The 70,966-nt window shown below is 34.4% G+C and overlaps 6 protein-coding genes across 12 annotated transcripts in view; 4 read left to right on the top strand and 2 right to left on the bottom strand.

The window, feature by feature from the left end:
* Positions 1–6,940: 6,940 nt before the first annotated feature.
* LOC115980137 (threonine dehydratase 1 biosynthetic, chloroplastic-like) lies at positions 6,941–13,360 on the top strand. The gene is made up of 7 exons (XM_031102446.1): positions 6,941–7,451; positions 8,732–8,911; positions 9,686–9,955; positions 10,604–10,810; positions 11,433–11,687; positions 12,779–12,913; positions 13,053–13,360. The coding sequence occupies exons 1-7, from the start codon at positions 6,978–6,980 to the stop codon at positions 13,191–13,193; spliced, it is 1,662 nt and encodes a 553-aa protein (XP_030958306.1). The 5' UTR covers positions 6,941–6,977; the 3' UTR covers positions 13,194–13,360.
* A 2,490-nt stretch (positions 13,361–15,850) lies between these two features.
* Positions 15,851–19,339, top strand: LOC115980223 (GDSL esterase/lipase At5g22810). The gene is made up of 5 exons (XM_031102524.1): positions 15,851–16,243; positions 16,346–16,476; positions 16,954–17,187; positions 17,902–18,157; positions 18,968–19,339. The coding sequence occupies exons 1-5, from the start codon at positions 16,003–16,005 to the stop codon at positions 19,159–19,161; spliced, it is 1,056 nt and encodes a 351-aa protein (XP_030958384.1). The 5' UTR covers positions 15,851–16,002; the 3' UTR covers positions 19,162–19,339.
* A 2,660-nt stretch (positions 19,340–21,999) lies between these two features.
* On the top strand, positions 22,000–23,427 carry LOC115980106. The gene is made up of 3 exons (XM_031102382.1): positions 22,000–22,318; positions 22,412–22,585; positions 22,853–23,427. The coding sequence occupies exons 1-3, from the start codon at positions 22,199–22,201 to the stop codon at positions 22,949–22,951; spliced, it is 393 nt and encodes a 130-aa protein (XP_030958242.1). The 5' UTR covers positions 22,000–22,198; the 3' UTR covers positions 22,952–23,427.
* A 104-nt stretch (positions 23,428–23,531) lies between these two features.
* LOC115980091 (protein saal1) lies at positions 23,532–33,469 on the bottom strand. 2 transcript variants are annotated; one of them, XM_031102366.1, is made up of 11 exons: positions 33,208–33,469; positions 32,419–32,793; positions 32,017–32,082; positions 31,719–31,858; positions 30,857–30,983; positions 29,529–29,680; positions 27,828–27,963; positions 27,413–27,497; positions 26,983–27,257; positions 26,700–26,835; positions 23,532–24,211 (listed from the first exon to the last, which is right to left on the bottom strand). In XM_031102366.1, exons 1-11 carry the CDS (start codon positions 33,319–33,321, stop codon positions 24,174–24,176), a joined length of 1,644 nt encoding a protein of 547 aa, XP_030958226.1. In that variant the 5' UTR covers positions 33,322–33,469; the 3' UTR covers positions 23,532–24,173. The 2 variants fall into 2 exon arrangements, with proteins under 2 accessions (XP_030958226.1, XP_030958231.1); XM_031102371.1 differs by lacking the exons at positions 29,529–29,680; positions 30,857–30,983 and having other exon boundaries at positions 23,548–24,211.
* Positions 33,470–36,648: 3,179 nt separating this feature from the next.
* On the bottom strand, positions 36,649–51,929 carry LOC115980114 (organellar oligopeptidase A, chloroplastic/mitochondrial-like). Of its 5 annotated transcripts, XM_031102394.1 has the most exons (17): positions 51,456–51,922; positions 50,630–50,797; positions 50,418–50,541; positions 48,224–48,300; positions 47,055–47,198; positions 46,669–46,899; positions 46,518–46,608; positions 45,535–45,656; positions 44,521–44,628; positions 44,188–44,433; positions 43,508–43,653; positions 42,389–42,506; positions 39,890–40,049; positions 39,651–39,682; positions 39,388–39,453; positions 37,227–37,298; positions 36,649–37,062 (listed from the first exon to the last, which is right to left on the bottom strand). In XM_031102394.1, exons 1-17 carry the CDS (start codon positions 51,567–51,569, stop codon positions 36,991–36,993), a joined length of 2,091 nt encoding a protein of 696 aa, XP_030958254.1. In that variant the 5' UTR covers positions 51,570–51,922; the 3' UTR covers positions 36,649–36,990. The 5 variants fall into 5 exon arrangements, with proteins under 5 accessions (XP_030958254.1, XP_030958262.1, XP_030958276.1 ...); XM_031102402.1 differs by lacking the exon at positions 37,227–37,298 and having other exon boundaries at positions 51,456–51,925; XM_031102416.1 differs by lacking the exons at positions 37,227–37,298; positions 39,651–39,682 and having other exon boundaries at positions 51,456–51,925.
* A 13,227-nt stretch (positions 51,930–65,156) lies between these two features.
* LOC115980147 (magnesium transporter MRS2-11, chloroplastic) overlaps positions 65,157–70,966 on the top strand; it is an 8,971-nt gene continuing 3,161 nt past the window's right edge. Inside the window, exons 1-9 of one of the 2 annotated variants that reach the window (XM_031102428.1) lie at positions 65,157–65,662; positions 65,756–65,828; positions 66,707–66,777; positions 67,605–67,690; positions 67,803–67,893; positions 69,231–69,299; positions 69,730–69,810; positions 69,901–70,066; positions 70,174–70,219. In XM_031102428.1, coding sequence (XP_030958288.1) covers positions 65,255–65,662; positions 65,756–65,828; positions 66,707–66,777; positions 67,605–67,690; positions 67,803–67,893; positions 69,231–69,299; positions 69,730–69,810; positions 69,901–70,066; positions 70,174–70,219 — 1,091 coding nt within the window. In that variant the 5' untranslated portion in view covers positions 65,157–65,254. The remainder of the gene's footprint in view (positions 65,663–65,755; positions 65,829–66,706; positions 66,778–67,604; positions 67,691–67,802; positions 67,894–69,230; positions 69,300–69,729; positions 69,811–69,900; positions 70,067–70,173; positions 70,220–70,966) is intronic. The other variant, XM_031102435.1, reaches the window with a different exon arrangement.

A 70,966-nucleotide genomic window follows, 5' to 3' on the forward strand; every position in this document is an offset into this window, starting at 1 on the left:
ACCCATTACAAGTTGAGCATAGTACAACATCGAGTGGATTCCAATTAATTGCATACTTGGCATGTTTTGGTGAAGCCTATTTACTCTTAAATGCAGAGTTATGCCCCTATGTATAGAGGTTTTAAGGCAGAGGAGCTATATCAAAATGAATGGCAAGTTTGGTTGTTGGCCTTTCATTCCTACCCCTTAAAGTGGAACTTGCCCCGTGGGCCATGTTTCTACTATTTGCTAAGTTTTCGTTTCTGCTTACCTATTGGTTCCTGAAACTAATTCCTTGGCACTTGCAGAAAGACAAAAGGTGTTGCGCCATAAATTTAAACAAATTCCTTGACACCCGAGTTGAGAGAGACAGCTATTGGGTTTTTTAAACATGCCGAGTATGCAATTATGTATGTTGAAATCAATATTACTACAAAAGGGCCCTTAACAATATTTCAATAAAAAAGCAAATTGATAGTAGGGACAGATCCTGGGTGCCGATAGTTAGGAAAATTAGAATTATGTGTTTTCTTCCATAGTGGTCCACCATTAAAAGTTGAGCACACAACTTTTTACATCTAGAAAATGGCGGCTCAAAGTGGCCTAGTACTAAGGCCCTATTGAAAAAATATTTTATCCTTTATAAAAAGGTTACCAACCAATCACAAAAAAAAAAAAAAAAAAAAAAAAAAAAAAAGGGTTACCAACCCCTATTCGATCTAGTTCGGTCCATTTGGTCTACTTTGGTCCATTTTGGTTCAATTTGATCAATTTAGTCCATTTTAACAAATTAGGCCTTAAATTCATTTTTTTAGGTTGCCTTTTTTGTTTTGGGGTCAATTTTTTTATTTTTTATTTTTTATATAAATTTATGGGCTGAAAAGTATAAAATTTTATTCTATTTGAGCCAAAATCTTTAGCTTTGGGCAAAAAGATACCAAAAAAAAAAAAAACAAACAAAAAAAAAAGAAATTAAAGATATGGGTCATTTTTTATTTTTCATTTTTGAAAATGATATGGGCCTTAAAAAAGTAATAAAAATAATAAATATTAAAAAGATTACCTTAAAATTCAAGTTTCAATAATATAGGCATTATACTTATACTTGGAAATAAAAACAAATGTAGGGACACAATTTGTAGCGACCCAAAAAAGATATTGGGTTTGTATATTTAAGGACCCAAATAATATCATTTGTAGAGCGTGGGTTTGAAAGGGTAGGCCCGGGTCACTGAACAGCGGTTAGCCATGGTGTCTATGGAAATTTGTATGAAGGTGATCCTAACGAGTTTAACGAGACCTTCTTTTGGTGGCGACATGAATGGTTCCGGTCTTTGGACCTTATCCGAGGAGCTTAATGTTATTATTCTCCCCTCCTAAGGGCCCCCCCGGCCCCCTTGGTTTTACCTCCCTTTTATACTAGCATTTACCTCCCTTCTAGTGTCTACGTGTAAGCTCCATTTTCTGGGGTTGATACTTGTCCTATCAACCCATACCTGGAGTGGTTGTAAAAGCTGAATAGCATGGCGAAAGGCATGGACCTGTCAGACGCAGCATGCTTCACTGCTGTATTGGCAGCTTTTTCACTTGGTCTGTTCCTGCACTGAGTTCGTCATTTTCTTTAGGCGTTCTATGGGATGTTGAGCATAAGATCGTCCTCGGTCATATCCTTGGGCCTTTTTGGGCTTTCATTATGCGTCCTCGGCTATAGGTCTCCTCGGCTTAGGCCTTGGGCCCTAACGTAAAGTGGGCCGGGACCACAAATTCTTCGGCCTTACAACAAATATTACAATTCTAAACTTATATAATAATTTAAACTTATTTTTAGAAGTACAATAATTTGAACTTAATATAAAATGTTGCATGTGTTTGATGGATTGGGGGTAACCATTTTTTAAATTTAAATATTCTTCGACGTGTTCAAATTAATCAACTGATTATGGTAAATTTAAAAAATGTCCTTTTTATAACATCATTACAATTTATAAGAAACAATATTATAATTATGTAATTTGAATCTTTCAATTAAATTTTATATATCACTATCAATTGTTGTTGAATGCAAAATACAGTATATGTTTTATTATGTAAAACTTATAAACATAGAAAATAATTTTAAATAACACATGCACTATTATTTAACCTACAAATTTTACATTATATTCTTGTAAAGTAATTATATCACATTTTTCTACGCATTGCGTGGGTTCACGATTAGTGCTATTAATAATTAATAACATCAATTGTGTTATATAGCACTTTAATGTACCAAAAACTTTGAATTAATTTCATAAAGAATGACTATATTGTTTTCATCAAACTTAATAAAAATAAAAATACTAATACCAAATTCAACTAACATAAGTGCATAACACACTAATTTTGAAACGAAAAACACTAAATTTACGAAAATTCAAGATCCATAATAGAGAAAATCAAATAGGCGCGCAGATGAACCAAGGTGTTACAAAATGAAATTCAAAGCAAAAACTCTCACATAGAGTTAGGCAAATATTCTCCTTATGAATTCCTTCATATAAAAAAATTTTAAAAAAAGTTTTGGATTTTAAATTCTAATATTCAAGAGGTTTGAAATTTGAAGTAAAAATTATCTCATGAATGAGAGAATAAGGCTATAAGTATGATACAAATTTCGAACTATCATTCATCTTGTAGTATAAAAGTTAAATCTTTAAAATTTCCAATTTTGTATTAAAAATTTTCATCAAACTTCATGTAATATTATATCAAAAAGAATAATTTATATATGGTCTATCCATTTATAAGGTTACTTAAGTGGCTACAGTCAACTTAACAAAATAAGTTGTTCCCAAACAGACACATTGGGAACATCTTATTTAAATTTTTTATGAAAACTTTTTTGTTGAAAATGTGCTAAAGCATATTTGTACCTTAAAAATTTTGAAAAAGTGAGAAAATGCAGGAAAAAGTAAGATTTTAAAAAGTTGAACATAAAAGTTAAAAGTTAAAAACTGAGTTTATAAGCTGATGCTAAATAGACATGGTGTCTATTTATAAGAACACTGGATCCTTCATCACACTAAGCAGTAAGCACCCTGCACTAGTCACAATTCTGTGTTCTTTTAAAATGTAATTTATTAAGACGCTGCAATAAGTTTTTTGCTTGGCAATGGTATATATAGCTTGATCACCCGATTGGAGATAGTCTGCAGCACCAGAATACAAAATTTTTCCCCCAAGGAAAGAGAAGGAAGAAGATTTAGGATTTTATTTATTTTATTTAGAACAATATAGGAATCTAATGAAAGAAAATGCAAACCAAGTCCCACCTAGGCCTGGCCTACCCAGCACAACTTTGTAATACTTTTTCCACTAACTAAGAGTTGTGTAACCCGCCATGTTCACAATGAGCTTAAACTAAAACAAAAAGAAAAACGCTCTAGAAAGCCGGCTTTTGTTAAAGCAAAGTTTGTGATGAAGTTCTACAACATATTTTGGTTTCTTTGATGTGCTCTAGCTCACCTATAAATTAGACTCCACGGTATTCTAAAGTCACTACCCAAAGAAAAGAGAATTCTTACTTGAGAGTAAAAGAGTGAGAGAACATGGCCAAGCGTAACAACACTTTTCTCAACTTGATTCTAGTGCTCTCTCTCCTTCTCATCATCTCCTTTACCGAGGGTAGACTATTCGACTGTGAGTTCTATGATTACATTTCCTCTTACAATTAATATAGCGATTTCAATTTACTACTTAGTAGTAGTTTTTAATATATATATTTTTCATATATATTGACTACCTATATTTGTGGTGCAGTTGGTTCGGAGAGTGTAAATCTACTGGTCTAGAATGCATTTCGGTCTATGGTGCACAACAAGGCGATACTTGTTCTGGCATTGTTCAAAAATTCAGTCTCAATGTTGACTTCTTCACTGCTATCAACCCTAACCTGAATTGCAACACCATCTTTGTTGGTCAATGGCTTGGCATTGATGGAACAATGAGTTAATTACGTTGCCGGAAAAGTTCGTGCCAAAAAACGGAAAATAAAAGTGTCAAATAAAGAGAATGAAATTTGATGTTCTCTAACAAGTGTTACTTTTTTTTTATATACTTCTTGTTACTTATCATTTCAATAAAGTGAGTTCTAAGATTCCTAGATCTTCTTTCTTCTATTTCCTTGGAAAATTAACAATAAAAATTCTTATGCTGTGGATTATCTCCAATTTGGTGATCAAACTCAAGACTGCACAAATTTATTGTGGCAGTTAATTTCCGTCTCATTAAAAGTACTTGTTTCCTTGATCGCCACAATAAAATTTAAAAAAACGCCATTATAAATTTATAATTTTTTTTAAAGTGTTGGCTTGAAGCCAGGAACTTTTGAGTAAATGCAACAGATATAAAAAATTTCACAACATTTGAATTGACAAATTTTTACTACTAGTTTTTATCTGAATTCACTACTGACATCACTTTTTTACTTACTACTAGCAATCTACCATATCAGTCGTCGAGTGTGACATTTTTTGTGTCTATACTCTACAGGTACTATCTCTTTTTTTTTTTTTTTGAGATAATACAGGTACTATCTCAAGAACTATTATTGCTTAATTGTATTCAGCCAGTTTGTATGTTATTTATTTATTATTTATTTTGGTTGTGAAACGTATTTAGCCCGTTAGGAACGTTGCAATTCCATGCAAAACTAAGTTAGCAATAATATAAGAAAATTCTCGTACAGACCCGGTGGCAGAGCTACATGCATGAGTGAAGTTTTAAAAATATTTTAATCTATACTTAACATTTTAATTATTATTCTACAAAAATAGGACTTGGCTCTCCCAAATATTTGAGCTAGTCCAATTATACTCTAAAAAAAATTGTCCAATTGGTCTAGCGTTAAAGAGATTTTTTTTTTTCTTTTTTTCTTTCTCACATTCATTTTTAGTGTAAAACATGTTTTTGTGTTTATTAAAGTTTTGAATCATTCATATCTTTGAATACTATATTAGTTCAATTGAAAATTTTTTACTCACTTTGGTTAATAATTTGGAAACTTATATTAAAAATGAAAACTTTAAAGATTCATTATGAAAGACACTAAGTTATATATGTGTATAAATGTTTGTGTTTGTGCATGTTTATGGAAATTTGTATAAATTAATAAATTAGTATCATAAATTGGTCCCCAAATAAAAATTTCTGACAACAACCCAGTACAGACTGTTTGTAAGGTAAAAAAATGGGAATAACAAGATTGATACCATGCATACATATAAATGAATGGTGGGTTAATTGATCAATAGAAAAACAAAATGGGGGAGGATGAATCTAGGGGAATATAAATTGGTGCTGGATATATTCTATTAGAGTATTAGAAATTAGTATATTCAGATTGGTGTCCAAAACTTTGGAGGCCTTTTGGCTAAGATCAAGAAGTTAGATTGACATTACTCACATTAGTATATTCAGATTGACGTTGCATTGATAGTGCATCCAATCCGAGGTTGCTGGCTTATACCCGATTTTTAAAATTGCGTGCTGGGTACGTAGCAAGCAAGCAACAAACAAGTTGGGTTTTAACTTTTAAATGATATGTTACGTACCGAACCTAATTATTATTATTATTTTTTTTAAAAAGCTAAACCATGAGTTAGAGGGACCCAACAAACAAAAATCTATACTTAAATTGTGACTGTCAATGTTTAAGATCCGCTTATTTTGTTGAAATTGAAAATTTTTTATTAAAAGTACTGTATATAAAAGTAAAAATTAGCTGAAATGTTACAGTGAAACCCATGAATAGTACCAAAAAGTACAGTAAAACCAAAAAATAGTAGCAAAAATAACTGAATAGTAAAGTAAATTAACTTTTTGATCTGTAGCCAAACCCACGCTCACTGTCCCATACTTAAAAATAAAATGGTTTTGATAAAAAGAATACATGAGAAAAAGAAACAATAATTAACGCGTTATAATAATAAAAAATTATTATATATATACATATAACACACATATGCGCACACTAAATTTATAATAAAAAAATTAAATCCAAAGAATAACACATATGCACACACATATATATATATATACATATATATTATTTATTTATTGCATATACATTGAATGTTTGTAATTTTGATTTATAATATGATATTTTCTTATGTATAGTATATATTAAATACACTTTCTTTTTTTTTTTTTTTCTTTTTATATGAAAAGATCATAACTTTTTTTTTTTAAAGATAAAAACGTTATATCTTGAATCGAAGTTGACTGAATCATAATCAGGTTTTTCTCTATCTAAGTTATATAAGTTATGTATGACATAAGAGTAATTAAATGAAAATAAAAATAATGTACTAGTCAATTACTCCCTCCGTCTTACTTTGTTTGTTTTCCATTCCATTTTAGGATGTCCCAAAATATTGTTCTGTTTCTAAAAATAAAATTAATTAATTTACTAATATTCTTATTATACCCCCTACTTTATTTTCAAAACTATTTGAAAAGAAAACTAACAAATATTTTTAAAAAATCAATCTTATTGGGGCACCTTTTATTAGTTGCCTCATTAAAAACAACTCTTTAAAAAAAAAAACTGATAGATTTATTTAAGGGTAGTTTTGTAAACTTATATATTTTTATAAGACAGACAAGATAATAAATGATATTCCCTTACAAAATTTGACTTTTCAAACCGGACAAATAAATTAGAATAGAAAGAGTATATAAATGCATTACATATTTTTAGAAAAAATCTAGGAGGCCAATATTAAAATTTATGTCTAAAATTATTTCTTACAAGTCAAATTTTTCATAATTCAATCAGTAAAATACTCACTACCGTGTACCTTGACGCGATAATTACTCCATAGTATAAGTGTTTATAGATATGGGGAGCAAGTCAGAGCCCTCTATATAGCAATGTTCGCGGAGGTCATTCTTTCCGACGCTTACTCTTACAAAGCTTTGTACTAATCTCTGCAACCACTAAACTCTCTCTCTCTGCAATGGAGGCTCTCTGTTTCGAATATTCACCCACTCCTCTATTTGGCACCACACCGTGCCACTCACTGTTCCAAAAAACCAAAACCTTAACCATAAACAAAGCCGAGAAGTCTCACAAAAACCAAGTGTCCAATATTACTGCAACGTTGACAAACCAAAAGGTTGAGATCTTCCACAGGGCTTCAAATCTGAATTCTCATAAAAAGACGAAGCTGCCTAAGCCCTCACATATCCCCCAGTTGATGAGAGTTCCTGCTGAGTCGTTAGTTTATGAGAGTGGCTTTCTAGGAGCTGTGCCAAAAAAGTTGGCGGGAGAGAGTCACAATCACAACCACAAGGACATCAATTACTTGAATGAGATATTGTTATCTAAGGTTTATGATGTTGCGGTCGAGACGCCATTGGAATATGCTTCAAAGCTCTCTGAGAAGCTTGATGTTCATATTTGGCTCAAGAGAGAAGACCTTCAACCCGGAGTAAGTACTTCTCAGGTTTTGCTTTTGTTTAATGCAAAATATTTGGGGTTTTTTTTGTTTGTTTGTTTATTTATTATTTTTTGAAGATTCCTTTGGTAATGGTACACACGAAAGTGAAGAGTTTTGAGGTTCAAATCATCCTCCCAATATAACTATCAAATTATCAACAACAAAAAATACTTTTAAACAAAAAATTTCATATAAATTTCAAAAGTTATTATTGATTATCATATTGCCTCATTATTGACACCATTTTATTATCTATCATTGTCAAGTTATCATATAGGTTGTTGTGAAATATATTGTGACTCTAGTCTTATTGTTAACTCAATTGAGTAATGTTATAGTCACAATCTATTTTATAATATTTTTACAAACTATTAATGTGACAGATTATTGAGTCTACTATTAACATTACTTGTTTATTTATTAATAACTACTCACTACATCAACTGTTTGGAAAAAAGTTTGTAATACAGTTTGTGCTATCTCCTGTATAATTGAGTTGCCTTTGAAAAAAGAAAAAGCTAAAAAAATAAAAATAAATCAAAGAATATAACATTTTTTTTAATTATTTGTTGATGTGCTAGGCTGTGAGCGTTGAAAAATAATCAAATAGAGTTAGCGTTAATAGGCCCTCCTAATTCACTTAAGGACAAATTGGAAAAAAAAAGAAAAGAAAAGGATTGTGGCCTTTCCAAGGTGTTTATTCTTAGCATTATCATCAAACTTTCTAAAAACATACCACTACTTTAACATATCAAAATGTTACCTTATCTATTTTAAGTTTTTAACACACCACTTAAAATACACTCTACATCGATCACATATTTTTATTATTTTACTATTTTATTTAAATATTATTTCTTTATTCTTTTTAATTAAGAACGATATTTTGTATGGAAGAGTGAAAGATATTTCATTATTTTGTATGAAAGAGTGAGAAAGTTTGAATAAAATTTAATTAAAAAAAAAAAAACAAATAGCACATCTACTGGTACGTAACAAATGCCAAATTTGGCATTTGACACATTTCGTGAAGGTGATTTTTTGTGCATTTGACACATTTCATGAAGGTGATTTTTTGTGCTTGATGTGTTAAATGCTAAAAATTTAATATTTAACATACAAGATGCTGCTAATGCTCTAGAAATGCTTTTTTTGAAAATGCCCTCCTAAATCTTTTTGTGTCTCTTCAACGTTTCACGAACAGAAATCTATTGTCTAATTAATACTCTATAAGCGCTAACACATGCAGTTAATGCTTTTCAAACTGCTAGGTGTTCTCCTTCAAGCTACGGGGAGCTTATAATATGATGGCCAAGCTTTCAAGGGAACAGTTGCGCAAGGGAGTTATTTGCTGTTCAGCAGGGAACCATGCCCAAGGAGTTGCATTATCTGCACAAAAACTAGGTGTTGATGCAGTGGTCGCCATGCCTACCACAACTCCTGAAATCAAAGTTGATACCCTCTTCCCCTTATATATATGTCACAATTATTAGGGTAAATTGTACTTTCCTCTAAAAAGTATAGGGCAGTTGCAATTCCCCTTTAAGTTTAAAACAAAGCAATCCCCCCCCCCCCCCTCTAAATATTTTCTATCAAACTTTCGGAATATATATAAATATATATATATATATATTAAAAAAAAATGTGCCTAGACTCACATGTTAATAATCTTAAGGGTTGTGTTAATATGCACCGTAAGGTGCTCGTTAACAACTTTTTTGTCATTTTTGACAAATTTTTATCCTTTTTAACAATCCTTTTACTAATTTTTTGTTATTTTTATTAAGTATGATCTATATAGAGAAATCTTAACAAGCACCACAATACTTGTTTACATCTTTTTAATCTTAATATCCTTATTTATGACAAACACATCACGTCTGACATGATAGCTAATGTCACATGCACAATGATGACTGTTCAAATTGTGCATGTGATGTGACATGTGATGTGACATGTGTGTGATATTGGAGAGTCCTTAAGGATATTAAAATGTGGGTCAAGCACATTTTAAAAAATAAAATAAAATTTGAATTTTATTTAAAAGGGAACATCGTTAGGTTTGAACTTTTAATACATAATAGTTTTAATACCTTGTAACTGTCCTATACTTAAAGAAAAATGCAATTTGCCCCAATTAGTAGTAAAAGCTTTTGTTCTTGTGTCCGATTATGTTGTAACATTTTAGAACCTCAAGCATTTGGTATTACATCCGTTTTGTTCAGCTGAAGACAGTAGAGAGGTTAGGTGCTACAGTTGTACTTGTTGGTGAGAGCTATGCTGAAGCACAAGAATATGCAAAACATCGGGCCAAAGAAGAAGGTCGAACGTTTGTACCTGGTTTTGATCATCCAGATATTATAGCAGGGCAAGGGACTGTAGGAATGGAGATTGTTCGTCAATTACGTGCTCCATTGCATGCCATCTTTGTGCCTGTTGGTGGTGGTGGCCTAATAGCTGGAATTGCTGCCTATGTGAAGTCAGTTTGTCCTGAGGTATGTGACATTGTTTTCTTAAAATTTTAATTAAGCAATGCACTTAGGCAATGACTTCAATGGCGCGATGGAGAAAGTATACAAAGTTAAAGGTACTACAGTTTTTTGAATTCAAGTCACTAGAATTATACTTCAAGTTAATTATGAGCACATTGTTTTGAGGGTATGGATGTTGTTAAAGCTGTGTTGAAACATGGCAATTAAGGCCAGGGGCAGTTCTTTATGTAACATTTCAAATAAGAAATGTAACCTTATGGGGGGAAAAAATCTTTAGGATACCCTATATATGCAAAGACATCTAAAGGCTGAAAAGAAGAAAAGTATAGACTCCTAGAATTTAACTTATAGACTGCTCAAGGTAAATATCTGCTACGCCCAAAGAATTTGGGGTTAGACATCAAAAGATTTTTATCTGTTCATTTATTAATCTTAAATATAACAACAACAACTAAGCCTTAACCCCAAATTTAATGATATATCAACATTTAAATTCTTGGAATTCATCGATGCATATGGTCAATTGTTTGTCCCACCTGCTATGTGATGCTTAATTTGCATCTCAAATTTATTTTAGCCACTGTGTGTAGATCTTCTAGTTCCATGTGAATAAAACCATAATTAGCACTACATTTAATATCTCTAATGTAGGTCAAAATCATTGGAGTGGAGCCATATGATGCAAATTCAATGGCACTATCACTCTATCATGGGCAGAGAATTGTGCTAGATAAAATGGGAAATTTTGCAGAAGGGGTAGCTATTGAAGAGGTTGGGGAAGAAACATTCCGGCTGTGCAGAGAACTGATTGATGGGGTAGTTCTTGTTAGCCATGATGCTATCTGTGCATCAATAAAGGTTAGTCATTCTTCCTACTTTTAGCCCACAAGCTTTGCATCACAGAGGACCCTTGATTTTATACTACATGAAATAGTCTGTTGTTTCCTTTTTAAATTTAATGAAATACGGCTTAGCCTTTAGGCTTTTTCATAAGCCTTAGATGGGCATTCCATTTCATAGCTTATGTTTATAGGTTATCTCTGTGCTATTTTTGCACCTGATTCTCAAATATCTGTTTCACAAATAATGAAGTGGACAACTTGATTCCCACAGAATGAATAAACGAATATTCTTTTTATTTTTCTTGAAGTCACCACTTCAGTAAGGAAAGAGAAAACATAAAAATGTAAATGTGCACTGCCAGTTTAACAATATCTGATTCATTTAGGAAGGAAAAAGAGCCTTCTCAGATGCATCTTGAAAGAGCATTTCATTAAGAAAATTGCTAACCCTCACATTCTAGTTGGGTTAAGGAGTCATTTCTTGCTTGCACAGCTCAAAATAAAGATGGAAAGAAAGAAAGAAGAAAAAGGAAAAAAAACAGTTATTAACTAAGCGTGCACATATTTTTGAAGGAATTGCGGCAATGAAATTGTATTATTTTGAGTACTACGAATTATGATTGGAATTTTGGCTGCAGGACATGTTCGATGAAAAAAGAAGCATACTTGAACCAGCAGGGGCCCTTGCCATTGCTGGAGCAAAAGCATATTGCAAATATTATGGACTGCAGGATGAAAATGTTGTAGCAGTAACCAGTGGAGCAAACATGAACTTCAATAAACTTAGGTTGGTATCCAAACTTGCTGATGTTGGTTGGCAGCATGAGCCTGAGGCTGTCTTCTTGACAATTGTTCCACAGAAGAGGGAAAAATTGGAACAGTTTTCCGGACTGGTATGGCAACAAAGTACTTTTCATCATGTCCAATAAGCCATTTATGTTCCATCTTTTTGTTTCATTGGATTTTCTGCACCTAAGAGCAACATTTTGTTCTTGATAACTATCACTAACAAAATGGGCTTGCTCTTCATTTGTTTCTGGTTCTCTTGCCCGAGGTCTTTCCTTTGGGGCTGATCATTTCCATTAGGAAAGAATATCTCTGCATGTTGATGTTTGTTTTTCAATGAATTTTTTATGCACCAAAAAAAAACCTGCAGTTTTTGGTATGCATTTTTAAAGTAATTTTGTTCCAAAAAGTTGCCAACTAAATAATAGAAACCAAGGCAGTAAAATAAAATATACTCATTTTGCTGAAATTTATGTTGAAAGAAAAACAAGTTAAATGTTGGTCCACATTTTCACTGCTTGTTGCTCATCTTAATAGCTGTGTCAAATTCCATACAGTTTCTGAGCTCAGACAAATGTTATATACTTCCAACTTTAAAAAAAGTAAAAAAATAAAACTCAACCTCACGAATAATGACTTGGTCAAGAATGATTTACATTTTTTGTTAGCTACCCTAATCATCTGATTACCTTTACTCTCTTTTTTTTGGAAATCGTATTAACTGTCTTTCATTATTTTGTCTTTTTACTCTGGGAGTGCCAACCTCCACTTTGTTGAGATTTACCCTGCAAATTTGTGGATACCTGATTGAAATTGTAATGGCTCTCAGATCTGAAGCTCATGGTTTGTAGATTGTTTACATGGCAAGATAGTTTATTGGTCCAACTAATTTTAATTAGACTCTTGATACTCATCTTTTTTTTAATTTACTCTCAGTTTAGTTGCTTACAAGTTATATATGAGAAGAATTAAAATTTTAATACTTTGATCATAGCTCTGTTAAGATCGATATCTTATAATAAGATTCCAAAGCCTTTTTTCTTTTTCTTTTTTAATTTTTAATTTTTAATGACTTTCCTATGTAATGCAATAAGCAAGTGTTAGAAATATACTAAGAGAAAAATTTATGAAATTGTTCATATTCAGTTTGTTATCACATGGGTACTAGTTCTGATTCCAACCCTTGGATATCTTTCAGGCGTGTGATCAATCAAGTATAGAAAATGAGATTCTCTGTCGATTTGTAATCCCAGACAGGCCAGGTGTTCTGATGAAATTACTGAATGCCTTCAATGGCCGTTGGACTATGAACTTGTTCCACTACCAAGGACAGGTTGTGCTTAATATTCTTCTAGCACATTGGTCTCTCAATTATGCAAAAGCTCAATTTATTTTGATAATTTTCATTAAACTGATTTGTTCATTTAGATATTGCTTCTTGTCGCTAAAATATGTGTTGTCCTCATTTCCAGGGTGAGAGTGGTGGAAATGTATTGATGGGTCTCCAAGTTGTAAGCTCAGAGATGGATGAATTTAAGGCTTTGGCTGACACTCTAGGATGTGATTATGCATTTGAAACTAGCAACAAAGCTTTGCAACTTCAGTTGCATTAGTGGATGACACTGTATGTGCACTGATTATATCTAAGCTGTTTATACAAAGGGAAGTAAGGAGCCAAGGAATGAAATCATCAGGAAAAAAAAAGAACGAGAAACTAAAGCTGGTGTCTCTAGCTGGAAGGATCCCCTTCTATTTAAACCTCCAAGTTCCTCCCATTTTAATTGAGATGTAAGACACATGGTGCTTAAAAAATCCAATGGTCTTAAAAAAAAAACCTCATGTAAACCACATAAAAATCAAATAAATATCACATCTCACATAAATTGGAGGGAATTAGAGGATTTAAATGGGAGGGAATCTTATCCTATTTCTCGTAGTCTGATATTCTTGTGTGTAATTATGCATTTAACTTGGAGCATAAATTAACTGAGCTGTAGGTTAATTGTTGTGGACTTTACCCCAAATATAATGAATGTTACAACTAACTTATTGCTCTTCCCAATTGTGTGTACTTCCACCAGATCATTGCACATCAAATTTCTAAGTCATCTCCTATGTTTGATTTTTATTACCATTGTAAACGATGCAACCTATTGGTGGAGGATAGTCAAGGCCTATAATATAAACTTAAAGGAGGACCATTTATTGATTCATATTCTCAATAAAGTGTCTCTAATGGATCACTTCATTGGACTAATAATGAACTTAAAGGATTGTCAAGGCTTAAGAGTAAGGGAAAGAAAAGAGAAGAAAACTATTTTCCCTGTGTGAGTGGGTGTGGGGAAAAAAGAGTGGAATACATCTTCCACTCCTTTGGTTTACAAGGAAAGGAGAAAGGAAAATATGTTATCTGACTTTTATGCCATTATGTATATTTGACACTTTTTACTTTGTAATGTAAAACCACTTCACCAAAATTAATGTATAATGAACATTACTAAGTAGGAATATTAAACTAAAATTCATGTATAATGAACATACAAAATAGTCTGAGGTGAGCAATGTCACTAACATCAACTTTTAGTTGCTTATAACAAAAGATGGTACATTGTAGTTGGGCCTTTCGTGTGGATGTACTTCTTTGACCACACCAAACAAGACTTTGGAGTCATTTAACATAGCTAGCCTACCATTTTTATAAAATATGAAAATCTGCCTTTGGCCACATGCCATAATCGAACTAACCATAGCATATTAGAAAATCTCATCCTTTGGGATTAGCATATACTCTAGTCATGCTCTCCTAAAATAATAGTTAATGTACCTTTTTTTTCCCCAAAAAGAGAGGTTCAACACCAGTTAGGAGGGAAGGTAACATCAATTAATACCCACCAAATCCCAAATAGGATTAATAGTATAAATGAACACGAAATCACAGTAATACAGCACTATACCATAACCCCTAAGAAAAGAAATCAAGGGCAATAAAACAGAAGCCCCATGTAGCAAAAGGACATCATTGTCCCACATCGAAAAGGTTGATTATGCATGTAGTTGGGTTTCCACTGCCCTTTAAATAGATTGAAAATTTGAAATTGCTCAAGCATGAAATATATAAGGGCTTTCCATGTGTGTGGCCAACTGGCTATGTTTCAGACTTCAGACTAGAGAATTTTATGGACAAAGGTTGTGATTGTGATTGGAGAGCTGCTAGTAGTAAATGACACAACGTAGAAAATACAAGGGTAAGAAACTAAAGTTTGCAGCCATATATGACCAAATGGCTAAATACAGTCATTGAATTTAAGTCAATCCTCTTTTATTTGAGCTAAATACATTTAATAAGAGAGGCTGTCATAGAAGCCAGGACAGCTAAAACATACTTCCTCACGACACTTCAATTGAATTTAGTTAGAGACATATCCTCTTGTAGTTTTTTAATTTGTAACACACATAATCCCATATCTTTTACGAAGTTTCTGTTTCTTATACAAAGGATTGCAACCATTTCTTATGTAGATAGGGAGCCCGTTTGGATAGGCTATTTTAAAATCCTTAACGCGTGTTTATATTAAAAACGCCAATACTTGTGCGTTTGGCACTGTAATTTTACTAGAAATTGCATTTTTTCAAACGCAAAATATCACATTTTGAAACTGGAGTTTCAGATAACTTTTTGAAAACAGCACTAGGGAAGGATAATCTAGATTGGGCTCACTAAAAAATTAACCATTTATAAAAATAATAAATATAATGACACTACATTTTTTAATAATTGTTGAGGTGACTGTATGTTATCCGTGGACAATAAAAGTAAATTCACTCGTGGTCTCAATGAAAGTGATGCTGCATTAATTACAATTTATCATCTCAACAAGTTGTATAATATGTTATGTCTATAGCTTTTTTTTTTTTTGGATGATCATGTCTATAGCATTATTGTTATAATAATAAATACTAAAATATTGCAAATTTTACTGAATAAGTTTTTAAATTAATCTCACTAATAACAAGAAAGTAATTCAAATATATATTTATTAAATTAACCAATCACATTATTGTTACCGCAGTTTTTAAACCTTATCTTTGTATTTTCGCATAAAAAAAATTGGTCACGTTTATTGTACCCTCCAATGGACGTTTTTTTGGCTTGGTGATTAGTCGTGTGTTTCACTATTCTAAGATTAAGAAGGTTCAAAATGTTGGTGAAGGAAAATAGATGGTGTACCTGTAACTCAGACTGTTTCTTTATTGGAGAAACGTGTACCTGTAGCTCAGACTAGTTATTGAACTTCAAGCCTCCACTTCCATGCACTCCTTAAATTCCCACTTCCCTAGTAATCCATGTTCTGAACCTCCTCTCTCTCTCTCTCTCTCTCTCTCTCACAGCAAGAAAATCACTGCTGAGAACAGATTATAATAATGAGCCTCTTAAGTTCTTTCTTGGCTTCCTTTCTTTTTCTGGTTCTATTGCTCTTTGTGGCAAATGGGCAGCCTCTGGTTCCCGCATTGATCATATTTGGGGACTCTGTTGTTGATGTGGGTAACAACAACGACCTCGAGACCATTATAAAATCAAATTTCCTTCCTTATGGAAGAGACTTTGTGAAACACAAACCAACCGGGAGGTTCTGCAATGGAAAGCTTGCCTCAGACTTCACTGGTACATATGATTGATTCTCAAAAAACTCTCACTCTCTTAATGTCAATGTCTTCTACTTGTTCTCTAATGAAATTCTCATTTTTGTTTTTTCTTCAATCACAGCTGAAAACTTAGGCTTCACTTCTTATCCACCAGCCTATCTTAGCAAAAAAGCCAAAGGAAAGAACCTCTTGGGTGGTGCCAACTTTGCCTCAGCTGCTTCTGGTTACTTTGATGCTACAGCCAAATTATATGTAAAGACACTACAAGCAAAATAATGTTACAGACACAACATTTTTTGTTACAAATTTCACAATTGTTAAAGTGGTCGAGTGGTAGACTCTAATGGTGGAGTCCGTGAGTGTCAATTGTGTCCACCACTTTCCGTCAATCACTTCAGTAATTATAAATTTTGTTGTGAAAAAAATTGTGTTCATAACATTATTGAAAGCATAATATCTTCTCTCACTCTTATTCTTATATTGATAAAGTTGATGACATAACATTTTCACTACTGGCAAGCTAACAAATAGTGATCAATGTACAATGCAAGTATATCAGTGGTGGTTTTATTTGAAAGTGATGCTACTAATCACAATTTATCCTATATTAATAAATTATGAAAAAAGTTATAAAATTGGTTGTATCTATATTATTGCAGCCTTATTGTTCATATATTATATGCACATATGACATGATATAATATGTTGTTGGGGATTTTGGTGGTGTAGAATGCGATCCCATTAGAGCAGCAGCTGGAGTACTACAAGGAGTACAAGACTAAGTTGGCGGAAATTGCTGGGAGATCAAATGCCTCATCAATAATATCTGGTGCAGTCTATCTTATTAGTGCTGGGAGCAGTGACTTTGTTCAGAACTATTACATTGATCCTTTTCTTTACGAGGCCTATACTCCTGATCAGTTCTCAGACATTCTCATTCGATCCTATACAGATTTCATTCAGGTCCCTCATATAAACCATCAATGGAGTTTACTTTAGCAGTTTAGCCATTCTCTAATGTATAAGATAGAAAGTAACTGTAGTGTACTTTGCCCAAAAAAAAATCACAATATTTTTTCACTTGTTCTGATGGTAAGTCATTGACACCACCTTATCACACACTAATCACAAAAGTTTTAAGTCAATAATTGTGGAAAAAAAAAAATTGTATCACTACTGCTACACTTATTATCACCCACTAATCACGGAAACACTCATATACTTTCCACATTGATAAGTCATAAGTGCCCCCAATATGTTCTTCCTACATGTTCTAGTCAGCTAGTTCAACAGTGAGACTAGTCATTATTTTAGACTCACCAGAAATTTGTTGAATTTTTTCACTTTTAATGTTCATATTTTTCACCAATTGGATCAAAACTAAGTTCTAGTTAGCTCAACCGCTAAAGTCTCTTGTCGTCAAATAAGAGATTTGTGATTCAAACACATCCTACACCAAAAACCAACTAGTGTCTTAATTTGATGATAAGAGCAATCATTATAAAGTGCATTCTATAGATTTAAATTATACCCTATTTATCTCCCCCCACCAAAAAAAAAAAAAAACTCTACAAAAATACAACACTGTATTAAAGTGTTTATATGAATGATTGTGAGTTATATGCAACTTTAAAAAAAAAGTCCAATTTCACATTGCTAAACAACATTTTGTGACAGAACCTATATGATTTGGGAGCTAGGAAAATTGGAGTGACAACACTGCCCCCAATTGGATGCCTGCCAGCAGCCATCACAATATTTGGGTTGGATAGCAACAAGTGTGTGGCTAGGTTAAACCATGATGCAGTTTCCTTCAATACAAAGCTCAATGCCACATCTCTGAGGTTGCAAAAAAAGCTTTCTGGCCTCAATTTGGTTGTCTTTGACATCTACAAAACTCTCTTCGATCTTGTCACTAAACCTACAGATAATGGTACGTGGATTACTCCTTTGACTCTTGGGCTTGTGTGCCACATCTCAAGCCCAACTCCTTAAACACTATCATTTTGTTTAAAACTTATTAGTTACTTTTTTTTTTCGAGAAACAAAACTTATTAGTTACTGATTAATAACATTAGTCTAATTAATCATAATAGTGTTAGAAATTAGAGAAATTATTCATTCATTTTTCCTCTAATTGGTTAAAAAATAGACAAAGTGCTCATTTGGTAAAGCAATTTCAAATTACACTTTTTCAAAGTATAACTTTTCTAGACTAAAATATTTATTTATATATTTTAAAGTATAGCTTTTTCATAAAGAAAAAAAATTTAGTTCCAAATCAATAAATAATTAAATAAATAACTCCAAATTTGTTTAAAACTAAACTTTGTACTTTTCAAATAACCCCATTTTCAAAAGAACAGACTAATTAGACTTACCATTAAGCTCAGGTTAGACCCAAAGCGTTAAAAAGGCTTTTACATGGGCTAGTTCTGCCAATAAGGTCAGACCATTTTGGGCCACTCAAACCCAATAGGGCATGATTGCTTTGACCCAGGGAAAGCCCAAATCAACCTAATCACGTCTCCCTCTTCTTCTTTTTTCCTTCTTTTTTAATTTTTTTTTTTTTAATTTCAGAATAAATTTTTTATTAACCAATTTTGCTCAGTCACCCATATTATTAAAAAAAAAATCCTACAAATTTGAGCATGGCCCAGCTCAGTGTGAGCCTCTATTAAGAGAACAAACTCATTGGACATTGACATTAATTGACTAATTACTATAATCTGTGTGATTACAGGGTTTTTTGAGGCAAGAAGGGGTTGCTGTGGAACAGGGTTGCTAGAAACATCAATACTATGCAATCCAAAATCAGTTGGCACATGTGCCAATGCATCGGAGTATGTATTCTGGGACAGTTTCCATCCATCAGAGGCTGCAAACAAAATTTTAGCCGATAATTTGCTCATAGATGGCATCTCCCTCATCGGCTAGTCAAGCACTTGCATCTACATCAACATTATTCTGCTTTAGTCTTTGATTGATGTTGTTTCAAGTTTGGTTATTAGTGTTTCTCTTGATTTGTGGTTCTACTTGGGTGAAAGTAAAAAAACAGCAGGATTTGTGAGTTGTATATTCAGATTTCTATATAAGTTAATTGTTTTTGTATGTTCTGACAAGAAATAAAATAAAGACTACAACTGTCTTATCTTTTACTTACTTTAAATTTGTGTCACAAATATACTTGTTAAAATTATTGTTGGGTAATTGAGAGAAGAGAGAGAAAGTGGAATATATAATTAACATGGTTCGACTTGATGGTCTAAGTCCCAACAAAAAGTCTGTGATGGATACATCTTTGTGCTATTGAGATTTGTTATGTTACAATGATCCAATGTAGGGTATATACACTAGCTAGGCTTAGGCTAATTATATATTAATCCTACTTTGTTTAGTATTTAAGAGGTAAGTAGTAGGCCTCCTCTGTCTTTGGCCTCCAATAAAATGTCACATAAATGAGTAAATGACTTACTTAGATGGGCGAATGAACTCGATCTAAGTTTCAATTTGTTGAACCATAACATGATCGAGCCTTTTGGTGTGATTAGGAAGGCTTTGCACATGATTTTGATTGGGATAGCATGCAAATGAATCAATGGATTAGAGGTCTCCAAACAGTTGAAGAGATCTTTGGTGTCATTGAAACTTTAACGTCTCTAGCTGTTTGAACTTTGATGACAATGAATAGTCCATCATGTTAGGGATGATGGACAAATCAATTCTCTAACCTAAGTCATTGTGGCAAAATTTCAAGATGGTCAAATATTAATAACTATCTCATCTATAACTGAACTGTTTTAAATTTCAAGTTTTTTTTTTTTTTTAATTAAACATAAAACATGAATTTTTAGATTAGATGGTAGATAACATTTTATCAACACAAAATTTAGTGTGCATATTAAGAGGATTGAAAACATATGTTGAGGTCTAAAAAGTCACAGTACTCAAGCCCAAAGAAATAAGCGCAAGGGGGCCACGAAAAAGGAGAAGAAATGGTAAGCCCAAGAAGTTTGAAGCCCAAAAAGCATCAAGAAGAAAAAAGGGGAAGCCCAAAAGCTTATGAGAAAAGAAGAAAGAAAAGGAAAAAGCCCATGTCAGAGGATTGAAGAAGAAAGCTGAGCCGGGATCCTCAGAGATTGCCAAAAGGCTCGAGATCCCCCCAGGCGTGTAAGCACAGTTAACAAAAGATTAAGACAGTTCAAAAGAAAAAGACAAGAAAGAAAACACAAGGAACAGAGGAGAAGCCACATCCTTCTCAAGCGTCAAACGACCCAGCAAGAAAAAGAGAGAAGAATCAGCGATCTCTCATAGCGCAAATGGGTAGCACCTCAGGGAATCAGAATGAAGAAGTATAAAAAAGGGAGTAGCAGCGAAAGACTTTCAAACTGGCAAAATGGAATTCCGCCCGTTTGAGAAAAAAGATAAAGAAGAAGAAATGCCAAAAGTTGGATCGAGAAAAGCGTGACCTCAGCATGTTCTAAAATAGGTAGTCATCCATGGACTTTCAAAGAAACAAAACTAAAATGAAGGAAAGGATGAAAAACAGGGAAACTGAACCTGCTAGGCGATGGGCACAATACATACTCTGGTGACCAGAGGGCAAAACAGGGGAATCAATAGTTTCCCTGGGACTCCAAAATATCACTATAAAAAGGGGGGAAGGATTGCGAAGAAGGGCAGAGAATTTGGAAACGGGAGAACCATTGATAAAATTCTGTCAAGAAGAAAAAACTCAGAGAAAATTAGTAAAATTACTTCCCGGTATCCTAGAAAAAGCCACTATAGCACATACTTGGATTAAAAAAGAATCAAATTTTGCAAGTCTTAAAGGTTAGAATAACCATTTAAGACTGTAATTTTTGAGCTTGCTTGAACCTTGTATCACGTCTTAGTGAGCGTACTGTAATCATAATAAAGAAAATTCAATGAAATACTTTCCACTGATTTAAGGATCTCTAACTATTACTTTGTGCTTTTACTATTTTGTTCTCTGCATTACTTTGCTGTTTTGATTTGTTGTTCAATACAAATATCCTTGTTTGTCAGTTTATATGTATTGTAGGAAGTATGTCCTGTGCACCACTTGATTCTTAAACAACCCTTTAGCTACGGTGAATCAAAGCCCGGTCCACCAAACTATAACTATTCGGCCCGGGATCCTTGGGCCTAAGCGTTACGGAAAAAGCACTCTCACAACACATAAAAAATTATAGTGGAAAAATGAAGCTTCTCGCGTGAGTTTTTCAATAACCCTTAACTTACAAAATCCAAGATCATTTGACCAAAATGTCAAACTTTCTGGACAACAAAAACAAAAAACAAAACAAAACAAGATGGAGTTTTATTGCTTCCATATTTTTGCTATATCTTGTTTTTGTACATAACCAATTGTTTGGGAAGAAATAAAATCATCTATAGGTCTATCTAACATTTTCTTTGATAAGATAATCTAATTTATTAGTCAAATCCTATATTATGCAAGAAAGCCTTCGGGTTTCACTTAAGTTGACCAATTTTCATAGAATCAAAGCAAATGGCCTTAGTTTGTGCATCCAAACCCCATCTTTTGATCACCCTTATTTTCTTAAGTAATGTTAAAAATACCTAAAATAATCTGAATAACATCAATTTCACCTAAGTTTATTACGAATTTACAGTCAATAATTAGAGTAATATTGTAAAGTACACACATTGTTATATGGGCCAAAATCGTATTTTTAAAACACGATTTCAAAATAAAGTATGTATGAAGTGTGCTTTGAGCAATAGTGAGTGTGTAATTACATTTTCAGCAATAATCGTGCAAAATTGTGTGAAAAATATTGTGAGAGGCATTTTCTCTCCCAAATTTTTCATCCTTCCCTTTTCACTGCACCCAAACAGAGTAATAGGCTAATTCCCTCCTTTTTTCCTTAAATGCGAAAGAAAACGTGAGAAAGTCAGAAAGAGAGAGAGAGAGAAAGAAAGAGGGATGGACTTCGGGCTAGCAGCGCTGAAGCTGGTGTGCGCTCAACTGAGGGAGGCCAAGGAAACACAGTCGCAAAACTCCTTCACTCTTGGCGGCATTCTCTTCCAACGCGCCTGGTTACAGGTCTTCCATTCTACTCTCTACTCTTCTTAATCAACACAACACAACCAAAAGAAGTCAAACTAATCTGTTGTTGTGTGTGTGATCACTGGTCAGGGCGTTCTGGTCTCCACCTCCGACGCAGGAGCCCCCTTGCTTCTCGACGACGGCACCGGCGTTATCCACCTCTCCCTCTCCGGCGACTTCCGTCTCCGCCCTTGGAAGACAGGGATGTATGTAATGGTGGTTGGAGGTTACATTGTGAATTCGGGTGAGCCCCCCATGATTAAGGTACAAAACAAAACAAAACCCCTCACTGTTCTTTTTTATGTCAGATAGACATTGATGAGTACTGTTGAACCCATCATCTCTCTATAAAAACCCCCCACAAAAATAAAACTATTCTGAATAATAATAATAATAAAAAGCTCCATTTCTTTTATTTTGGAACAATTTTTGTTTTAACTATTGCAAACATTTGGGCATTGCATACATGGTTGATATGGAATTATAGTATTTCGGGGTCACCTGAAAGTCGCTGTTGTGTCCTAATATCAGGTTCACAAGATTGTTGATCTTTCAGCATTCCCGGATCGAGAGGCAATGTGGTATCTTGAAGTTATTGAGGCATACAAACTGTTCTATGGTCCCAATTGAAGAACTTGTATGTTTCTGTTCATATCATGTAGTGGAGAGATAGTGAACTTAGTAACCCCATATGCAGATTGTAGCCCCATGATGCTGATTGAAATTGCCACAAAGGTCCCTTCATGGTTTCCCTCTTTGGCAAATTGTTACTTAGCAGTTAGCACCATTGATTTACAAGTTTTAAACTTCTAATGACATTGGTTTTGTGTTCTTTTTCACTAATTCCTTGACAAGTATAATGACATAGATATTTGAACTTGAGTGATGGAGTCCTGTAATTATTTCTCCCCTTTAGTAAATTGTACTGGTAATGTGATTTTGCAAAATTTATAGACGGTTAATGACATTCTTTCATGCTTGTTATCCTCTGTTCTTTTTTGCATGGAAGTTGAACATGAAGAATCGAAACTCCTAGTTTGAAGAGTTCAAAAGAATTGAAACCCAAATGTGCATTTTATTTTTTCTTCTATTCTCATATCTGCAGCTTAACAAACAGCTGCCTCTATATTTCAACACTTGGTGATCCAAATTCAGCCAGCCTCTCGAAATTTATAGCCTCTTTTAACCAGTTCACACTAAGTCGACCAAATGAAACAATTCAAACATTGAAAACTTAATGCTCACTCTTTTTACAATGTTCTGTCCTAACAAAATGTTTTGTGGTTGCCAACTAATGTGTGCCATGAATTAGAGAGTTGTATCATGCTACAACAAAGCTTAAATTATGTGTGTTTTGATACAAGGAGAACAGCTAGAAGGGCAGCACATTATCAACCAACACAAGCCATCCCTGCCGTACTATTGATTCATGTTTCAACCAGGCTTAAGTAACTCTGATTTGAGTCAAGCAGAAGTACTAGAGGAGAAGCACTTATCCGACCACCACAACCCATCCACCCCAAGCCCTTTCTTTTGCCAGTGAAGTGCATTAAGCAAGCAAATGTCTCTGATGACATTCCTTTATCTACATGCAATTTCCCCAAGGTCACATCAAAGATCCACTTGATTTCTACCAGAAAATCTACCTTGCTAAAGGTTAGCTAGGCTCATCAGATCATCGTTTTGATGTACAAGGCACAAATTGAATTTTTGCATTGTTGTAATGACAGCTGAAATTCCCACATTCCTTGCAGGATCCAGAATAGTGTTCCTCCTAGCAATATTCTGTGCAGGAGTCTGCTGTGATTGTATGGGACATACATCTCAAAAGTAGATCACAATTATGACACTTTCAAGAAAGATTATTCCCCAAAGCATGATGCAGAGAATCTGTAATAAAACATTAAATATTAACGTTTGTAAATGAACATCATTCATAAATTTTTAGCTCTTTCCAAGCAAAAGTTCAATTAACATGTCGTATTCACACATGCAGCAGCAAAAGGCAAACAATGCATTTTAGGGTCAATACAGGATATTAGAAGCAGTTATTTCCATCACAATTGGTAGGACTGGATATCAATAGGAGTATCAACAAACACAACAGCAAGAACATTAAGAATAGTTATAATAAACTAATAAATAGGGATCCAAGTCCATCATCATAATTTTCTCTATCTCTCTCTCTCTCTAAAACACACCTACACATGTACACATTGGGGGTTAAACCAATCTTATTGACACTGCCATCAATTTATTGACTCATAATATGAAGATGGAACAAATCAGCTTTGGTACATTAAGATTCCCTCTTTACAATTCAGCTTCTAGATAAGATAGTTCCTTGCTCCAAACCAGGAAACAAAGAACCCTTAATTGAAGCATCTATTGGGCAGGGTCAGATTTCTCCATCCGATAACCGTTTACTCTTGTTATCAAAATACTCAAGACACAGTCAAGAACTGTGACTACATCATGCTTTAAGTCCATTACAGAATTGTAGGGAGAGAAGCTTTTCAAAAATTCTTGAGTTCATTGCTTTCCTCATGAACCAACATTGTGTTATTAGAGATGCCCCTCTGGTGACAACTTCTATATATTTTTCAGTGAGACAGGTTTTTTCACTCGCTTTGTTTGACCTTCATTTTTAATAGTTCCAATAAATAAAACATGAAAAGATAAGATGATATCTAAGAGCAAAATTGTGTGAAACTAGCTTTATACTGCTTACATTCACAGTCAAGAAGGAAAAAAAATGCAACACAAAAAACTAGCTTCATACTCTAAGGTGATATTGTTGTTGCCACCATCTTCTGCTTACTATTTTCTCATGCATATCATAGAGAGCCTACAGCTTCTCAATGACTGTGACAGTGCTTAGAGCACCACTGACAACACATTCCTAATGTGTCAGACCTACCACTCAAATAGATTACCACAATACTTGGATCAGAGCTGTAAATTGGCAGATCTCTTTTCAGATCAGTTTCTCAGAATTTTCAGCAAGCAAGGCCTGAGGTAATTAGCTATGGGGCCTGAGATTTAAGATTAAGCCCTAATAGGTCAGAATCAAAAGAAGTAGAAGAAATCAAGAAATTGTTTAATCTTTTTCTTTCTAAACTGCCTAAGCTCTCTGTTAACCAACCACAAAAGCCCAAAATCAGTTAACCACATAGTTGCTTGGGAACCAAGTCTCTATTTTCTATAATACTATTCAAAAGAGAATTCTCTATTCAATTTTCTAAAAATGTCCCAGTTAAATTACCAATTATCTCAAAAGCTTAAGTTATTGGAATATGGTAAATTTAATCATTTAAACACATACCTCTAACACTCCCCCTTTCGTGTGTGCCGAAACTATCTTTTTAATAAGCGAGGCCCAACACGTGGGATTTTAAATGGGAGATAAAGTGGAGGAGACAAGGATCGAACTTAAGACCTCTTACTCGAATACCATGTTAAATTACCGATTATTCCAAAAGCTTAATCTATCGGGATATGGTAAATTTAATCATTTAACCACATATTTCTAACAGTCCTTATTAAATAATCGTCATACCTAGTACACAAAACTCCCACTTTTGCAAGATCTGGGAGAGGTGATTGGTAGGCCATCTTACCTCCATTTTTTTTTTTTTTTTTTTGGAGAGGTTGATTCTTAGACTCAAACCCGCAACAAGTTGCTATGGGCAGAAGGCACTTGCCATCGCACCAAATGAGAGACCAAAGTCCTTAGAATAATGCAATGCATCAAGAGGTGATTGATCATATCCCCAGTCACTTTGCACATACAACACCCATATACAATGATGATCTTGCACAAAGATTACCCACTGTTAGAACTTTGCCATGAACCACTGTCCAAGCAAAAAGGCTACTTCTTTGGAACCTTAGTCTTCAAAATTGGTTGCCATAAAAAAGAACCTGATCATTCCCCTTCCCACATTTTGTTTCTGTTTTATTTTAATCTTTTTACCAAGTGAAATAACATTACCCACTTGGGGATCAATCACATAGAAAATGGGCTTGATGCTCAAAGCTTGCTAACTTCTAATTCATTCTTCAAATGACATTGACAAGGACCAGACACTGCTTTGGATCTTTCTCCCTATCACCCTTTGTCTATGGGTGCCATGTCCCCTTGTGTTCATAGTATCTTCAACTTCTAATTAAAATTACATGAATTTAGTGATGTTACATACTGAATAAATAAAAAAGAAATATGCTGTCAAACAAGATAATTAACAAGCAAAAACTTTGTTCAAGCTTTACAATTGGCTAAAACAAATCAGTAGTGAATGAAATACAAGCTGTTTATACCATTTGAAGCATTGCAACAAATAAGATTGACAAATGAAGATAGAGAAACACAGCTTACTCAGATATTTATGACAGCAATCCAACAATCTATTGATATTGTCATTATCTGCAAGAAGTTTTCCCTTCATATTATTCTCTACTGCAGAATCCTTTGAAGCAGTCCATTGATTTAAAATACTGATTATCCTTCTAACCTGTCACATAGGTCAAGGGAAACAAAAATATTGCAAGACACCGCAGTTGAGATAAATAAATAAACCAAATGAGCCAAAAGGTACATAAAGTTTCTAAATCCAAATATATGTCATTGTCACTGAAAAAACCAATGCAAAACAGGATACAGATGTAGTTCTAGAATTTGATTTTGTGCAAGAGGTGGTCAAGCTCTCGTGTCCTTTGCTTAAGTCATCTGATTGGCAGTCAAGAAGCTCATCTTCAATCAGATCAGATTTGCCTACAAGAACTGAAACATATTGAGATAAACTTGATCTATTCATCTCATTTTCCTGAACTTGAACCAGTATCCTTGCAATAATGCTCCAGAGTGCACTCCGTGCTTCTAAGTCATCCGAGGCAAAAGGAAACACATCAAGCAGCCCCTGTAAGAATGGAAAATCTGGACGGAACTAAAGTGTCACTTCCAATCATAATAGAAGTTAGAAAAATTACACAAAAGGTGATGACATTATGGAAAAAAAAAAATTCATTACAGATTACAAACATAATTTTTTTTTTTGATAGATTAACAGATAACAAACATAAATAATTTACCCTCTGATAGCTCTGAAGCTAAATCAGTTACTTCAGAAAGAATATTTGCAATTAGTACTGCAGCAGTAACACAAGAGTTGGCAACCTACAAAAGAAGTATAAATCAACTCAAAGGGCCCTTCAAAGAAATTTTTCGCTAATTCTACTTACTGATTTACAATTTTCATGTTTGAAGATTTTTTCAAGAAAAATCAGTATTAATAGGTAGTCACTTCAATTTATATAATGCTTCTTATAGTAGCCATTTAGTTTTCTACTTTAGTATTAATGACAGAAATTTCCAAAGTTTAAAAGAACTGATTGATAATTTAAATATTTGCAACCAACTATCAAAAAATTAACTGGAAAGAATGAAAAGAGACAGCACCACCAATAATTTTCATATATCTGGGTACGCTACAAGCCTACAATGTACCTCAACTTTGTCAGGGAGTTTGACCATGTCACAAGCTAGTTTAAAAAGTTCCTTATTTGAACAGATTTCTTGAGAATGACCATCTAAAGCAGAAAGAGCTTCAATTGCACGGAAAACCACATCAAGAATTGAGTACCTGAAATTGTATGAAAGTGAAGATCAAACACAAGAACGAAAATAACTTCTGGAAAACAATAGAATACTTGCAGCAAGTCATCTGCATGATTTATCTCACTAAAGCATCAGAGGCAATATAAACCACTTATAGCCATAAATTTCAGAGAGTAGCAGCTATAATTAACAGCTGTCTTGGGTTATAAAATCACATAAGACATTAGAATCTCCTTGATGAAAGTCAAACATCTTTGTTTACTATCACAAAACCATACAATAAACAATGATGAAAGCATCAAAATACTTACTGACCCACATACCAGCCACTAGACCAAACGACTTAACCCTTTTAAATTAGATAATTATACAACATTCAGTTATAAATTACAAGTAAATATTCTGAAATTTTAAAGCATTACACAATATCTACCGCGCTAGAAGTACCAAACGCCTATGTATTAAGGTTCTAGGTCATTAATTGTTGAGCATGTGCCAGAAATTCAATGGCCAGAACCAAGTCATCTAACATGAGCCCCATTGATGTGTTTATTGACTAATGTGCCATCATGGCATATTCAAATTATTAACAACAATGGCCAACTGAGGTAAATTACTTGATTATATATATGGTATTAGAAGTTAGTAATTGGACAACCACACTCTTTTTTTTCTTTCTTTCTTTTTTCTTTTTTTAAAAGAGATTTATTTTTGACAAAAACACCAAATTTACCAACACTAGTTCAGATATGTGCCCTTACAAGTTATGGATCTCCAGATCCACAGCTATATTCCTTTAAGGAATAAACAATGACAAGGAAAACTATAAAGATACATTCAACTTGCTTTGACTCATAAGTTACAGCCAATGCACAACTCTTAAATCATGTTACTAAATGTATTACTTTTTTTTTTATATAAGTAACGTAAGAAATTTTATTAGAAAAACCAACTACGTATACTGGAAGTGTACTATAGTGGCAAATATCAAGAACCCAGATTACAACGATCAATAAGATCAAGGCGAGAAAAACAAGAATAAAAAGGCAAATCTATACTCCAATCAAGGAGAATATGGACAAAGAAAGACTTAATGTCAAGAATAGACCGTTCACAATCTTCAAAGTATCTAGCATTCCACTCCTGCCATAAGCACCAAAACAAACAATGCGGCACAAACCTTCATAAATCTATATTCCGATGTCTACCAAACTTGCCCTACCAAGAAGCCAATAACTCACTAACTTTATATGGCATAACCCAATGTATACCAAACAAACAAAAAACCATAGACCACAACTCACATGCTATCGGACAATGAAGAAGAAGGTGATCCACCGATTCCCCACACCTTCTACACATTAAGCATCACTCTAGCACTGAAATATGCTCTTCCAAAGATTATTGCCATTCGGTACACCCGATTCATGTAGCACATGATTGTTACTTTGTTTTACTAGTCTAGTATATAATGCGTAATAGCTAAACAAGATAGTAAATCATAAATGTTCCATTTTATAGCATTATGAAGTGAATTAGTCTACCAAATTCATATTGCATCACCTAATTGAAAACAGAGTGAAACCGTACCTTTCAGGTATTCTTTCACTCATTAATTTGCTCATCTCAAAAGTCAAGAGATTAACCAATAAACTTGGTAAACCTAGCTTCATCAAAGGTGGAAGAAGAACATGCAAAACTTCTGGCTGACTTTCGATGATGGCTAATAATAGTCCAACACTCTGTTCAGAAAGGGAAGCCTCTTCAGCAAACGAAAAGTAAGTTTAAGATTTCCAGATGAAGTATTTTCAACTCAGTAATAAAGCATTTACTTACTGTATACTTAAGTAATATTTATCTCTCTAAAGCATTAATTCCAGAAGCAATGAAAAGGGAATATTTAAAGTCTATATGAGGTCTCAAATTATAGTTTTATAATTTAACCCAAAACAAATAAAACTAGAAGAGCTAGCTTTTTCTAATCATCCCCAAAAGCTGAATTCGAATGTTAATTAAATTCTCAGTTGTAATTTACAAGTAATATTGTTTTAATCATCTTTGATTGGACATCATATGGAGTGAAATGCTTATAACACCAAAGATCAAAGTCTTTTTGACAATCTTATAAAATCTCACAAACTCTAATAGACACAAGAATTCAAGAATTTCCGTTTTTCCGTAAGTAAAAGAATTCAAGAATTTCAAAAATAATAAAATCAGAGAATATGACAAACCCTGATTGTATACTACCAAAAACATTTTCAAAAACAAGGAGGTTCTAACTGCTTATTGAGTTTGAATATAACAATAACCGGTGAATAAAAATACCAAGACAACACTTTAGGCCAAGAAGACTACAATAAATTTAACACTTTCTAAAAGGTAAAAGTATCTCTTTTAAGAAAAACTTTTACTAAAGATTTTCCAACATTCCTAAAGTTTATTTCACTGCAATCGAAGCTTAGTTGTGTTGAACAGTGCTGAGTATTAAATTCCTTTTGTCAACAATCCATTGAATAAGCCAGCCCTCTTGCCAAGTTAGTAGACTTCCATTATATAAGCCCTTTTAAAAAGATTATCTTTCTCTGTTTTTTTTTTTTTTAAATCATATCAAATCATTTAAATAGTTATTATAACCAAAATCTTCCTAAAACTAAAAAATTTCTTCATTCCTAAAATTATTCAACCAATTAGCCCTCTTTGGAAGCATGAAGCCCCAATCCCTAAAATGAGTTTGATAAAGGATCCATCAACTCCATAGTTGGTTTCAAATCCTTATTGCTGCAACTGCAACTCAATGTTATTCACTTTCTCTGAGATTGGTACTCACTACCACGAAATATCACCACAAGCACCAATCAAAACGGGAGCTGATCATTAAAAATTAAAGGCATTTCCTTGAGCTGAAAGCTTGTTACCTTTTCAATAAGCTGGAGATTTAGGGTATTTTCCACAATCCACAAAATATGGTATATAACATGTTCAGACTGCAATGCTTCAGCCCATGTAATGCATTCACTACTTTGAATACCCAAAGTTAACAACCTGCATCAAAATATTGACCATAGGAGAAGTATGAAACAAACAGAATATTTTACATGCAGATCTGTATAAGACACTGCCCTACAATATTACAAGGTATGATTAATAACTTGAGCATCATCACTAAATTCACAATATGGAAAGAAGTATAATGTGTGTAGTTGGACATATGAAACTCTCTATGACATGAGTAATGCAACAAGCAAGAAGAGAGTCAGACATAGACACTTTACATGGGGGAGGATGAGAAAGAAAAAATATTTCAAGAAAATGAGTATTTCCTTTCAACAAATAAAAAAGAAATATTTAAATTCTATTTTTATTTGTAATTACGAATGCACCCAATTGATTTTGAACCCCACCACCTCACCCTCCACCTTGCACTTCATAAGGGGAGAAGGTTCCATTTGAGCTAGAGCTCATTGCCTTCACCACCCCCCCACCCCCCTCCCCATTTGCAATTTTTTTTCCAGAAGAAACAATGAACACAAAGAAAAAGAAAATCAAAGAGCACAATAATTTTCAAGAGAGGCATAATCATGTACCCAGGCTACAAGTTTAAACTTGATAGGGTTATAAGCAAGGATAATTACTACTTCATATCACAATGAAATAAAACATTCTGGCACAAAATATATAAGTTGATACCAAATATGATATCAAATCCAAAATCTGAAAAATTAAAATTAAATTAGATTAAATAACTGCAGGAATCACAAATGGCTAAAAATATATTACCGGCAAGCTTCACAAAGGCACTGAGAATCTTCTAAGAATAGTTGATTCACAACTATCTCAATCAATCCATTTGTAGAAACTATATGCTTCAACAGAGCTTCATGGCAGGCAAGGTTTCCAATAATTCCAAGGCTAATTTCCTGAAGCACAAAACTGAATCATTTTCACACAAAAGAATTCTTCAAAACCTCTAGGTTCCCAGTTCATCCATATACAAAAAGCAAATTAAAAGAGAGAAGGAACAAACATTACTTTATCATGCAAAAAGGATGATGCAACAAGCTGAAATTTGGCTTACCTTAACACGCACAGATTGGGAAACCATAAGGTTTGCTGAAAGTACTTCAAGTATAAGGTTTTGTACCTGCAAACATATGATAATTAGATTGTGATATAAAAGAATTTATAGTTACATCTCTAGCATAACAAATTAAATTACTGCTCAAAAGCCTACTTCAATGAAAATTAATAATTTTTGGGGTGCTTGCAGAAAGAAGGGCAGTGGGACATGAGAAACCTACATCAATATGATTAATCACATTTGCTCGTGAAATTGTTAATGAACGTAATCATCTTACACAATCCCAAGCAGGATCAAGACATTAACAGTTTTACGTTCAGACTAGATAGGCAATGGTTTATTTGAGTTATAGTAGCATCGTCATGTCAAGGATGAAGGATGGTGGGGAAACTTGATTACCATGAGTTCTGCATTAGCTTTACTTGCAGCAAGATCCCACAAAATGCAACCACACTCTTCCCAAGCCTCTTCTCCTGCTGAAACACTAGGCCGATCAAATCTATGGCACGACTCCTCATCCTCTTCTTCTAGTTGAGCATGTTTACCACAATCCTCAACAATGTCCATGCCCTCAGATTTATGGTCTGACGAGTTCAAAACTTCTTGTCCAGATACAGAAGCCGCACTTCCTTCCACATGATCAGTATTTGCTACTTGACCAATGCACGCATCAAAACCATGACTATTGCCGTTATTACTGGCATCAGTTGGTAGAAGCTTCCGTATCAGAGAGATTATATAACTAGGATCAACTGTAGTTGAGATGTCAAATAACTGCATAATAGAATGAGAAGGAAAAATAAACATCATGTTTCAACATTAGAAATTAACTGATTTATTAACAAACATGTATGTAACACATGTATGAAGTGTAGGCGAAATCTGAACCCGAGTCCCTTTGTATCAAGAGACTTTAATAGAACCAGTAATTATACCTAAGGTGTAAATAAATGAACATATATTTAACAAGTACTTTATATCAAGTAAAGCTCAATTCTAAGCCTCAAAAGAAAATGTAAACCACAAACTAAAAATCTATCAAATAGTGTGATGAATCGAGCAATGAAATCCTTTTATCTAGTTTTATTTGAGTTATGAGTTTTCCACATATATAGGGTAAAGCAGTACAAAACTAAGCTAATAAGAAAGCAAATGAAAAAAGAGGCAGTGATGGAATGTAATAGTAACCTCATCAGGCGGAGCATAAGGGTGATGTGCTGGTGCATCAACTTCTTCTTCGACTTCTACAATTTCGACTTCTTCTTGTTGTTCTAAATGGGCTGGTTCTGAGTCCACCGACATAGTATATCTTCGATAAAGCTGAATAACAAGCTACCCTTACCCACCAACTATTGTATTTTCAAAATTTCTGGAGGCTCTTCCTCTGCTTTCTCAAATTCCAGGTTGGGGGGAAAACAAAACGAGACCAGTTCACGAAAAGCCAAAAGAAAACAACTTTTTTTTTTTTCCCGGACTTTACATGTATATATATTTCCCCTGAAATAATTACGGTAAAAATTATTTTTATTGTTTTATTTTTTAATTGTAGGATAAAATAAGCTACGTTTTTATTTTTTATTTATTTACATTAAAAAACACAAGAGGTATATCTAGATTCTAGACTTATTCTAAGTCTTTAATTAGATAGTTTAAGCATATAAATTTATCAAATTCGGTAAATTCTTTGTAACCCGTTTAACCTAGACAAGCTTTTTAATTGGTCTAGGAAATAGGTGGGACTTGTAGCTCAGAGGATTAGAGCATGTGACTACAATATACAATGTCTTCTTCATATATTCCAAATCACTTATTTATCTTATTTTATTTTATTTTTTATACAAAAAATTGTCAATTTAGTCTTTTGAAAAAGAATACTATGCGAAGAAATTCAGATTTTAAATCTTTTGGGCTGCATGCGTTGTTATGGTGAAAGTGATTGATCTCTTGCAAGATTGGAAGGATTGGTTGGGGAAAACACTAGTTTAACAAATGAAATTTAACATCATTATGTTTGATACAATGTATTTAGAGGGAGGGGAATAGGCACACTTTTGAGGATGTGGAGAGCTTGAGGGAGTAGCTAATTGCATCATTTACATGGACTTTATTTGATTGGTCTTGGGCTTGGAGACCCACACACTAGAGGGGGGAGAGGGGCAAAGAGGCTATGCCCCCCTAGGTTTTGAAGAAACCCTTCCTCACAATTTCTATGAAATATATATATATATATATATATATATATATATACTGACTTTTACACATTGGCCCCCTAAGGAAATAGTCTAGCTTCGCCACTAACTCACATTTAGTGATTTTCTTTTGATGCTTATAGATTCCCTTCATTTGTGTACATAGTTTTGACTATTTACTATACTTTCTTAGTTATCTCATGTTCTTTTACATGCAGTAGTCTTCTTTTAATAAATTTTTTCTTACCTAACCTACACATACACACACACACACACATATATATATATATATATATTAAGGTTGTTGTCAATGCCAAAACCATTTCTATATATGTCATGAGTTGCTTCAAGTTTCCAATTAACCTATGTGAAAATTTTAACTCAATGATAAGTAGTCTCGGGCTGGACAAACAAGAAATGAGAGAAGGCTTCAATAGCTAAGTCGAAAGATGGTTAACTCAATGATAAGTAGTCTCGGGCTGGACAAACAAGAAATGAGAGAAGGCTTCAATAGCTAAGTCGAAAGATGGTTTATATGTAAAAGTTACAAGGGCATGGGATTCAGGGATTTTTTTGCAAATTAATAGCATTTTGCTAACAATTTCGTTAATTAACATGTTTTCGAAACTATTTAAAAAACTAACATCTCAAGTTTTTAAGGCTGAAGTTCAGTGAAAAAACTCTCAAGTCTCAAAGACTCGAGTTTCATGAGGTGGTAAAGTTGATGCGAAAAAAATTCACATGAAACTCGAGTTTCTTCCTCAAAAGAAAACTAAAATAAGAGATAAAATAAACTGATCCTCTTCAGATTTAATGGTTGGGATGGGGGACCAAGAAAGCTTGAAGTAGGAAGCATGTATTATCACTTTTTTTTTTTTGAAAGTCATGTATTATCACTTGTCATCTAGAAAAAGATAAAAGTAAATCATTTCATTTGACTAGCTATTGATTTGTTGTTGCTCTGCCGAGTTTGTTTTGATGGCACATCAAATTGGCGGGACACATGAATGGGAGGCATGGCTTCTCTTCATTGTTGCTACGCTGAGTTTGTTTAATGGGAGATCACCTTCTCTTTTTTTAAAATTGGTGGGACACGGTCACACAGCATGGACTTCTCTTCTGAATTTTTTTTTCCAAATATCAAAAAATTTAGTTAGTTATCATGTTTCAAAACAATGTTGTAAACTAGCATCTCAAGTATCTAAAACTCGAGTTTTTAAGTCTCGATTTGTAAGTGGTGGGAGCTGACGTGGAAGAAAATTGATGTGGAACTCCACGTGGAACTCGAGTTTCACTTTTAAGAATCGAGTTTTAAAGACTCGAGTTTTGCTTCTTCTTCCTCGCATTCATTCTGATCTAGCGTTCTTCTTCCTGCAGAACTCATATCGTCCAATTGTTCTTCCTCTATTCTTCATCTCTGTTCTTTGTCGTCGTGCAGATCAGACTTAGATCGTTCCTTTCTTCATGCAGATCAAACTCAGATCGTCCAATCGCCCACTCAAATCTGTTCTTCACCTTCGTTCGTCGTCATCGAGACTCAGATCGTTCCTTTCTTCGTGCAAGTCGTCGTCATGCAAATCATCCGTGTCCTCCATCTTTTTTAGATCCAGTTTCTCCAGGTTGTTGTCTTCTTCTTTTGATCTGGATCTTCTTTTCCTTCTCTTCTCCTCCTTTTCTCATTCTCCATCTTCAAATCTACTTCTATGAAACTCGAGTCTCTCAAACTTGAGTTCCACGTGACCATATTCCTCCATGGCTGCAGTGGAACTCGAGTTTGAGAGCCTCGATTTTTATCATTGATCTCGAGTTTTAAAAACTCAAGATGCTAGTTTCCAAAATCCTTACAGACATGCGTTAACTTATTATATTCTTTCTCCCTACTGCGCTAGCCTGCAAATTCCCCCCTTCTCTTCTTTTCAAATTGGTGGGACATGGCATGAACTTCTCTTCTTTTCTTAGCCTTAGAGAATTTTTTTCTTTTGTGGGTCTTGAGTCTTAGAGACCCAAGTTCCATATCAGCTTTGCCACCTCATGAAACTCGAGTCTTTGAGACTCGAGTTTTTTTTACTGAACTCGAGTCTTAAAAGACTCAAGATGCTTGTTTCCTAAATAATTTTAGACACATGCTAACTAACAAAATTGTTAAGAAAATTGAGTTTAAATGGCATAAAAATCCTGGAATTTAGAGGTCTTCATGAGCATTCAAAATGGGTCTTTTAGCCAAATAATGGTGGAGTTTACCGTATAACATCAATTGTTGTTTCATAAAGTTTTCTTTAGTTTTCAAAGCAAAGTACTTCCTAAAACGTTCCATTTTAATTTTAGTAGCCCACCCAAATAAAAAGCAACCAGGATTTATATAAGAGCCAAGGAGAGGCAAAACGGTAATGCACAAGTAACACAACACACTCAGGACACAGAAGCCACCCAAAAATGGCACTGAAAGTTAATGCAGATGGTGTTCTTTCTGATAACGTAAATGCATCCAGGATAGTGATTGTGTGATGAAGGTTGGCTATTACTGCACTGAGTGAGAAGGAGAGAATAGTATCCTCCAAAAGCAGCTACACTTGGATGCAATATCTTACAATTTGCAATAATTTAAGCATAACCTATACAATCTTCACAATCATAGTGCTTTATTCAAGTGCCAAACGTATTGATACTACTTTGATGGAGAAGTTGAGGACAACATGTTTTGATTGAGATTACATGCTCATGATAACAAGGACTTTACAAGTCGATTGCTGGCTTTATTATTCTGCTAGCCCTTGCATGCAAATCAAGGCAATAAGCCATTGTACCTGAGCATCGCCTCTGGCAAAGGTTCACGCCCTCGGAACTCAATGAAAACCTGAAAGAATTATCTCTATACAATTAGGAATGGCAAAGATTATACAAAAACAAAGTTTTATTTCAAATGGTGACTATAACCAAAACCATGAGCCCGTGGCACTTTCATGGTGAGATTTTTCAATTTACAAACTAAAAAACAATTGTATGTTAATTGTGTACAACCTCAAGGGGTGATTTTCCACCACCAAGAGCAAGTATGGTTTCTCGAAACTTCAGACCCATTTCTTTAATAGCCTGTTGCAAGACAGATTGATCAATAAACTAATGACAGACGACCAGTGTAATGAACTTATCATGATACGAAATAACCAGTTCATCCAATAGATTTCATGAAGTAAGCTTGTAGATGAATTAAAGTACATATGAACCACAAGGGAATAAGATATATAGGGAAAACAGAATATTTGTGCAGTTCACTTGAAAAAGGTGGAATAAGGTGGTTAAGAATTGATTATGAACTTGTGATAGTGATATATCAATATTGTCAACCGAATAACAAACATTATTAGAATAATTAAATGATCACTAAGTTATAAATTAGAAAAATAATTGGTGTATGAAACTGTTGCACTGAAAATTAAACCTTCAAAATAAAATGATCCCCTACTCATTTCCTTGCAAGAAAAACAAAAATTTTAAATGATATTTACTTTATGCAACAACCAAGACCACCTAATAGGATGGACGGCTCCTCCTCTAAGTTTACATCAGTTTTTGATAAATTATGGCTACATTCAAATCCTATCAGCATTCAATCTACAAATCTATGATATTGAAATTCTAAAATTCATATGTAAACTAACAACAGCTAGTTAAATAAGAGTTGGATCTTTTCTTCAAAAGTATTCCCAGACTCATGCTGTTATGTTTATTACATCAAACTTAAATTAAGTGACCATTTTGAGCAAATAATCAACAGTTGAATGGAAAAGTAAGCTATAACTGCTAATTTTAAAAATCAACCTACCAACCTTACAATCATATTAAAAGCAACAGCAGGATACTTCCTTTTAAATATATATTTATATATATATATATGTATGTGTGTGTGTGTGTGTGTGTGTGTGTGTAAGTTTCTAAACAGGATGAGTTTTCAAAACTTCGGTAGCAGCTAGCAGGTTCTTCCTTCTATATATTTTTCATTTGTGTCAGTGCGAGTGCATGCGCTGTGTATGTAGGAATATATCTGTGTGCACACACATGTATGTATGCCCATTATAATTTTTAAAAGAAAATTCTCACAAGGATGTGTTTTTTCGATGCAATGTGCAAAAAGGGAAGCATCTGTGATACTTGCACAGGTAAATATCACTGAGATATTGTTTCTGAGTGTAATTCAATATTTTTTAACAACCACCAATAAGAAACTTCCCACCATAAATGGAACAGGAGTATATTACTCTCACAAGTGGAATTGCAGAATCTCCATCAAATTTTCAGTAATTTGAGCTTGAAATGAATCATATATGCACAAAACTGAATAAGATTCTGAGAAGAAACCAGCAATATGAAGAAATCTTTAGTAGATCAAAGATACTGACACCAATAACTGCCAAAACACTAATAATCTAGCACAAGTTTTTATTTCAAATATCAATTAAGCATGTGAAACAGCAAGGAATATTATATACTGCATTGGTAACCAAAAGCATACTAAGAAATAAAGCTAACAATGCCAATTTATACCAGGAACTGAAAAAACTTATCTAATGGCCTAGACATGTTAATAATGATAAAATTCAGTGACAGACAGAATCCACATGACCCAGCTAAAAGGACTGCAGGCTTTCCTCAAATCTATGATGCATTCAAGAATTGCTGGCTCAGGTCAATAGTGACCCCTAATATGAGGTTCAGGGGCAGTCAGTTGTTTGTTTATGACTCATGATTTTATAACAATCTGAATAGTCATGTCATGGTTGCTGATTACTTTTTTGCCAACCTACTAGACGATATTGGTATTTTAAGCTCCTTTCATTTCACTAGCTGCGGTAAGATGGGGAAAAGATTAACTTCTGTTTATCTTGAACCCACACTTGATTTCTTACACACGGTGATCCCTATAAACAGTTGGAAGTTTTTTACATGCCAGACCTAATGTGAGAGGGTTTTTTCAAGACTAATGAAGTCCAAACTATTAGACGATAAATAAACTAAATCAGTGAGATTAAGAGGTCAAAAGATAATCTAAATTAGTAGCCATTAAGGTGAAAACAAGAAGCATTACATGACTCAATCTACCTTAATATGAGGGAACTTATATGACACATGAAAGATTTGTAGGCCAACTTCTTTGAAGTCAAGTTCAAGTTCAAAGACATACCTTGTCATTATCCAAGCCAGCCTCCTCAAATGCGGAAAAGGCATCAAAAGCCAACACCTCTGCCCACTGAAAAATTGGACTTCTAAGGTCAGAAAAATACTGTATAAAAAAGTTAATATAACAATCTAAAATGAAACTTGAAAAATAAAGAAGCAGCTTGTTGGAAAAATGTGAGAATTGAGGTTCATACTACATAAGAGCAATCTGAAGAAAGCATGAACACTAAAAGGAATATTATGTATGCAAGAGGGACCAAAAAGTACCTGGTAGCTGTAGTATCCAGCTGCATAATCATCTAATGTTCAACAAAAACAAGACATGACTAAAAAAGGTAGAAAATTTCTTATTATTATTGTTTTAGTAATTATTATTATTGTTATTTTAACTAAGCAGGATACGTGGTGGTTTCAAACCTTTTGAAGCGAAGTTGTTCCTTCAACTTTGTAATTACACATCATACAATAAGGTAAAATGAAATAGTAAAATAATCTGTAACACAAACCTGCAAATATATGGCTGAAACTGCAGAGGAACCTGTCCTCTGGAAGCAATGGGATCAAATGAGTCTTTTGACCCACTCTATGATCAATGTCAAAGACGGATTCTGAACCACCAGGAACATACTTTGTATGGAGTTCCATATCTACACTCGCAAATCGTAGCTACAATGACATGATAACATATTAAACAGTTACACAAAACATTACATTCTATTAAAGTGATAAAATGAGTAATTCTTATTTTCTTTTTATTAAAACATTTTATAATCATTAGGCAATTAAAAGAACATCAAGAAAGCCGGCAAGCATGATAGAATTTGTTTCCATTTCTTTCCAAGATGAGTTATTGGTATCGTTGAACTTTCACATTAGTTTGAACTCCTGACTTCAATTACCAGTCCATTCTTAAATCTAAAGTACAAATTATAGTCACTGCAGAAACAAGCTATTCTCTATTTTCAGTCTCACTTTATGAGGAGTTTGTATGGGCAGATCCAATTGTTTGAACCATTTTTCCTAAGCCTAAATTTATCAACTGTGAAATATGTGAACTAAATAAGATCTACAGCCATTGAAGATTTTTCTGCCATAATTGGTAATTCATTCTGAAGAGGTGACTAGCAGTGGAACTGAATAAAAATACCATTTCACAAGGGCAGGGCCCAAGGGGGGTTGAGGGGGAAAATTGTCCCTTGAAACCTCACCCCCAAGAAGGGGGCTAAAGTAAATCTAACACAATGTTATAGAAAGAGAAGGATTAATGCACAACTAGGCCCCTGGAAAACTTGAATCTATAAGGTAGAGATTTGGAATATACAGGAAAAAAATAAAGATGAAAGACTGAAATTTTACTGATAGAAGACGCATTAATTTTGTTTTACACTCTAGGGGCCAAGTTAACAGGCTTAAAAAAAAAAAAAAAAAAAAAAAAAAAAAAAAAAAATTTCCAATCAAAATATTTTTAAACATACCATACGACTTAATAAAATATATGACAAGAACGACTTACGTCAGACCCCTTTCGCTTGGAAAGAACTCATCATTGAGTTTTCACTTTTCAATTTCAGATGAAAGCTTCCATTCTACAGGAAAAGATGTTTTGAATATTTTGCAATCTTTAAGTTCTTCCAATCAAAATATTTTTAAACATACCATACAACTTAATAAAATATATGACAAGAACGTCTTACGTCAGACCCCTTTCACTTGGAAAGAACTCCTCATGGAGTTTTCACTTTTCAATTTCAGATGAAATCTTCCATTCTACAGGAAAAGATGTTTTGAATATTTTGCAATCTTTAAGTTCTTCACAAATCTATTCTCCATAAAAAATGTGACCCAAAATCTCTTCACCTCAATCTTTAATTGATTTGCAACACTAATCAAGAGCAGATTAATGAAAAAAATATAAAATTACTACCCCAAAATATATATATATATATATATATATACATATATATCTTGTGGCACTACTTGTATGTGATGGACTCAAAATCTAATTTGACTTTTGTGTAATCTTCAATTGGGATATTCTCTTCAGCACAAGATCAATCTCCTTGTGATTTTTCTCTATAACAGGATCTTCATTAATATCCTTGAGAATCTCCATATTTTCTTGTTTGACTACTGTGTAATCTGCAAGAAGAATATTCTCTTCAACACATGATTTTTCAACCGGTGCCTCTTGGTCAGATTCTCCAAAGAAAATTTTCCACTTTCTTGTTGTGGGACTTCTTTGATCTTGAAATGTGGCTTTGAATCTCCAACTTTCAAATTAATATTCTTCTTTGGTGTTTGGAAGATAAAGCCCATATTATTTATCTCTATGCAAGAATTTACTTGTTTATTTGTCACTCGTACAATGTAATATTCCATAATAATCACAAGGAAAAAATTATCAACCATCATCTTTTTAAATTCTTGCCAAGAATGAATTTCATGTTTATGTTGATGTATTCTAACATCTTTTATCTCAAGTATCAACCCACCATTCTGCAGCATAACTTTCTAAATTATTTGACACAAGTTTAACTTTTTCCTCTTCACAGATCTCCCAAATAATAAAAGTAATCTTCAAAAGCAAGAATCCAATCAATGAAAAATGCAACAATTTCAAATTATGATAAATTGTCAATGCAGCTAGGTAAGTTAACAATCACGTGAAAAAAATAAATTAGTTCACATTTATATTATATTTTGCATTACGATTCAAATTTTGTTTAATTTTTTATTTACTTTTTACTTATATTAATTAGCATTGTTTAAAGATTTGTTAAATTTTAAACTCCTAGCACTACCGCTAATCTCTTAGATAAATTATCTTAGAAAGAAAAAAAGAGACGAGCTATTGCCTGAAGTAGAATATGGTTGGACCTTGGAATGCAAAAAATAAAAACAAGAAGACAACAGAAAGAAGCCTTATTAATATTTGAAACAAAGAAATTTGCAAAATTAAGTTCAACTTATCCAAAAAAAAAAAAGTTCAATAGGCTTCAATCAACCTGACGAAGAAGCTCTGAACCTGCACGAAAAGTCCTTGCTGAACGAAGTTTCAAGCATACTTCTTCAGGGAGACTCTCACCAGTTTCATAGTGCTTGGCAATGCTCCTTAAAGTATCCCTGCAAAAGGAGAATGTTCAAATAGAATGCCAGAGATGCAAAATCTAGAATAACTATACAAAACAATCAAGTGCTTGAGATTCAGACCTATAGTTTTTTTTTTTTTTTTTGGTATTGTACAAAGGAAATCATAGAATTTCCTCAAATTTTAATGTTTGCTTGAAATTACTGGATGAGTCACTACAAAGTGCCCCAGAGCTCACTTGTCAGATTGCCATCTAGAGCTCTCTTCAGACATCTAAAAAAATCCTTGCAAACATTTAGATGTGTGGATGAAATGGCTTTTCCCACCTCTTATTTTAGTCCCTTTTTTTTCTGTTTAATGTTATAGTACAAGTATGTATGTATGTCTGACAAAATTTTAACCAAATTTGATTAGCTTTCTATACGACTTTAGTACAATTTGCTTTTCAACCTTTAGTTTTCCTTCATCTTTGATTCTTCAATAGAAGTCAGAAGGCAAAAAGATAGGGATTTTTCCATCTTTTTTTTTTTTTTTTTTTGGCTGGAAAGGAAATTTTCATTAACAATTCTGATAACTACATTTAAATTGGAAACATACCCTTGAAATGAATCAACAACCAAATTTTAATAGCTAGATAAGGGAAAAAAAATCTTGACAACTGCTTTGGAGGGTTTTATTTGCACCTTGGTACTTACTAAAGGAGTATAAGATCAAAAAGTAAAGCACTGTACAATAAAAACAAGATCAGAATATACATCCTTAAAGTCCCTAACGACCACCTATCTTAAGATCCCAACAAAGGAAGCGAGGTAAAACTCATGTCTCACCTCTAACTTCCTTGGGCACTTTCTATCAACATAAACTCTCTTTGATATTCTGTATATGGACTAGTGATGTACAACCAACTTCACATGCTGCTCCATTTCAAACTGAGTCAAAAAATTCACCTAATTAAAAGATATGAACATGTGAGTTGTGAAGCGATTGAGTCTGATCCAATATAGTATATTTCACTATAGATATTAAACATCATTACCTTTGATAGCACCAATTTTCCATGAACGTAGAAGGTAATTCAACAGCATCCCATTCTATCCCTCGATTACCAGAAACAAGTCCCTCATCTTGCGTGGTTAACATATGCTGAAGGGCATGGCCAAACTCATGGAAGACAGCCTCAACCTGGTTATAATGGCTTCAATCAACATCAAAATATTCATTCTTGAAACAATGCACTCAGTGAGCAACACTAGTTGTAACATGCCATTGCCCCTACTCAGAAATTAATGAATTATCCAAATCCCAGAAAATCACTGGAAAACAAGAATCAGTTTCTTATAAATTATAGAATTTTGAGTGCGTTAGGATGAGTTTATTTTCATTGGTTTACTTTGTTCTAAAATCAAAATATGTGTTAAAGTACAGTTATATATAGAAAAGCAAGGCTGTAAAAGGCTGTACATAAGCCGGTGATGAAAATAAGTTGGCCTTTTTAGGTAAAACAAATAGACCCCTGATAAACACAACACTGGAAGAGGGCAGAAAAAGGAAACTAAAAAAACATAGCAAAAACCTTTTTCTCTTTTGATAAGTAAACTATAAGACTAAATCATCACAAAATTGTTCAAGGTGATATTTACTTGCAATTTTAAGTTACACTGTAAGGGCCAGAATTAAAATGATTTCACCTTATATGCAATGTGTGATGTGCCATACCTCATGGAAGGTCATAAGGCTTGGCTTGCCAGCTAATGGTGGTGTTTGATTGCACACTATGTGTACAATGGGCAACCTAGATGATGTACCATCTCGTGAAAGTGCACGACTACGACCAACAATCACAGAGACCCATGCCCCACCACGTTTTTCAGAGGGACGAGAATATGGGTCAAAATAGAAGTATGCCATGGGAGCACCATAGGAATCTTTGACACAGTACAATTTGACATCCTCATTCCATACCTGAAGAGTAACTTCCAACATGACAAATGAAACTTTTAATGTTTAAATCAAAGAGAGCAAGTGAATGCAGTAAATAAAATAGATTACCGGAGCTAGGCCATCCGCTGGGTCAATATCAATTGCAAAGAGCATCTTTGCAAGGCTAAAGAGGCCATCTATAACATTTGGCAGTGATAAAAAGGGACGCAACTCTTCCTGTAAGTTTAAAATCAAGTGAAGTGGCACTAAAGCTTATGTAAATAGAACTGTAAGTCAAATCTTGATAGAAGATTAAATAAAGACAAGTCCATTGAAGAATACTTGGCATGTGCCCAAAGACAGATTCACAAATAATAGCTTTTAACAAAAATAAAAATTCAGATCACTCTCAAATAGTAAGAAGGGGGAAGAAAAGTCATGTAGCCATGTGCAGCCAACTTAATAATGAGTCAACCAAAAGTCATGTAGCCAAAGTAATCATTTCACTTTCAAATTCGTAGTCTCCTTGATTAAGTTAATGTCCATAGTTTGAAAATTACATAGGGCAGTCGCTCAGTCATTCCTGATGTTTTTCTCATGTTGTATGACCCTCCAAGGGCTAATATAGTATCATGACTATCAGTCCATTGCAGACCACAGATAAATACGTATACTAAGAGCATGCACAGACAAATTGTCCAACTTTCTCACAAAAACCTTCTCTAGGATTAAGACTGGAAGATGCAGCCTATCGAGCACAACTTCATGGATATTTGAACACTCAAGAACACATTGATAACTAGGAGATAAACTTCCCCTGTTTCATGTCAACGTCTGACCATTCTTGCAATGCCAATGTTGGAGGGTTCCTGTAGAGCTTCTGGGTGAAACATACCAATTAAGTGGGCCATTTCCAAACCCCAGGACAGAAAGTGACTTGAGGCACCGCTGAGAAGAAAATCTCACCATGCTGGATGGGCCTAAAAAATCTAATAGTGACTTAAGCAATATCAAGGTTATATATTATGCATTTTCTAAAGCTAATAAAAATTCATCAGAAGTGTATCCATCAACATTTGCTTAATTTTTTCACACACACATGCGCAGATGCATGTACAGAGAGAGAGAGAGAGAGAGGCCTACCTCATTTATGTGATAACTGGACTCACGCAATCTCTCACTCCAGAATTTTACATCCCAGAGATTCAATTCATCAGCTTCTGTTGCATTTTGACCTTTAGCAAAAATTTTAATGTCCTCCATGTCTACAAAGAAAAATAAAGATAGTGAGCCCACTAAAACATCAAGACAAGTGACATTTGATTGGAAACGAAAAAGAAAATGAGATTTGTTTTCTCTCGTCTATGTCTCAAAAGCAATTCCATACATCTATGGCCACCCGAAACCTGCTAAAATAGGTTTTAGGTTGGGGGCAGTTTAACTTTGCACCCACAATCCATATTCTCTTCATTTATCAGTAATTATTAATCTGTAGAAAAGCTATACTATAGTAAGTACGGATAAACCCAGGACAATCCTTCACAAAATTAAGGAAAGCATCATTAAAGTTCTAAAACTCCAAGAGACATGGAGAACATACCACACATCTATTTATAAAAAAGACAATTATTCCATCTTGAACAATTATCTTATAACATATAATTAAGCATCCACAAAGGAGTACCCATTATGTGTTGCCTAGGATTTTTTTTAATATATAATAAATGCTTCATTGAAAAACTCAAAATGGTTTTACCCTAATGTGTTGCCTAGAATGTTAGCTGCCCCTTTCTTTCCATCCTTTCTTCACCTTTATATGTAAGGCCTAGGATTCTTACAATCTATGGACAATTATATCACAAAAATATTGAACCTAGTGACAATTGCACCAATTTCAGATCTCAACTCTTCCATGAAAATACCAATGTGTCTAACAAAGCAACAGATTCCATTATGAAATATAACAATTATTTAAAAATGTACTCTTTTTCTGGATACTTAAAACATATATAAAGACAACGATAATTCACTTATCCTCTTCAAGGAAGGGGGGAAAAAAACCCTATACACAATCATGTACCCAAATTCCATGAAATTTTCCACAAATCAACTTAACAGCACATTACCTTGAATTGCAGAACTCCATGAAGCACTACAAAGTTCCTCTATAAGCTCCTCTGCTTTACTGACAGTAGCCATTTTCTTTTCCATGCTTACCTATATTCAAAATAAGTAAGTTTCTGAAAGAAGACATATCTAATACATAAAACATCATACCTCAGCATAGTTATCATAGCCAAGAAGATTTGCTTTCTCCAACCTAAGCTTCAAAATTTGGTCAATAATTGGTGTATTGTTGAGGTCTCCACTTGAAGCACGGGTGATATAAGCACGGTATACTTCCTCACGCAAATATCGGTTCCGAGCATGTTGCATGACACAACGATAGCTTGGACCATCCAAAGTAATAACCCATGGCCCATTTTCAACGGTAGCATTTTCATAGCCCTAATGTTAGGAGGATGCATATATCAGAAATGAAAGAAACTATAACACAGTAAAAATTGCCTCTTCACAGCAGTTTTTTTTTTTTTTTTTTCCCTGATCAGTAAGTAAAGACCATTAATATTGCTTACTAGTTACTAGGACTGTACATGACATACCTTGGAAATTGCCTTTTGTGCAGCCATGGCAAGTGCAGTAGTAGGCATTCCTTCAATGTCCTTCTTATCAGTAACCAATTTTTCATATTTCTTTGTGGCATCTAGAACATTCTCTTCAAATTTCTGTGCTAACTTTTCTAACTCCTACAAATAACTCACAATGATTGGCAATAATCACCAGCCCAAAAATTTATACAGTTATTGCATCATCAATTAATTATGAATATTCTCTAGAAAACCTGTAAGTTTTCAATTCATCTTTTTTTGTGAAAGGAATATACACTTTCATGTGACTTTACTTTGAAATAATGAAAGTTAATTGGTTTTAACTTTTGATTTTCATATCTTGTGCTATTATAGAGATATATTGATAATTTCTCATTTAGTTTCATACATTAGATTAATTAGAAACAAGTTTCAAAATCCTCTTTCCATATTGAGTGTAAATAAATATCTCCTTTTTTTAAATAAGTAATAAAAATCTCTATTATTATTACTATGACAACTATATGAGCAAGAAACCAAACATCAATGATTAGGACAAGACAAAAGGTTGCCTTCTCTATGAAGTTTTGGTTGCCAAGACGAGTTGCGTAGGAATAAAACAAACCCAACCGAAGTCGAGAAATATCCCATAGAATAGACCCAGAAGACAATGGGAAGAAGAATAAGCGAACTGGGCCAAAGGTGGAAAAAAAAGTGGGATGAGTTTTGCTAGTGGTGACTGGGCACGAGAAGAAGGATTCTCAGTCACCCTCTATAGCAGATTTTTAAATGTATCAAATGAAGAAGAAAATAACTGACTATCATGGAGATGATTTTTCTTATTTATATATCAGATTGCTTAGAAAAGAATGCTATAAATCTACGTCAGAGCAGTAATGAAAGTAAATTTAGTCGTACCAGCATATTTGCTACCGGAAATAATAGTTTATGTCATTATTTGATTTGAAGGAGCCCGTACCTTTTCTCTGTGGGCTAGGCATTGTTAGCCATGGAGTTAAAAAGAAGAAACCAGCATTTAGTATATCCACCGTCTGAACTTTGAACTCAAACAGTATGGACAAACTTAAATGCTTACCTTTCTATAGTTTTATTAAAATCCTTTTCTTTTCAATTCTTTTCAATTTTTTTATTCCTTAAGGTTATGATTCAGATGGAAAACTCACCTGTTCAATTTTATTGAACTGTTGTCTTTTATCATCTTCAAGGGAAATACCATTGAGGACTGCATCTCTTATTTGAGCTGCACAAAACATAAATTGTGCATCACATATATAAAATTCCCAGAAGCCAATGTCACTAAAGATATGACTGTAAAAATGAAAACAGCAATCGGAGTTTAATCCGAAATGCAAGCATGGTTGATAGATGGCCATGTTTTAACATGCAATGTTCATCTTCCATGGGCTAAACCACTAGAGCCGCTAAACTTGATCATATGTAAGATGCACTTGCAATGGAAGGTTCCTCTTCCTTACTGCCAGTGGGGCCACACCCAATTTGCCTCTGACTAAAACACATAAACACTTACACAGGCAAGGGGTGAGGATCAATTAATTAGTCATGTAGTTGGATTGGGTTTAAACTGATATGGGCAATGGCACATCAAGAAGGAGGACCACAAGAAGTTAGAAATCTCAATTCAGTGGTGTCACATAAATGCGATGCTTGATAACTATGAGCAGCTCAAAGGCAAGTCAAATTTAGTTTGGGGAAATGACTTCCATCACCTATGGGACTTGTAGAGCTGTAGTTACCCTTCATAATGCAAGTATATTTAAATCACCTGCAAGGGCAAGCACGGCCACTGACTAACTCGTAGTTTCCATCCAACTAGTAATTTTAATGTGCCTGTGTGTGTGTGTGTGAAATCTAAAGTGAAACATACAGAACACCAAAAACAGAAATCTAAAGTGAAAAAAATCCAAAAAATCTAAACAATTTTCACTGGAAATTGGCTGGAGGCAAAAGTCCATTCATAAAGGGTCTTTAGCAATAAAAAACTTCAACTTAGTGAAGTCTTGTTTTTCTACATCAAAGCAACAGCCATTTCTCTCCCTCTAAAGACACCACATTATGCATAAAGGAACCACCTTCCGAATCCTCCCATTAACATGTTTACCAGAAGATCCCTCCCAACAAGTCAGCAGCTCCATGACAGAAGAAGGCATAACCCAAACAACCCCAAACACACACAAAATCAATGGCCACAATTCATGAGCCACCACACAATGAAGAACTAGGCAAGGCACATTCTCACCATGTCTTTTACACATAAAACAACAGCCCATAATGACGATACCTCTTTTCCACAAATTATTTATAATCAAGGTCTTGCCTAATGTCACAAACCACGAGAAGAAAGATACCCTTGGTGGTGCAGAAACTTTTCCATGGAATATAACTACCCGCACCAAATAAAACCTTGTAGTAGCTTTTCACTTGGAATCTTTTGCTTCTAGAAGGAATCCAGATCGAATATTAATTTATCTGCTACCCCATGCCTAATCTTTGCAGCATATAAGTATTTACCAGCTGTGTCATAGATTCTAGCTCCCAAACATTCACCTCTCAAATGAAGAGAGGACTCCAAGAACATCAGCCATTTATGCATTCTAAATAATTGGCCATTTTAGCATCCCTGTCTTGAGCTATTTGGATTTGGATACCTCTCGTGAAGAATAGACTCACCGGTCCACAAATAAAGCCCAATAAGAGTTTTGAGACCGTCTCTAACATCACATCTGATCTAATGAGAGAATCTGTCCCAGCCTCGACAAATATTCTTCCACAAGCACACCCCATACAGCCCCTTAACCTTACTAGAGCACCAACTTTCCCAAGTGTGCCATCCTTCATATCTATCACCTTCCTCCATGGCGAATCATGTTCCATCCCATACCACCACAACCACTTTCCCAGCAGAGCTTGATTAAAAAGCAACCAATTCTTGATACCCAATCTACCATTGCTAATTGAGGCACAACAAACCCTCCAATTGACTAAGTGAAATTTGAAGTCCTCACCTAAACCTCCCCACAGGAAATCTCTTGAAGTTTAATAATTGTAAAGCATTTTGTTTTGCAAAATTTTTATGGGTGGTTATTAAGCTCTTACAGCTCTAGAAGGTCCTCACATTATTGCATGGTTCCACTAAGATAAATAGATGTTATGCGTGTAGAGTGCAGACCTAATGGTTGTCATTGCCTAGTATGTAATTACTATCTGAGAGTGAAAAAAGCATAATTCTTCCCACACCATTGACCTTTATTCAATTCAAAACTAGAAAAAAAAAAAAACCCACTTAACTCAATCAAGTAAATGCAAATTTATTCATACCACAAACAAGTATTTTCTAACCTTCAACTATACGTTTTTGTGCATCACTTAAACTTTCCCAACTGGAAGATTCTCGGATAGCTTTAAAAGCATAAAATATGGGTTTGCTTTGGCTCAACCTAAGTTGAAATTGTACCTTCTCTGGCTGCCAAAAATCAAAATAAATAATAACTAATAAAGCATTTATTCTAATGAATCGAATCTTTCTTAAAGGTACACAAAACGAAACACACCTGAACTTCTTCAATAGCATAACGGAGTTCAGAAGAGTCCTTTACAGCATTGAGATGGTTCACAATTCCCCAAACAACAGATAATCTATCTATGATCTTCTCCAACGGTTCAACTAACTTTGGCCATGTTGGTTCCACTGTAGCTTCCAATTCAACCAAATCCCTCTCCTGCAACACCATTGATTATATCCACAAAAGATAAAATTTAGGTAAAGAGTCTTAGATGCTGTAGCTTAGGTTCCCCCAATTAAATTCAACAATATGATTGTATTAACCAATGAGCCACATAGTTAAATTTTAAAGATAACAACTTTTATGCTGCATTAGTCAATGCAAGCGCATGGTCTAAGGTACAACATGTAAAAAACTCTAGCTAAGATTTGCCCATATCCAAATAATCTACTAGTAAAGAATTTATTACACAGTGCAATCAGCAGTACTATACTTGGTTGCTGAGAAAATTCATTGGGGTGTGTTTGATCATACTAGAAAATAGAATAGACCCATTAATTCAATCAGTTTTTTTTTTCTTTTAAACTCACATGATCAGTTCATCCAAATCATCTACTAGAAAATAATTTATCACACATGCAATCGCTAGTACTCTAATTGGTTGCTGAGAAAATTCATAAGGGTGTGTTTGATCATCCTAGAAAATAGAATAGACCCATTAATTCAATCAGCTTTTTCTTTTTTGCTTTCAAACTCACATGATCAGTACTTGAATACAAATATTGCAAAGAAAATCGACAAGACAAAACATGGTTCTCTTAGTATTTAGCAACCAGAATAGAAAGTAACAGAAATGGAGGGAGGGTTGACATACAAGTTGTTTCAAGAGGGACCGAATGGCCGGACCAACATGGTGGGGCTCGATAATATCAAAAGGAGGAAAAACGAAGTCCTCCAACAAGGGGTTGTGGTGGGTCTCGGTCGCCATTTGTGGAGTGGAAGCAACAAACTGCAGGTTCGTTGAGAAAATTGTTTGAGTTTGAGAATGAGGAAAATGAGCGGGTATTGATCCATATAGCTTCCACTTTCGCCGAACAGGACAAGAGACTTTGTTTTGTTGGATCTACTTGATGTTCTTTTATAAAACAAATGAAGACTTTATTAGCTAGCTCTAGTTGGAAACTCTGACTGCTGACCGTTACACTTCTTCTTCCTCCTCTTACTTTGCAAAAGTGGCAACAGAGCGGTGTTTTCATTTTGAAGGTTAGAATTATGGTAAGGAAATTTACAGGTTTACATGGTACTAAATATACCTAATCCGCAAAAATTGGCCAATAATGTAAACCTTTTCGTAAAGGTGTACAATATTTGCCACTTTTTTGTGCTTACAAAGTAAATTTACATTGTACAGTACAATGTAAAAGAAAATTTTCCCTTACAATAAAAGTTTATACTTGTATACTAGGTATTCTGTTCCTTCTTTTTCTCTTTAAAAAAATTTCAATAATATGGAGAGCGGTGATTTGAATTTTAAATATCTTCTTTAGAAATAATAAGAGGTTTAGATGAGTTTTCATAAACAATTTGAATTTCATCTTGTCTAGTCGTCTTCATCTAATTCTCTGGAGAGTTGACTCAATAGTAATCATCCCTACTCACTAGTCACCACACAATAAAATTCTTACCATTTGGTATCAAAACTTCAATCTTTAATAGTCAAAGGTACAAGAACCTCAAAACTTACGTTTTTGCATTCCACGCAACAGTATTGGAATTCATCAACACCCAAGTTTTTCTTTTCTTTTTTTGATAATTTGATTGTTACAACGGAAAGTTGGGATTTGAACAGTAAATGCCATAGACACCCAAAAAAGTACCAAACAATTAAGCTACAAAAATCTCACAACTTACCTCTTTGCATCCCATGCAACATCATTGAACTCATCTACACCAGACTTGATGAGGTCCAAAAGGTTTCATCAAACTGACACGAGTTACATTAAAGAGTATTTGTTCTTGAAGTTTTGTAGGAACATGGTAATATTTCACATTAAATTGAAGAGCTTGGGCTGCTGCTTGGACTTTGACTCTCCTGCTGCCTCTTGTTAAACGCTTTGAATTCATCTTGGAGCCAATACAACCGCCGGTTCGGTTGGATTGCACAAAACATGGCACTTTTAGATATATCAACAAACAGTTCTTTACAGAACATAGCGAGGGCCTCATCTGACTTCAATTCAGGAATTTTACTTTCTTCATCAGCTCAACCCTGTCTGAACCCGCAGTACTAGCCTCCGAGTACGAGTCCTCAAGAGAAACCCTTGACGTCTCTATTCCTAAATCCTAAGCCCTTCGGTACAACCGTTAAACAGCTTCCGAATATGATGTCTAAAATACTTACATTTGGCAGACCTACTTCACGTATAAAAGCCGCCTTAGGGAACTCCTGCATGAGCATGGATTACAAACTTCAATTAATGGATCCACAAATTAGAGATGATTCCAATTTGAAACCAAATTTGCCAAATAGCACAATTTAAGAAAAATTTTAGGAAAAACGCATCCTAAAATAAAGCTATTTAGTTATGTAATGTAGCACATCCATTGCTGCTGTGCCAAGCAACTCGCGTGGCACAGCAGCAGTGGAGCCCATATTGCTTGGAACTCACTCGAGTTTCAAAAAAATGTGCTATATGACTAAATAACTTTGTTTTAAGGGGCTTTTTTCCTAAATTTTTTCAAGCAATTTGATGGAACAACAATAACAGAAATGGAAACTAACTTTTAACTTTCTTTCCCACCATGGGTTGTCTGCCATAGTAATTTTACCATTAACCCAATCTAGCGCGACCAACTCCTCATCCTTGATCAATTTTATCCAGATTTTCCAATTAGAAAGGAGTTCCCAATATTTATCAATAATATCCTGGACCGTAAGCTCGATTGATATTTCTTATTTAATTCATTTGTAACTTAAAATAACCCCTCTGGTATGTCCATCATTTCGTTTTTTTCGACTCTGTCCATGCACAACTGACAAAAATATTCTGTTGACTTCGGGATTGCTCAAAAATGCTTTTCCGTCATCTTTTCCAGCATCCACATTTTGCTGAAGGTAACAAACCAAAACACAAGATTAGCATACAAACTATCTAGTGCTTAAACAACGCTAACACCTTTAGAAAAACCAAAAATTGTCACTGGGTGTATGAGAAAAAAAAAATTACAAGCTATTATCACCGACACGCCATTTTTGGCAAAGTACCGGTGTCCGACACGATACCGGTAAGACTCGCCGGACTCCGGTGTCCGAGCGGTCTTTTTTTTTGTCTCTTCGACACGGCGTGGACACGTTCTCGCAGGTTCAGTTGATTCAGAGTTTTTTTTTTTTTTCCTTTTTGGTACTTACAGGCTCAGCCATTGATGAAGCTTCAACCTCAGACATTGAGATCGCACGCCATTATTTGTTCTTACTCTTCTTTACAGTCTCGCTCGCCTTCTCTCTCCGCGTTTTTGCCGACTGCTGGTTCTGCATTTTCTCTTTCTCTGCGTTTTTCTCAGCTGTTGTTTCTGCAGTTTTCTTTTCTCCTTTGAACTCTAGAGTCTTCTGGTCTCTTTGAAGATGATTGACAACTTGCATTCTGTCAATCACTAAATACATGCTGTCAACCACTCGATTTTAAATTTCATTTATACTTATTGAAATGCTGCGTTTTATATATCTGATATTATCCATGTGCTACGCTGCGTTTTGTTTAGTTATTGTTAGTCGGTTAGGCAGTCTGTTAGGTAGTTTTTAACAGTTAGTTCCTAATTTCTCTCTGCACTTTACGGATCAATCCCGTTAATTCTGAGATCTCTTATGAGTCCGTGGTTGATCCTTGTGTATATATATATTGTACATCACAGTAATGAATAGTTAAGTTGTCATTCATCAGAATCTTTCTTCTTCTCTCTCCCGAACTTCCTCTCTTTTCTCTTTGAGTTTGTAGCTTCTTTCTGAGTGATTTACTGTGTGAACACCATTGTTGTAATCTGTAAAGCTTGGATTGAATCTTTTCATGGTATCAGAGCAGCCACGATCCCAAGGTCCAACAATGGCAGAAACTAATTCAACATCAACTTCCTCTACTGTGCCGTCAACCTCCACCACCATGCCTTCAATCCCTTCATCCATCAATCTCACTAACCAACCTCTACCGTTGCTGTCAAACATGATGACAGTCAAGCTCGATTCTTCCAATTATATTGTTTGGAAGCACCAAATTTCCATGGTATTGGAAACATATTCTATGCTTGAACTTCTTGATGAAGTTCCTCTTATTCCTAAGAAATTTCTCAAGGATCTTTCTGGAACTGTTACCTCTGCGATTAATCCAGATTATCTCATCTGGAAGTCAAAGGAAAAGGCATTATTGACCTTCATCAGCTCTACCCTAACTCCTTCAGTCTTGGCTATCACTGTTGGTTGTTCATCTGCTCAAGAAGTATGGAAGGTTCTTAAACATAGGTTTTCTTCAATTTCACAATCTCATGTGATGAATCTCAAGGGTGAACTGCATAATGTGAAGAAAGGATCTGATTTTGTGGATTCATATCTACAGAGGATTAAGGTGATCAGAGACAAATTAATGGCAGTAGGAGTTCTTTTGGATGATGAAGAACTACTCCATGTAGCAATCAAAGGCCTCCCAAAGGAGTTTAGTGCATTCAGGTCTGCAATCAGAACCAGAAGCACAAAACTCAACTTTGATGAACTAGCTACTCTGTTGAATGCAGAGGAAGAATCCTTGAATGAAGGTATGGAGTTCAAAGACTCCATTTTTACAATGGCAGTTAACTTCACACCAAGATTCAATAACACTAGTGGGAATTTTCATACCTACAATCAGTCAAATAATACTAATAGAGGTAGAGGAAGAGGCAACAATGCCAGAGGGCGAGGTAGAGGTCCAGGTCCATCTTTAAGTCAGTTTAATCATTTTTCACCACAGTCTCAAGGTTCTAATGCTAGAGCTGAGAGGCCAATTTGCCAAATATGTGGTAAAGCAGGTCACACAACCATTGACTGCTACCACAGGATGGACTATGCCTATCAAGGTAAGCATCCACCCACAAAGTTAGCAGTTATGGTCACTTCATTCAACCATCTGTTGACTCAGGAGCAACCTTGGCTAGCAGACAGTGCAGCCACTGATCATGTCACATCTAGCCTCAACCACCTAAGCTTTCCTAAACCTTACACTGGCCAAGAACAACTCACAGTTGGGAATGGACAGAATTTGCCTATCACTCATATAGGTAATTCACTAATTCCATCTTCTCCTTCTGCTATTCAACTTAGAAATGTTTTAAGGGTTCCTTCTATTGCTTCTAATCTTGCATCTGTCCACAAGATTTGCCATGATAATAACTGTAGTTGTTACTTTGATGCAAATACTTTGTTAATTCAAGCCTTGGCCACGGGGACAATTCTTTACAAGGGCAAGAGTGAAGGTGGTGTTTACCCCATCTATCCTAATAAAGCTCCTAAGCTTCTTCTTCCCCAAAAGTTGTGTAATTCTGTCAAGTTGTCTCTTTCTCACTGGCACTTGTGGCACAGTAGGCTTGGTCACCCTAATTCTCAAATTCTTAGACATGTTTTACATAATAATGGAATGTCTTCTCCTAATAGTGTTAATCTTGCAAATTCTTGTATTCATTGTCTTCATGGCAAGATGCACAGACTTCCATTTCCTAGTTCTAGATTTGTAGCTACTTCTCCGTTTGAACTTGTACACACAGATTTATGGGGTCCTGCACCTCTTGATTCAATAAATGGCTACAAATATTATGTCATCTTTGTTGATCATTTCACTCATTTTACATGGATGTACTTGCTTACAAATAAATCAGAGGTTTACTCTAAATTTGTCGTGTTTCATGCTATGATTAAAACACAATTTTCTTCCACAATTAAGATTCTGAGATCAGATGGGGGTGGTGAGTTTACTTCTAAGTCTTTTGAGTCTTTTCTATCTTCCAATGGGATTCAACATCAGATTTCTTGTCCCTACACTCCATAACAAAATGGTTTGGTTGAAAGGAAACATAGACACCTAATTGAAACCACAATCACCTTACTTTCACAAGCCTCTCTACCTTCCACAAGCCTCTCTACCTTCCACATATTGGTCCTTTGCTGTTCAGTCAACAATGACACTCATCAATCTTCTTCCAACAGCCACGTTAGACTTCATGTCACCTTGGTTTAAACTCTATGGTCATTATCCAGATATCTTTTCTCTTAAAGTTTTTGGCTGTGCTTGTTACCCTTACCTCAGACCATACAATCAACACAAACTTAATCACAGAACAGCCGAATGCATCTTCTTAGGCTATTCCAATGTTTCTAAGGGATACTTGTACCTTGATTTACTCACTAACAAGTTGTATACCTGCAAGCATGTGTTGTTTAATGAACACAGATTCCCTTTTCCTCTTACATCACCTTTTGTCACACCTTCTCACCTACCAACTCCAGACATATGGCTATCCAATCTCTTGTACCTTCACTTTTCCAATCAGCCTTCTATCCTAGGTCCCTACACACCTAATTCTTCCTCTTTTCCCATACATGTCTCTACTCCTATCCCATCTGTCTCTAGTCCTAGCCTAGCTCCTATTCCTAGTTCCTCATCTTAGTCTCACTCTCCATCTCCATCCCAATCTCAGCCTATACACTTCCCTACCACTTTACAACCTACTGCCTCAGTTCCTTCTCCTTCCTTGCCACTTGCTCCTCTACAAAATACTTCAACTTCTACCCTTATCTCTACTCCAGCACGGATCAATTCCCATTCTATGATCACCAGATCTAAGAATGGTATCACTAAGCCTAAAATTTGTTTTAAGGCTATGCTTGATTACACTCATACTGAACCTCCATCCTACAGGGTTGCTTTTAAGTTTCCTCAATGGGTTCAACCTACGGATGTAGAATTTTCTACCTTGTAAAGACAGAAAACTTGGTCTCTTGTTCCTACTCCTATTGGCATCAATTTGGTAGGGTGTAAGTGGGTGTATATGCTGAAATTACATAGTGATGGAACCATTGCTCGCTATAGAGCTAGATTGGTTGCAAAGGGATTTTATCAGCAGGCAGGTGTGGACTACATTGAGACATTCAGTCTAGTTGTGAAACCAGCTACAATCCGGCTTGTTCTTCCAATAGCAGTGAGTCTTCATTGGCCTCCCAGGCAATTGGATGTCTCCAATGCCTTTCTCCATGGTTTTCTAAAGGAGGAAGTCTACATGGCGTAGCCCCCAGGCTATGTGGATCATGACTTTCCTCATCATGTCTGCCGGTTGCATAAATCTTTGTATGGCTTGAAACAGGCTCCTAGAGCCTGGTTTGATAGATTTGCCTCTTAGTTGTTACATCTTGGCTTTGAAGCTTCCATGGCAGATTCCTCTTTATTTGTGTATCACTCTCATTAGCTCATCATTTATTTCCTTGTGTATGTTGATGATATTATCATCACTGGCAACTCATCTTCCCAAGTCTCTCATCTAGTCACTCCTCTTAGTCAAACTTTTGAGCTTAAGGATTTGGGTGCTCTTTCCTATTTTTTAGGCATTCAAATTATGCCTTCACGATTTGGGCTTACCTTATGTCAGTTAAAATATGCCTCAGATGTGCTTCACAGGTTCTACATGGAGAATTCCAAGCCCACAAAGACTCCTTGTTGTCCTAATGTGCGTCTTACTCCTTTTGATGGTTCTGTTTTACCTGATCCCTTTGAATATAGGAGCATGGTGGGTGCTCTCCAATACTTGACTTTTACACACCCTGATTTAGTTTTCAGTGTGCATCAACTCTGCCAGTTCATGAATCATCCCACTACTTCTCATTTGGAGTCTGCCAAGCATGTTCTCCGTTATGTGAGGGGCACTTCGCATTTTGGCATACATCTTGCTCCAGGTCCTCTCACCTTCTCTAATGCGGATTGGACTAGCGACCCCATTGACAAAAAGTCTACTACTGGCATGTTGCTCAAGCCCAATTTCTTGGTCTTCCAAGAAACAATCCACTGTTTCCCTTTCTTCCACAAAGGCAGAGTATCGTGCCTTGGCTTCCACAGCAACTGAGTTAGCTTGGCTTCGCACACTCTTCAAAGAACTTAAGCTGTTTCTTCCTCACATCCCCATACTTTGGTGTGATAACAACTCTGCTATTGCTCTGGCCTCTAATCCTGTGTTTCATTCTAGAACCAAACACATTGAGGTTGACTACCATTATGTGAGGGGCTGCATCCTTCGGAGTACTTTGGGGATCAAGTTCATCTCTGGCCGTGACAATTTTGCTGATATTTTTACCAAACCCGTGCCTAGTCCCCATTTTCTGGTTCTGCGTCGCAAACTCTTGGCTCACACTGCCTCGAGTTTGATGGGAGATGTTGAGAGTAGTTCCAGAAGAAGTCCCAAAGGTCAACAGAGCATGCCCAATGGCTAGTTCCCAACGGCTACTTCAAGAATTCATTAGAACAATGTCGTTCTGGTTGCACGAAGACTATTGAATGTATTTAATGAAACACTGCATTTATACTTACCGAAACGCTGTGTTTTATATATCTGATATTATCCATGTGCTACGCTGCGTTTTTTTTAGCTATTGTTAGTCGGTTAGGCAATCTGTTAGGTAGTTTTTAACTGTTACTTAGTTCCTAATTTCTCTCCGCACTTTACGGATCAATCCCGTTAATTCCGGGATCTCTGATGAGTCTGTGGTTGATCCCTGTGTATATATATATTGTACATCACAGTAATGAATAGTTAAGCTGTCATTCATCAGAATCTTTCTTCTTCTCTCTCTTGAACTTCCTCTCTTTTCTCTTTGAGTTTGTAGCTTCTTTCTGAGTGATTTACTGTGTGAACACCATTGTTGTAATCTGTAAAGCTTGGATTGAATCTTTTCATGCTTTCACTACTCTCTTCTTCATAACTACTTTTACTTTCCATGGTGTCTAGTCTACGGCTTCAACTGCTAGATTTTAATCTTCTTGGCTCTCAACGATCTCTCTCAATCGATACTTCTCTACCATTAGCGACAAAACAAAAGAACATTTTCAGGTGAAAACAAAAGAATAACAAATATATATATATGTTGGTGCAAACACAATAATAATGGAAATAATACACAAAGAGAAACTAAATAGTACTTCTGAATATTATTAATATAAAGAAAGGAAATACACAACACTATTTGGACTGAGGCGCGGCACTCGCTCTCTTTAAGGAGATTCAAGCCCTTGGTTGGCTAACTCTTGTAACCGGTGCAGACCTTCTCTGACTTGTCTCCCCCAGGATACAACAGCCCAACAAGTGTTGTATGGCTAGAACAACCTCTGCACAAAGTGTTCAAGCCCAAAGCTCCACCAGAAAGAACACCCTTCCTTGCCAATAATCTCTCTATTTTTTTAGTGTGTATTGTGAATTGCAGTAACTTGGATTGGGTCTGAATGAGTCTATTTATAGGCTCAATGGGCCTTACGAAATTACTACCCAATTTATTCTAATTAATTAGGTCCAATTATTCTGATGTAATGGGTGTTACAAGATGAGGAGTTTCTGAAGAATGAATAGGCCCAAACGGATAGTCCATTAAGTGGGTTAATGGCTCTTCATTGTCCATAATAAAAATGGAGTATTAATTCGGGCCATTTACTCACCAACGAATATGGTAATTATTCTGAATGGACTGTCAAGTAGGAGGATCCAAGGGGCTAATTCATTTCCATTTTTGATACCTCCACTCTTCACCTCCCCCTTGCGCACGTATCTAGCCCAATATCTGAGACAATTCATGTTAGCCCATTAATCACCACAATTAAAAAGAATAAAAAAGTCTCTCTCCTTTTCAATGTGGGATTAAACATTTTTCACAACTCTTCATCTTCCATATTCACTCCACATCTTTACATTTATTTTATAACATTTACTCATTTTAATTATTTAATATTAAAATGTTCCAACAATATATATATAAATATATATATATACAAAAGATCAAAAAATGAAAGAAAAAGTACCTGATGGTGTTTCTTACTTCCTCTGCCCCTCTCTCTCTCTCACTCACACACAAGCAGCGACTTTTATAGCTTGAAATGTCTTGAGAATAAAGATGGAATAGCCCTGAGCTTGTCTCTATAGTTTTTATGCCAACCATCTTTTAGATTAGACTTGACATTAAGAAAATTGACATTGGTCCGTTTTATCACTTATTTTGTTGCAAAATTGAAAATAATAATAAAAAAGTTAACGTTCACATGCGGGTTACTGTTTATAAGCCTAAATGCACTGTTCATGTCCCATGAATAGTGCAAGAGGCGCTATAAAAAAAAAAAGAGTAAACACAAGAGAAATCATTTCTATCCAAACGTATACTAAGTGTGTGTTTAGATACCGCTTATTTTGCTAAAAACTGAAAACTTATTACAAAAAATAATAAAAAAATAATTTATGAGTTACTGTTCACTACTGAAAACACTGTTCAGCACTGTAGCTTTGCCTCAATGCACTGTTTGTGTCCTATGAACAATGCATTAAGGCAAAACGCAGAAATGTGAACGCCAAAACGTGATCCAAACGGAGCTTTTAAGCTTTGTTTGGATTTGGCGTCTGCATTTTCTATTCCTACATTTTTGGCTTTTTTTTTTTAAGTCCAACGCCTAATGCATTGTTCTTGGGACATGAACAGTGCATCAAGGCAAATGCACAGTATTCTCTTTAATGAACAGTAACTAAAAAATATTATTTTATTATTTTCAGTTTTTAGCAAAATAAGCGGTATCTAAATGCACACTAAGCACGTCTAGGAAGAAAGAAAATTGACTGAAGCAAAAGCAAGGCCATTTGGCCGTAAGGAGGAGAACTGAAGAAAAAGAGAGACACACATTCAAGTGAGCTTGAAAGCTTCCATTAAGTGAATCTGAAATTGTGGGATTGAGATCAGCAATTGCACCATGCAATTAACCTCGCTCCTTCACAAAAGTTTTTCCAGCTTTAACTTTTTAATTTTAACTCTTAACTTTTTTTTTTTTATTTAACCATGAAGATTGAAAATTACTTTTTTTTTTTTTTTTTAATCTTAGCCTTTCGTTGCAATTACATCATGTACAATATCCTAAGCATATCACCTAATCTCAATCCAAAACTGTGAGAGAAATACAACAAGAACAGGTATATTTTTCCGAAATAAAGAGAGATGCAAAGTGAGAGTGTGAGAGAATTAAAAAAAAAAATATAAGCATTTGCTCAAACTACACACAAGTAAAATAAATTAGTAGATTTTTCATGTAGGTTTTTTTTAGGTGCATGCTACAAGGGATGGAGGCTTGTGGGGGGGGGGGGGGGGGGGGGGGGTGAATGGGCCCCTTAAATTTTGAAAAAAAAAAAATCAATAGTATATATATAGCTACCTAATTTTTAGCAATTTGACTCAATAAAATTAAACTTGCCCCTTTAAACCAAAGAAAAGACTCATAAAAAATTACTGATCTAAAATTAAAAAAACAAATTAGATAGCCCAAAAATATTAACTCAACAACAAAATCAATAATAAAAAGTTAAAGAAAACTTAGCCCAATCAACAAATTTCACCAAAAGATTAGCCCAGCCCTTAAAAATATTTGAAACAAAATCAATGTGAATCTTACATACCAAATCATTCCATCAAATTCCAAAAAAAAAAAAAAAAAAAAAAAAAAAACCTAAACGAAACTAAACGTGAGAGACAGAGAAAGTGATAGATGCAGCAACTGTGAGCTTGAGTGTTGAGACTTGAGCTCTTGACAATGAGTGTCGAACCTGATGAGCTTCTGAGATCGAGCAGTGTATGGATGCAACAATGGTGAACTTCTTAGATCTAATAGTTAAGGAAGTAACGAACACAACAAAAGATGGTTTAATTGTAATTTAATTTGATTTATAGACTTCAAGTAGGTTCAAATAAGAAAGAAGAAAAAATTTTAATTGTGATTTGATTTATAAAATGTTTTCTTTACTTAACACTAATTTTTGCTTGTTAACTTTTTTTTTAAGTATTTGTTTACTTTAAACTTTATTTACATTTTTTGTTTAGGTTCATGGGCCATGTTTATTTGGTTTATTTGGTTAGGGATTAATTTCTAGTAAAGTATATTTGTAAGACATGAAAATAACGAGTCTTTTGGCTAAATATTGTAAAAAATCCAAATTTATTTATGATATGGGTACTATTTAAACTTATTTAGGGAAATGAGGAGAGAAGCGAATTTCAGTAACACCATTGCCAAAATTTTGAGAAAAAGTAAGAGAGAGCAAAGAGAAATGATGTGACGGAAGTGGGAGAGAGAAAAAAGGAATTTTGACAATGGTATTGCCAAAATATGTGCCCAAAAAAACTAGGTTGACCTACTCAAAATTGGGGACTGACCTAACCGAAATTATTATATAAAAAAATAAATAAATAAATAAACTGAATTGTGGCAATTGTGGCAAAAGTAATGCTACATCCACAAACTATTTTATAATTTTTTACAAATTATTGTTATGGCCAACTTTTTTTTTTTTTAATACAAGATAGAATTTATACTATAGCCTAATCTAAGTGTATATGTGTATGAAACTCCCTCCTTGAGACTTGAACCACGACCCTTGTCCCCTACACCCTATATGCACTTGTTAAAGTAGATAAAAATCAAGGATGACGGATCCATTTATATAAATCTGACGGTACTGAATTAGTGAGTCGTCGGGAATAAGGCAGCATATGGAGCAATGGACGGAGGGACCACATGACGGATGGACCCCTCTCCATAATAGACGGATGGTCCCTGTATATGGGTGGATTCTGGGTTCTTGGGGCCAAGGCCAATGGATACCAAGGCCATGTGGCACTCACATGACTTGGGTAAACTCCACATGGAAATGTCTTACACCCCACGATTAATCCTAATTGAGGGAATTCTAACATGGAAAGAATCCTGCAAAATCGTTTATAAGGATCTTCTCCACAAGGAAACACCTTCTTTGCCAATAAACAAAGGTTGGTTCTACACTACTATAAAGACCCAAAACCTTTAGAAATCAAGGTACGCATAATTCACCCCAACTTTGGCACTCTATAGTTGTGAGAAACTCTCTAACTTAAACTTTAGAGGGTCTTTGGCCGGTACCACACCTGGTACTCTCCTAAGGTCTTATTGTTTTGTGTTGTGTAGATGTTGTTTTTAGCACGTGAGGACTGTGTGACTAATTGACGATTTTCGGCATCATCACTTGTTGTTATGCCCAACTTCATACTAGTTCTCATCAGGGCCTAACAATAACATTACTTTTTTATTTATCAATAATCACTCACTACATCGACAGTTTGTGAAAGTTTTGTAAAAAAAAAATCATTATATTAAAGCAAATTGATACAAATACATTATATTAAAGCAATTGTATCAATTCGCACAATAATTTCCATCTATTTTAACGTAAGAATTTATTTTTTCTATTTTATAAATTTACTTTTCAAAATAAATTATTTATTTTATATTACATTTCATTAAAATATCAATTTTTTTTTATATTTTAAATTATTTATATTTTTTATACCCAACAACTATTGTCTATTTTTTTTTTCATTGTGGAGATACTTAAAGAAACAATAAACAATTAAATACAAAATAAATAGTGCTAATGTAAAATTACACGATTATTGTAGCAAAACTGTAAATTTACAAACTTATACATGGATTGATATGAGTTATTTTTAGGCAAAATTGTATAAATTCTACATTTTTTATATTATACACAGACTAACATGAATGCTCTTAGATTATCTATTTTACAATACATTTTATTAAAATATAATTTTTTTATAAATTATTTTTTTTTCTTCACACATAACAACTACTATTCATTATCTTACAACATAAAAAAATAAATTAATATTAAATACAAAATATATAGTATCAATCTAAATTTGCATAGTTTTAGAGCACTCACATCAATGAGTGTATAACAAATAAAATAAAAAATGTTTTACTAACGAATGTGATACATTAATAAACTATTTTAGAAAACTTTTATATAAAAAAAATGAAAAAATGACTAAATGTTTTTGATAATTTTTTCAATTTTTCATAAAAAAGTTTCTTAAAACGGATAATTAATGTATACTTTAAGAACACACATTAACTGAACTCATAAAAAAAATGTGTATGATTACATTATTTGCATAAAAATAACTTACATCGGTCTGTATAGATTTTTGTAAATTTTATAAATTTGTTACAATAATTATGTAAATTTATTCTCAAATGAAGAGAATGAATAATAGTTGTTATGTATAAAGAAAGAAAAATAATTTTAAAATATTAAAAAAATATAGTGGAAAAAAAAAAATCATACAGTAAAATAGTCTTAAAATTGAACGGGAGTGCTTTCAAGTTTTAAGAGGATCGGAAGGAGAGCACGAAGCAAAATACGAGCCACAAAATAACGGTCACTTTAAAATAATCAATTTAATATAAAAAAGCCACTCAAAATTTAAAATAAAATATATTATCCAGAAATAAATTATTCACCTAAAGATCGCACAGTGTCCTAGAGCGCAAACCAACCAACCCACCAACTTCCATTCCTTGACCACTACAGTACCCCATGGCTCTAACTGCACCTCCTCCTTCTTCTTCTTCCTCCAATCTCCTCCAATTTCCACTTCACTCTCGCTCCTCAACCGCTCTCTTCTCCGATCTCGCCACCAGCTCTCGCTTCTTCCAATCTCCATGGCCACCGCCTCTGCTTTCGTCGCACAAGACCGCGATTTCTCCAACAGTGATCAAGGAGATTCAGTGTAAAGCGAAATGCTCCGCGAAATCCACGGCGGAGGAGGACCGGTTGAGCGAACCGGAAACCCTAGCCGCTGATGGCGATGAATCGAGAGAAGATGAGAATGTCGAGCAACACCAGAGCTCAATGGCAACTACTACTGTACCTACTGGTTCGAAGAAGGTTGCCTCGTCACTGAGTGATTCTCTTTCTCTCGGGATTCGCGAGCCAGTTTACGAGGTCTTCTTCTTCTTCATCTTCTCTATTCCTCTCTCTCTCTCTCTCTCTTTTCTCTATCTCTAACCTGAATTTTATTGCTTCACGATTCCATAGGTGGTAGAAGTAAAGTCGAATGGGATGGTATCTACTAGGAAAATCAATAGACGCCAGTTATTGAAGTCAAGTGGTAAGGACTAAGGATATTGTTTAATCATTTCAAATCGATCCATTTCAGAATTCGGATTTAATGTTACAAGGAATATGCTAAAACTACCGTCAATTTTACTACAAAAGAATTACAAATTATTGTGGTAATGAATGTGCGATTGGCATGTAAGGGTATGTTTGGATACTGAAATTAAAAATTTATTACTAAAGTAGCAAAAATTAGTTAAGGTCATAAGTTGAATAGTAAAATAATTTTAATTTTCCATCCCAACCCAAACGCATACTAAAAGTTTTAGATAATGGAAGCACATTAGTTTAGGAACTATTTTTAGAAAGCTTTTATTAAAAAAATTGTTCATTTTTCCATGAAAATGATATTAAAATTTTCCTGTTAATAGGACACATGAATGTCTGATTATTATTATTATTATTATTATTTTGGGTAATTAGTGACACATCAACTTGTAATTTTTGTATAGTGAATTCTATAGTATCATTAGCATCACTCATATTACAAATCTAAAGGCATATCCAGTAGCTTGTTATTTAAATGACATGACTCTCTATATACGGTTAGACATTGTAATTCAAATTTTAATTGTGAAATGGACTATCTCTATCTAATTGTGAAATGGACAATAGTTGAATGACATACTATTGAAATCTCTTTTTTCTTCTGTGTTATGTGTACAGCTTTCTTGGATTTAAGAAACTTTTAACATCACTTACCTAATCTGGATTATATATTAGTTCTTCTAGCTGTGTTGGTTTGTTGCATTATTAATTGTGCTTCTTTATGTTGCTTATTAGGTCATGATACACAAACACACATAACATGCAATAATGATGTTAATTGTCTCCTTTCTCATTTTCGCTTATGAGTATTTTCGCTTTCAGGTCTTCGTCTACGAGATATAAGAAGTGTAGATCCATCATTGTTTTTAACAAACTCTATGCCTGCTTTGCTGGTATCATGTCAACCTATGCCCTACCATTTTCTAGTTTTTTTTTTTTTTTTTTGGTACGTGTGTGTTTGTGTATTAATTAATTGCTTTATTAAATTGATTTTGCATTAGTTTTACCTTTTGACTGGAGTTCTTATACCATATATTGCCCTCTAAGTGATCTTATAAAGCATACACAAGTTAAAAGTTATATGCCAGATGTGGCTTGAGAATGGGGTATTAATTGCTTTTTCTAATATCTTATGCCATGCCAACATAGAAGGGGATTGTAAAGATTTTATTTCGTTCTTTTTAAACAAATACAGTAGCTGACACACTTGAGAATTTCCATATCTGCAACTTCACATGTATAGAAGTTGTGAAATAAATAATAATTGAACCGTCATTGATTCTTTGTTTTGATGGAACCTAACTATATTTCATTTTTATTCTAATAAATAGAAATTGGCTTGGATTCTGTATGCAGTTCCATAAATAATTATTCAAGCAAATGATTCTTGACAGTGCCCATTTTATATCTTCAAAAAAAAGAAAAGGAACTGCAAAACATACATATTTGACTAAGAGAGCTTTTGAGGACTAGGTGGTCAACCTAGTGGAATTTGGGAGTAAAAAAGTAGATAAAAAAAATAAATGAATAGATAGCAGGAAGAATATTCTATCCCAAATTTTTCATCAGGCTGAACTTTTGGAATGCATCAATGGGAAAACTGGTTGAGGGTTATATTAAGAAGCGCAACAAAACTATGAAGGTGGATCAAAATGGTCTCCAATTTGGCTGGTGTTCATATCACTTTTACAAAAAAATTGTTTCCTGTTTCATGTGCTAGGTCCGTGAGCATGCTATTCTTCTTAATCTGGGCTCATTGAGAGCAATGGCGATGCAAGAGTGCGTCCTTATTTTTGACTATAACAGGTAATCTTTGTCTTCTAGAGCAGTACGGTTTTCATTAGACCTTGAATTTTAATCTAATATAGTTCAGAGTGAACTGACATTGTTGTACTTGTTATATTTTGATAACCTGTAGTAAAGGCGGGAAGGCCTTTCTAGAAACATTGCTGGCTCGATTGAACCCCAAAAACATGAATGGAGGGCCATGTATGCCATTTGAACTTGAGGTTAGTTTGGTCTATGAAATCTCTGACATTACATACTAAAACACAACATCGCTAGATGTATGTAGTTCTTATTTTGATGGCTACAAATTCTGCTCTAATTAGGCAATCTTTACTTTGTTTAATTTATTATTCCTATAATATTTATAAATTAGAGAGTTATTAGAAGCAAGCTGATGTCAGGAATGGAAAAGGTTGATTAGATAAGAAGATGAGGTTGATGTGGGAGACATTTATCTTTTTGGTTTTATTAGACATAGAATTTATTTTTTGTGTGATATAATAAATACGGAAGGTGTTGTGTGTGTAAGCCAAATGTGTGTGTATGCCAAGAGCAATGGTTGAGCTATTGGCATGTTTGAAAGAATATTTTGGTAAGTGGTAGAATGTTGAAATTTGGAAGGCCATTCCTTTATTTTTAATGTGGAGCATTGAACTTTGGTGAGAAAGGAATGCATGCAAGTTTGAGGGGAGTGAGTTGTCTGTAGTGAAATTGAATAAATTTTTCTTAAGATCACTTCTGATTGGTCAATGGCTACTAGTTCACTCTCTTCCACAAATGTTTTGCTGTTCTTTGATCTTTTGAATTTTTGTATATATATATATATATATATATTTTTTTTTTTTTCCCTTTTGGGTATTTCTGTAATGGCTGTGATCCGTGAAGTTCTGTAGAGGTTTACTACAGAACCTATCTTGTAGCCATGCACTGGTATGCAGCAAATATGCATTCCATTCCAATTGCTGGAATTGAAAGCCATCAGTTGGCATGACTTGTAAAGCTCCACCAGATGTAATCTCTCTTTCTCTCTCTCTCTCGGTAATTTGGTTTAGATATAAGATATTGTGTAATATTAAGTTTTGTGGGAGCATAATTGATTTGAGGACAGTCATGTTATGTTGTCACTCATTAGATTCCATTTTTCATCCCTAGGATATTAAATTCATAAAGTTACTGCTATCTCCTTGCACAAGAAAAGCAACCCCTGCTCTTCCCATTCTAAGGCCAAGGGAGACCACCGACTTCCACCTCATTGACATGGTTTTACAAAATGGTTAAGCTAAAGATAATAAAATCTTCATGTCATCATATACCCACTGTATCAACTCAGACGGACTTAGTAAGATAGCAATCATTGATATTTAGAGAGTAGGATCTTGATGATCATGCATATACATCCAATACCTAGAGTAATGGGTATGACCTTGAGATCATATTTGCTCTTGTATTTCTGATACAATTTGACTTCAGTAAAATTGAACTTATGCATTAGACTACTTGTTTTTAATCATATGGTTTTCTTGAGACTTGAAGAGAATTTTTTTTATTGTACTTTTAGGTTGTTGAAGCAGCATTGCTTTCGCGAATACAGCATTTGGAGCATAGTTTAATGAATTTAGAACCTCGTGTGAGTATGAGAACATAGTGAGTATACTTTATTATTTTTATTTTTTCCTTTTTCTTCTTTTTGTCTCCTTGGCTTGTCTATGTCCGTGTATGTTTGGTTCTTTTTGGTTCTTTGGGGAAAAAAGTTTTCTAAAACCATGTTTAGTAGTCCTTGTACTGAAAGACTCTAAAACTGCAGACAATTGAAAAATTGGGGTTAACCAATCTCCTTGAACCATTGTACGGTATGTTGCCGATTCAATGTGTCCACCTCATGATTGTATTTAAGTATATTGGATAGTGGCATTTGAATACAAATGGTTTCTGGATTTTTCCTAGAAGTATTCAAGTTTCAAGCTTCAATCTGTCTTATTTCTTCATTATATAGATGAATCTCTCTTTCTACTGGCCTTCCAATGGAACTATGAGCAGTAATTTGCTATTTGCTTCAGGTACAAGCTCTACTCGAGGTTTTGCCAAACCGATTAACTGCTGATGTATTGGAGCAACTTCGTATTAGCAAGCAAACTTTGGTATTATGGAATTAACTCTGAATGGCTTGCATGTGTTCATTGGCATTGGAAAATATTAGTTTATATGGTATTCCTTTTGTTTTGTGAAAGGTTGAATTGGGTTCAAGGGCAGGGGCTCTCAGACAAATGTTGCTTGATCTACTGGAGGACACCGAGGAGATACGTCGTATTTGTATTATGGGAAGAAACTGCACACTTAAGAGAGGATATGGTGATGTGGAATGCTCTGTCCCATTAGAGAAGCAGATTGCTGAGGGTAAGCAATGTAAAGGTTTCCTTCTTCCTGGCTTTTTAGAAATGGTTCAGGTGCATATACAAGTCACAGAGATAGGTTTTTATTTGATCTGCTCCTGTTATATGCAGAAGAGGAGGAAGAAATTGAGATGCTGCTGGAAAATTATCTTCAAAGGTTATTTCCTGATCCTAGTGCATGTAAAGCATATTTGCTCTGCGCTGTACTCTTATGCTGCAAATTAATGTACTTCTTGCATATCAATTTTTTTTTGTTGATAAATCTTTTTGCATATCAAGTTGGATTCTTTTTCTTTCTCATTTATCAATATTTACTATGAAACTTATATAAAAAAATAAATAAATTCAATGCTCACCTGTGCAGAGAGATGCTGACTTAGAGTCCATGTATTGATTTAGAAAGTCATTGCTTGCCTTGTTTTTAATAGTGTATGAGAAAAAGTAGGACATTAATGTATGGCAGTGATTTTGTGATTTTAAATTTCATAAAGATATTATAATATTGATTACTTTGGCCACTGCTCGACACATTAATATTTTTAGGCTAGAGCTACTAATCTTTATGATTACTACTGAAAAGCACCAATTTTGCAGGCTGGTTTTACTTAATATCACTTCTAACCTAAGCTAGTTCTTCAAAAGGAAGCAATTAAAACTCATAGTGCAAGTGTGCTGCCACCACTGCATTGGCCATTTCTTTTGTGAATGAGAACATTTACCACAATTCCTATTTCTTTCAATACTTTTAAAACTCCAATTTTAGTTGTTAGTTTTTAGTGTACTAGTAAATAAAAAAGTGCAATCTTGGCCAAGTTGCCCAAGTCCATAGAACAATCCTACAAAACCTTTGCTTAGTTGTGCCTTGCTGGCATTTTGCTATTATTTTCCAATTAGGCCTCCATAT

This window comes from Quercus lobata, chromosome 1, assembly GCF_001633185.2.
Source record: "Quercus lobata isolate SW786 chromosome 1, ValleyOak3.0 Primary Assembly, whole genome shotgun sequence".
Classification (NCBI taxonomy): domain Eukaryota; kingdom Viridiplantae; phylum Streptophyta; class Magnoliopsida; order Fagales; family Fagaceae; genus Quercus; species Quercus lobata.

What these genes read in the sequence shown, in the direction of transcription:
- LOC115980137 (XM_031102446.1), top strand. Translation starts at nt 6,978, where the DNA reads ATGGAGGCTCTCTGTTTCGAATATTCACCCACTCCTCTATTTGGCACC. An exon ending in CTATCTGTGCATCAATAAAG is followed by an intron (nt 10,811 to 11,432) that starts GTTAGTCATTCT and finishes TTTTGGCTGCAG; the next exon opens with GACATGTTCGATGAAAAAAG. An exon ending in TGTTCCACTACCAAGGACAG is followed by an intron (nt 12,914 to 13,052) that starts GTTGTGCTTAAT and finishes CCTCATTTCCAG; the next exon opens with GGTGAGAGTGGTGGAAATGT.
- LOC115980223 (XM_031102524.1), top strand. Translation starts at nt 16,003, where the DNA reads ATGAGCCTCTTAAGTTCTTTCTTGGCTTCCTTTCTTTTTCTGGTTCTA. An exon ending in GCTTGCCTCAGACTTCACTG is followed by an intron (nt 16,244 to 16,345) that starts GTACATATGATT and finishes CTTCAATCACAG; the next exon opens with CTGAAAACTTAGGCTTCACT. An exon ending in ATGCTACAGCCAAATTATAT is followed by an intron (nt 16,477 to 16,953) that starts GTAAAGACACTA and finishes TTGGTGGTGTAG; the next exon opens with AATGCGATCCCATTAGAGCA.
- LOC115980106 (XM_031102382.1), top strand. Translation starts at nt 22,199, where the DNA reads ATGGACTTCGGGCTAGCAGCGCTGAAGCTGGTGTGCGCTCAACTGAGG. An exon ending in TCCAACGCGCCTGGTTACAG is followed by an intron (nt 22,319 to 22,411) that starts GTCTTCCATTCT and finishes ATCACTGGTCAG; the next exon opens with GGCGTTCTGGTCTCCACCTC. An exon ending in GTGAGCCCCCCATGATTAAG is followed by an intron (nt 22,586 to 22,852) that starts GTACAAAACAAA and finishes TCCTAATATCAG; the next exon opens with GTTCACAAGATTGTTGATCT.
- LOC115980091 (XM_031102366.1), bottom strand. Translation starts at nt 33,321, where the DNA reads ATGTCGGTGGACTCAGAACCAGCCCATTTAGAACAACAAGAAGAAGTC. An exon ending in TGCCTTTGTGAAGCTTGCCG is followed by an intron (nt 30,984 to 31,718) that starts GTAATATATTTT and finishes ATTTTGATGCAG; the next exon opens with GTTGTTAACTTTGGGTATTC. An exon ending in CAAATTCTAGAACTACATCT is followed by an intron (nt 26,836 to 26,982) that starts GTATCCTGTTTT and finishes CCTATGTGACAG; the next exon opens with GTTAGAAGGATAATCAGTAT.
- LOC115980114 (XM_031102394.1), bottom strand. Translation starts at nt 51,569, where the DNA reads ATGGCGACCGAGACCCACCACAACCCCTTGTTGGAGGACTTCGTTTTT. An exon ending in GGTCCCTCTTGAAACAACTT is followed by an intron (nt 50,798 to 51,455) that starts GTATGTCAACCC and finishes ATGGTGTTGCAG; the next exon opens with GAGAGGGATTTGGTTGAATT. An exon ending in GCCTTATGACCTTCCATGAG is followed by an intron (nt 43,654 to 44,187) that starts GTATGGCACATC and finishes CATTATAACCAG; the next exon opens with GTTGAGGCTGTCTTCCATGA.